General features: G+C 43.5%; 1 protein-coding gene and 1 pseudogene across 1 annotated transcript; both read left to right on the forward strand.

Moving 5' to 3' along the window:
• Nucleotides 1-23652: 23652 nt before the first annotated feature.
• Nucleotides 23653-30239, forward strand: LOC116521807 (vomeronasal type-2 receptor 26-like). Its single transcript, XM_032236460.1, has 3 exons — nt 23653-24483; nt 27732-27858; nt 29335-30239. The coding sequence occupies exons 1-3, from the start codon at nt 23653-23655 to the stop codon at nt 30237-30239; spliced, it is 1863 nt and encodes a 620-aa protein (XP_032092351.1).
• Nucleotides 30240-30727: 488 nt separating this feature from the next.
• On the forward strand, nt 30728-50533 carry LOC116521809 (annotated as a pseudogene).
• Nucleotides 50534-69686: the final 19153 nt, after the last annotated feature.

The following is a 69686-nucleotide window of genomic DNA, read 5'->3' on the forward strand; positions in this document are numbered from 1 at the left end:
GCCTTGGTGCGCCATAGAGCGAAACATGTCCTGGCTTGTGACCGGGCGGCATGCACTTTAAAGTGCAAGCGTGCAGCCCGGCCACAAACCAGGACATGTTCTCTACTTTAAGGGGGCTTTGCATGGGAAGGGGGGGCTCTCCTTGGCTTTCCTCCCTCTCCTCAGCTGCAGCTGGGGTGAGGGGAGTGGATGGCCCGTGCACACGCAATATTCCAGTTGGTGGGGGGGGGAGGTGAAATGCCACAAGGAAAATCCTGGCGTGTGAGGGTGGGCAGAGGCAGGGGGCTCTGCCAACGCCAGCCGCTGCTGCCCCTCCTCGGTGCTTCTGGTGTGTGAGGTTCCTTGGGGAGATTATTCATTTCTTGCATTCAGACGCTTGCCTTAAAGCCCCCACCACCTCCCTCCCTCAGCTATAGTGAGTGAGCACGCGCTCAGAGAGGCGGGCTCCAAGGCAAGCCCTCCGATCCTTATGCAGTGGGGAGATGAACCCTTCAGCTTGTCCTACCTCCCCTCCCCAAGCGGGTGCCCTCCTCCTCCTCCTCTCCTTCAAAGGCAAGAGGTGGGCAGGTTTTTTTTTCCCGGAGTGGCTTGGTTCTGCCTAGATTGGAGGGGTGGGGGGAGGAGAATATAGAGGTCCTGCCCGCTTGCCTCACCGGCCGTGAACTTCACCGCACATTACTGACAGCAGGAGATCTGCCAATTGAATTAATTTTCCTAAGTCCTAAGAAAAGCTGAAACTTAGCTCAGCTTGAATACAAATGCAAAATGTACATGGATTTAAGTTTAGTTCTGGCTGATAAATCGGCATTGCCTGGCTATTTATTTATAGGGGGGAAATGTCTAGAAAAAACATAATTTCTAATGTTGGATTTTCCCCCTTATCAGATGGAGCCCGCTTATGGAGTACTGTGAAGCCGTTACCATGACAACTCCACTGCACTGTGTAGTAGAAACCATTTTACGGCAGAACAGTAGAATCCATTTTAAGGCACAACAGGCTGTATCTTAACAGAACATGCTCCCCAATGGGTGTTAGGGATGTCTTAGCAATAGCAATAGCAATAGCAATAGCAATAGCAGTTAGACTTATATACCGCTTCATAGGGCTTTCAGCCCTCTCTAAGCGGTTTACAGAGTCAGCATATTGCCCCCAACAACAATCCGGGTCCTCATTTCACCCACCTCGGAAGGATGGAAGGCTGAGTCAACCTTGAGCCGATGAGATTTGAACCGCCGAACTGCAGATAACAGTCAGCTGAACTGGCCTGCAGTACTGCACCCTAACCACTGTGCCACCTTGGCTCTTAACTTAGCCCCACAGTGTTTTTTTCCCCCAAAGACGAAGACATTTGTCTACCAAGTTTGGTTGAAATTGCTCAAGGTGTTCCAGAGATATGCTTGAACATACACGCACACAGCCATTTAGATGACAGACAGACAGACATAGGAAGATAGGTAGATAGGTAGGTAGGTAGGTAGGTAGGTAGGTAGGTAGGTAGGTAGGTAGATAGATAGATAGATGATAGATAGATAGATAGATAGATAGATAGATAGATAGATAGATAGATAGATAGATAGATAGATAGATTTGGTAGCGAAACAGGGAAAGAATGATTGCACACCTTTAATTCGTTTTATTATTTTTTTCTAGGTAATATATGGTTCTGCTCCTGAAATTCGCAGAAAAGAACAAGCTGCTTTCTACCAACAAATGTTACCAAATATGGACACTCAGTACCAGGCTGTTTCTAAATTGCTGTTATATTTCTCATGGATATGGGTTGGGATTATATTAGCATATAATGACAGTGGTGAAATGTTTCAACGCACAATGGTTCCCATAGCTGCCCAGAGTGGTATCTGCTTCGACTTCGTTGAAAGATTTCCCTTCCCTGTTTATACAGATAGCATTGTAGAAATGATAGAAACAGGTCTGAAAATGTACAAAGTGGTTATGAAAAGCAATGCTATAGCAGTGGTGGTTCATGGTGCCTTTGGGAACATGATAACTCTAAGATTTCTTTCCACTACTTTGGAAATTGATGATTTTTCACTATGGATAAAAGGTAAAGTCTGGATCATGACACTCCAGATGGGTTTCACTTCACTTCCCTTTCAAAAATATGGTGACCTGGTTTTCCTGCATGGTGCATTATCATTTGCAATTCACTCAGAGAGGGTATTGGGATTCCAGCAATTTTCTCAATCAAAAAACCCTATCTTGGAAAAAGAAGAGAGTTTTATCAAGATGTTCTGGGAACATGCATTTGAATGTTCCTTCTCCAACTCCGCAGTAGAAAAGGAAGATGGGGCCACCTGTACTGGAGAGGAGAAACTGGCAGATATTCCTACCTCTGTATTTGAAATGGACATGACTGACTACAGCTACAGCATGTACAATGCCATCTATGTGGTGGCCCATGCTTTGCACGACTTCCATTCATCTATAATGAATCACAGAGTAGGAAATGTTGAAATCAAGGGGAAAGATTTTATTCAACATCTATGGAAGGTAAGATCCCAAGAAGACAAATTACACTGTATCCTCCTTCTAGATTTTTGAAGAATTGATTTTTACAATGTAGATGAAATCATGTACTTTTGATAAACATAAATTTATCAATTAATTAATTTATCATCAACAAGCTATAAAATACAGCGTACCATTAATACAGACATATGTAACACTAAATAAATATGAAATTTCTGAAATCCAAAGAAATACTCCAAATTCAATTTAATTGAAAGACTGAGACCATTTTTTTAATTTCTGTATTAGATACATTAAAATGTGGTCCAATACACATTAATATTTCAAAAAAGTTTCTTAAATTATAAAACCTTCTTCAATATTCATTCCACATGTTTTTTTATATAGTGTATATAAGGATATCACAAATTTATTATCTCTCTCTGTGTTATGTCTCCCTTATCTTATTTTTCCCCAAATCCATTTTAAATAATATTTTATTCTGTTTTAAACTGCTTAATACTTAGATATTATCAGGGTTCCAAGTAACATTCCTAATAACTAAGGCTTGAGTTTCCTTAAAGTTCCATTTTATTAGAGATGTCATATTGGCACTTCTGGGAAACCCAAATCTGAAAACTTCCAGGTTTTTCCCAACTACCATATTTTTCGGAGTATAAGATGCACCTTTTCCCCTAAAAAAAGAGGGTGAAAAAGTGGGTGCGACTTATACACTGAATACAGAATTTTTTTGCCTCCTGAAACCCCGCCCCTTCACCAATATGGCCATACATACCCTTTAGGCGGCTTCCAGAGTGCTCCTGGGAACTGGAGTGGGCAGAATTGAGCCAAAACCAGGCTGTTTTATAAGCCTCCTAAAGGCCATACATGCACCTTTTTTAATACAAAAAAATGGGCTGATTTTCACAAAAAACGTGCTGGTTTTTGCTCATTTTTGAGGCCCCCAGCCTCCAAGAGCACTATATAAGCCTCCTAAAGGCTATTCATGTTGTTTTTTTGAGAAAAACCGAGCCTGTTTTTGTGAAAAATGTGCTGTTTTGGGGAGGTCTGCAGAGTGCAAAAATGTTTTTTTTTAATTTTGCCTCATCAAAATCTTGGTGTGTCTTATACTCTGGTGCATCTTATACTCCAAAAAATATGGTAATTAAAAGTTCAAGTCCCTGACAAGCACCCACATGTCCATCACATGGCCCAAGCAGGCCCTGTCCCAACTGGATATGCCTCCCAGTCACACTACTCCATGTTTAGGTTTAGGTTTAGTTTATTGTACTTATTCTCCCAAGGAGTCAGGGCAGCGTAGAACATAAAAAAAAATACATATTACAAAAATTAAAAGGGACATTAAATTATCCAAAAAAAAACCAATTGATATTTACAATAAAAAATTAAATTAAAATTAATAACCAAATTAAACCTATATTTTATTCTATTCAGGCCAGGCCGGCTTGCTGTAAAAGCCCACTTTTTAGGGCATGTCAGAAGGACCAGAGGTCGGGGATTATGCAAAGCTCTAGGGCAGCTCATTCCAGAAGGAAAGCGCTCCCACATAGAAGGCTCTCACCCTGGAGGTCACTAGCCGACACTGTCTGGCCAACAGCACCCTGAGGAGACCAACTCTGTAGGATCTCACTGGACAGTGGGATGCTACTGGTGGCAGTAAGTGGTTTCGCAGGTACCCAGAGCCTAAGCCATGGAGGGCTTTAAAGGTCATATTTAGTACCTTGAATTGCACCCAGAAGACAACTGGCAACCAGTACAGGCTGCCTAAAAGGGGTGTTATATGAGAGCACCTAGGTACCCCCATGATAACCTGCGCAGCCGCATTCTGGACCAGTTGAAGCCTCCGGGTGCACTTCAAGGGCAGCCCCATGTAGAGAGTGTTACAGTAGTCCAGACAAGAAAGGACTGTACACAGAGCATCCCGATCCAGAAAGGGGTGCAACTGACGTGTTAGGCGAACCTGGTAAAAGGCCCCCCTGGTCATGGCTGTCAGGTGTTCTTCTAGACTACGCCGCATATCCTGGAGGACTCCCAGTTTGCCGTCTCTCTCTGAGAGGGGTAAAGTTTCTCCCCTATCATCAAAGATGGAACAAGATGCACAAATTGGGATGATGGAAATCACAGCCATTCAGTCTTGGAGGGGTTGAGCTTGAGCCTGTTCCTCCCAATCCAGATCCGCACTGCCTCCAGGCATTGGGACATCAGGTCGAGGTCATCATTTGGGTGGTTTGAGATAGAGATGAAAAGTTGGGTATCATCAGTATATTGGTGATACCATACCCCAAAACCATGGATGATGTCGCCCAGTGGTTTTATATATATGTTGAACAGGAGGGGTGAGAAAACCGACCCCTGGAGCACCCCACAAGTGACGCGCCTTGGGGTTGATCCCTGTCCTCTCATCAACATGAACTGCGACCGGTCTGACAGGTAGTAGCAGAAACAATGTAAAATGGTTCCCCCACTCCCAAGCCCCCCAGGTCGTCGCAGTAGGATACCATGGTCGATTGTATCGAAAGTTGCCAATAGATCTAATAGAACCAGGACAGAGGAGCAGCCCCTGTCCCTGTCCCGCAGAGATCATCAACCAGCATGACCAATGCCGTCTCCATACTGTACCCAGGCCAGAAACCCGACTGAATCGGATCCAGATAGGCAGCTTCATCCAGGTACTGGGGAAGCTGACGTGCTACCACACTCTCGGCAACCTTCGCTACAAAGCGAATGTTGGAGACCAGACGATAGTTGGCTAAAGAGGCTGGGTCCAGGGAAGGCTTCTTAAGGAGGGGCCTCAAGGTGGTGGGAAAGAGCCCCTCTCTCAATGAAGCGTTGGTAATCGCTTAGAGCCAGCCTCGTATCACTTCCCGGGAAGACAAAACTAACCAAGAGGGACACGGGTCTAGCACACAAGTGGCAACACTGAGTCTCCCCATAATCCCATCCATGCCCTCAGGGGTCACAGGGTCAAACTCATCCCAGATAGTCCCCATTGCAGGAGACTATGTGCAGGATGTGCAGGACTATCCATGTGCAGAATAAGGTGTCCTTGACTCTCTGAAAAAGGAATTTTAGTTAGATGATATATCTCCCACACTCCATGTAACCCCCCTCTTCCCATTTTCCAATAGAACTGAAGTCCCAATGCAAAAGATGGCGTTCAGGCCTGACATATATATTTTTTCATTTCATTTTTCTTTATTTTTGTGCTATAAAGATTGTTTAATCATCATGATAATTAGTAATGTTAAGTATTTATTAATGATTTTATTATTGTTGTTGTTGTTGTTGTTGCACATCCTGATACTCTGTATTTTCTCTTCCCCTCATTTAGCTCAACCAATTCATGCGAAAAGTTTCATTCAATAATAGTGCCAGGCAAAAAATTTCATTTAATGAGAATGGAGAGTTACAGACTGGATTTGATATTATTAATTGGATCACATTTTCAAACTTATCTTTTAAAAAAGTCCGAGTTGGAAGTATTGATTTTTCCCAAGAAAAAATGGTCACCATTGATGAAGATGGTATTGTATGGCCAAGAAGGTTCAACCAGGTATGATCCTGTTACATTTAGGATTGTGTTTAGGCCTGGTTTCACTCCTTCTTAGAGCTTGCAGAAACAGAACTCAATGTATATTTTCTCTCTGAAGTCTCTCTAACTGGTCATCACTGGTGACATCTTAGATGCCCCTTTAGTATAGGAGGGTAAATGGCAAGAAATGAGCAGGCAGGAAAGAAAGTTCACCTGTTGTAAAATTCTGACAGTGAGAGCAATCAACCCTTGGAACAGAAGTTCCCTTCAGAGGTTGTGGGAGCTTCATCACCGGAAGCTTTGAAGAAGAGACTGGACTGCCATCTGTCAGAAATTCTGTAGGGTCTCCAGCTTGGGCATGGGGTTGGACTAGATCAGCGGTCATCAACTGGTGGTCCACGGAGCACGGTTGTCTGCAAGAAAACTTTGGTGTCCACAGAAAAATCTGGACATCTGCATTTTTTTATGTTTTACTACCATGTTTCCCAGGGGCTTATTTTATTTTTGACTTGAAAATAAATCCTTGGGCTTATTTTCAGGGAGATCTTATGATTTTTTTTGGTGCAGGAGGCAGCGAGCATGATCACTTCATCTCTACTCTGCCCCTTAACTGTGGCCCGTGGATCAGCCGAGCCAGTGATGGCCGAGAATTCTTACTTCTACTGTTTTGAGAAGGGAGGCTTCTGAGAGGCAGGAAATCCTCTCTTTGCAAAACAGTGCTGAGAGGGGGGAAGGGAGGCTTTTACTCCCCTCAGCGCTATTTTGGGAGGCCTTTTTCCCCTCTCAAGGCTGTTTTGAGAAGCTTTCCTTTTCAAAACAGCACTGAGAGTGGGGGAGAAAGTCTCGCAAAGGGGTGTGTGTGTGTGTGTGTGTGTGTGTGTGTCCGTCCTGCCTGGAGGGTAAACCCAAAAATCAGGTGGTTGGTGGGAGGTTCGGGTTCTGGGCAATGGCTTGTGTGCCTTCAGAGAGGGCTCCATGTGGCCACGCATGCCATAGGTTCGCCATCACGGACCTACAAGATCCCTTCCAACTCTGTTAATATGTTATTAAATGAATGAAGAAATATTAACAATCATGAAGAGTCTTATCGAGGTTCACAAAGAAAAATGGGCCAAGGACTTAATCTGGACCATTTCCTGGTGACAGATTAAGTAATGGGAGGCTATATTCATTTTCTTATTGAAAAAGCTATTGAGGTTTTATGTACCGCAAATCACCCTTCACTGATTCATATTGTTATGCCAAACTTGAATGTAAGATGGAAGGATGCTTCTAAAAACATTTCAAAACATTGAGATGAATATTTCTCCAAGATCAATCTCTTCAACCTTTATTTATTCATGAACAGAGCAAGCCATTTTCTTTGTGTAATGGAAAGTGCCATTCAGGCTACAGTAAGATCAAGATAGAAGGAAAACTATTTTGCTGCTATGACTGTCTTCGGTGTCCGGAAGGGAAGATTTCGAACAGGGAGGGTAAGACACCTTGTAAATCTATCTCACTTAAAATAGAACTCATTGAATCTGGAAGACAAGGATATCATAGAAAATGTAGCAAACAGATTAGACAAAATAGTTTTAAGGTACTGAATTACATAATGTCCATTGTATTTAGCAGGTAGTACATTTCCGAGCAAAGATTTATGAAAAGTAAATTGGCGGCAAGTATCCTAATGTATAAGGTGTCTCAGTGGCTAAGACACTGAGCTTATCGATCAGAAAGATTGGCAGTTCAGCGGTTCGAATCCCTAGTGTCATGTAACAGATTGAGCTTGTCCCAGCTTCTGATAACTGAGCAATTTGAAAGCATGGAAAAATGCAAGTAGAAAAAATAGGAACAACCTTTGGTGGGAAGGTAACAGCGTTCTGTGTGCCTTCGGCATTTAGTCATGCCAGCCACATGACCACGGAGACATTTTCGGACAATGCTGGCTCTTAGGCTTTGAAACAGAGAAGAGCACTGCCCCCTAGAATTGGGAATGAGTAGCACATACAGTATGTGTGAGGGAACCTTTACCTTTACCTATCCTAATGTATGTAGTTTTGAAATATTAAGTGGCAGTCCTTGTTTTGAAAATTGTACAATTGGTTTTTAATCCTTCACTGCAACTAAAATTTTAATGCTTTCTTTTGTAGATATGGATGAATGCTTTCAGTGCCCAGAAGATCACTATCCCAATGAGAAGAACAATTTCTGTCTCCCCAAAGTTATAACATTTTTGAACTACAAAGAAACGTTGGGTGTTGTTTTGACCAATTCTGCTCTTTTCTTTTCTTTGGTCACAGTTGGAGTCCTTTGGATCTTTATTAAGCATCAGGACTCTCCCATTGTCAAAGCCAACAACCGGAACCTCACATATGTACTCCTTGTTGCTCTCCTGTTATCATTTCTTTGTATCTTGCTATTCCTTGGAAAACCTCACAAGGTTACATGTATCCTTCGCCAAATTGCCTTTGGCATCATCTTCTCAGTGGCCATTGCTTGTGTTTTGGCCAAAACCATTATTGTGGTTCTGGCTTTCATGGCTACCAAGCCAGGGTCCAAGATGACCAAGTGGGTGGGGAAAAGTCTTGGCATGTTTATAGTATCCTTCTGCTCTTTTATTCAAATTAATATATGTATTATATGGGTGATCATCTCTCCCCCATTCCCAGATGCTGATATGAAGTCAGTAGCAGAAGAAATCATTCTGGAATGTAACAAAGGATCTGCCTTCATGTTCTATGCTGTCTTGGGTTATATGGGCTTCCTTGCTGTTGTCAGTTTCACACTGGCTTTCCTAGCAAGGAAATTGCCTGATGCTTTCAATGAAGCCAAATTTATCACCTTCAGTATGTTGGTCTTCTGTAGTGTTTGGTTGTCCTTTGTTCCAGCATACCTGAGTTCAAAGGGAAAATACATGGTTGCTGCGGAAATCTTCTCCATTATAGCTTCCAGTGCTGGATTACTGCTTTGTATCTTTTCTCCTAAATGCTATATCATTGTGCGGAGACCTGATCTGAACAACAAGGAATTTTTAAAAAGCAAAACAACATATTAATATAAAATATGATGGCCTGACAACAAACAAAAATTTGCTGGGCCAAAAGTCTATGTAGATATATTTAAATCATGAAATGGTCTCTGGTGCTATGCTATTCATAATAAAAAAGAAGATACTTTCTTGTAGTTCATTTATAATTAGTATCTTTAAATGGAAGACATTCTTTACTTTTCATTGCATAGAAATCTTTGTCCCTCTTCTTTATTTATTGTAAGGAAAAGGCAATGAGAAAAAGCTTATCTGCATAGAAAAGCTTAACATGTATGCAAATCGTGCTTAACACTTTCTTTCACTATTACACTGAAAAAGGCATAATTAATGAAACAGGTGATTACACCATTACTATTGGAGCAATAATCATCTCCACTTTCACAAATTATATCAATATTTGACTCTTGATTCCATAAACACCATTTTAATTTTTAAAGAATATTAAGAATCGCTGTCAAGACAACCTAGTAGATCCTGAAATAATTGTTTGGATGTCTCTTAAGCATAAGGTGACCAGATTTTCAGATTGGTAAAGAGGGACGCTATTGATTTTTTTTTTTTGGGGGGGGGGGGGGGCTTGATTAAATTTTTTATTTTTTTGTCAAAAGTTCACCCCAGGACACTGAAACCAGCATAAATATGAATCTGTTGCCAAACAAAATTTTGATCACGTGACCATGAAGATGCTGCAACAGTCGCTAAGTGTGAAAAATGGTCGCAACAGTCGCTAAGTGTGAAAAATGGTCATCAGTCACTTTTTTCAATGCCATTGTAACTTTGGTCACTAAATGTTTTCCCCTCCTCGAGACACCTCACTTCTTCCTTCATTCCTCTTGCTTCTCTACCTTCATCTTATCCGTCTTCTGCTCTTTCCCTCTCTTCCTTCCTTTCTCGTTCCATCCTCTCTTCTTTCCTCACTCACTCCCTTCCTCCTTTTCTCTTCCTTCCTCCTTCCATTCTTTCAGCTTCATTTATTTTGCCTATCTACCTTCTCTGTCTTTCTGCTCTTCCCATTTCTCTCTTCCTCTTCGCTTCTGTTCCTTCCTCCTTCCCTCCTTTCCTATTTCTTCCTTATTCCTTCCTTCTGCCTATCTACCTTCACCTTCTCTGTCTTTCTGCTCTTTCCCTGTCTTCCCCTTTCCTCCCTCCCTCCCTTCTTTCCTTTCTAGTTCCATCTTTTCTTCTTTCCTCTCTCCCTCCCTTTTTCTTTTCTTTTTTTTAAATATATTTTATTCATTTTTCACATTCCATTTGCAATCACTTATATACAGGGTATTTGCTATAAAAAAAGAAAAAAAAAAGAAATAAAACGAAAAAATAAAAAGGAAACACAACTCATTCACAACCCCACCTAACACTTCCATCCTCCATACACCCCATCTACCCCCTCCAACTTTCCTTTCTCCCTCTAACACTCCCCTCCTACTTCCCTTTCCCCTCAAACCTTCCTTCTCCCCTTTCTCCCCACACGCCCTCCTTACATTCCCCTTACTCCTTCCTGACTCCTCCCTCTTCTTTCCCTCTACCTCCCTCCTTGGTGTATGCATTTATTCGAGTGTTGTTTAATCTGATAAAAGTAAAATAAACCAAGGGGAAAAAAAAAGGGAATATATAAAGAAAGAAAAAAGAGAGAAAAAAAAAAAAAGAACCACCGTATATAAATACATTCTTGTTCTTATTGAGACTATGTTAACACCCCCCCACCCACCCCCCACAAATCCCCATCCCTAATCCTCCCGACTTCCCAGGGCCCACACCTGGCACTACCTTCTGTCTAAAGTATCTTGTGTACGTATGGATTAAAAATAAAAGTAATATGTCAAAAGAAAGAAAAACAAGAAAAAAAGGAAAGAAAAGAAAAGAGAAAAGAAAAAAAAAGAAAAAAAGAAACCACTCTTTGTGTTGATCTCAGCCCCCCATCTTTATCTATGCTTAAATAGTATAAGTCATTCTATCTATATTTTATTCTCGTCTCTTACTTCTTTGTTATTTTCCGAATCTGCCAATCAAAGTTAAGTCCCGGGCTTCCCACCGCATGGCTGAAGGCTTCAGCAAAGGTCTGTTTCAGATTCTCTTGCTCCTTTTCACGGAATCCTCTAACTCTTATTGCAAATGCCTTCCTATTAAAATTCATCATCACGAGCTGTTCTTCAGTGTCTCTAATTTTTTGTTGTAATATTTGAATATTAGTAGTCAAATTAAAATTAGCCTTCTCCAAGCTTTCCAATTTATTCTCTATTTCAGCAGAATAATCTGACAGGGCAGACACGGCTGCGAACGTATTCGCCTTCATTTGGTTAATTTTAGACTTTAAATCATCATATAGTTCCAATACAAATTCCTTAATTTCTTGTTTAAAATCATTAAACATTTTAAAGAAGTATTCCTGTGTTAAAAATTCTCCAGTAGAGGGCATAGGAGACAAAGGCTGTGGTTCCAATATAAATTCTTTAGATTCTTTAGGCACATTTGTAGCAAGACGCTTCTTTGATCTGGGTGCCATAATAAATAAACAGATAAGCAGCGCTTTTGCTCCCCTCTGTTTCCAAAGAAAAAGAGTTTATTTTGTTAAGGAGCGGTCTGCAGGAAGGTAAAACCGGCTAAGTACATCCGCTATCAATCACCAACGGAGAGAGATCGCCATTTTGAAGTCCATTTAGACAAAGAAGTCTCTAAGACAAATGGTGCTGGTATTTAAGATAGTAATAAAAGCATAAATCTCACAGGAGTGGGACCCGCCCGTATTAAACCTAGCTTGAAAAAAACTTTGCTTTGTCCTGGGGGGGGGGGCTAGCCTGTCTGGGGCTGCCAAAAAGGCAGCTGAGAAGAACTGGCTGGAGATGAAAGCTCCGCTCCCGCTGGATCTAATCTCTGTCCACAGCCAAAAAAAAAAAAGAAAAGGCTGTGGATTACGAATAGACCCTAGCATACAGAGCTACTCCCTGCCCCTTTCTTAGCCAAAAAGGGGTGATATCTATGATCTTATTTAGATACAAACCAGATCTCTGAGAGGAGCTCGGTTGAGCCCTCCTCGGCAACAGGCCACGCCCCCAGGAAGTCTCTCCCTCCCTTTTTCTTTTTTCCTTCCTTCCTCCTTCATCTTGCCTATCAACTTCATCCTCTTTGTCTTTCTGCTCTTTCCCTCTCTTCCCCATTTCTTCCTACCTCCTTCCCTCTTTTCTCCCTCCCTTCTTCTTTTTCTTCCTTTCTTCTTCCATCTTCCTCCTTCTCCTTCAATTCTTTCTCCTTCCATTGATCTTTTCTCCTTCCATCTTCTCCCCCCTCCCTTCTTCTTTTCCTTCTCCCCTCCAACCTTCCTTCCTCTCCTTCCCTTTCTCGCACACAGGAAGGGGGGGGGCTTTCTAGTCACTTTCACAGCATAATTTCTTTATCTAACTTTAAAAAAACAGTGTGCAAATCAAATGAGATTTTCATAACCTGCCAAGCACCAAGTTATTATCTTCTGTTGTTGTTACAAATTTGCAGCTACTCCATTCTTACCGATAGGGAACTGCATTTCCCAAGATGCCTCAGGTCCCCAAAGCACTGAACACAGTTTTGCAATTGACTCCAAAGAGGCCCGGTAGCCGCCGGCTGGGGTGTTACTGCTTCCAGCAATCGAGACGGATGAGGGAAGTGACTGAAACGGACGCCGCGGCAGAAGAGCGAGGCGACGGCCGGCCGTCTCACCTCGTGCAGAGAACTTCCACTTGGTTCCGGGGCTTCTGCTGCCTGACAGAAGCCCTGGAACCAGTGGAAGTTCTCTGCATGACTGAAAAGGACGCCGCCACAGGAGAGCTGCAGGGGAGGGCGGCGGGACGCGACCACGCCTCACGGACTCGTGGCGTGGTCGCTGGGAACCACGCAGCACAGGCACCACCATGCCGGCAGAAGCTCCGTGAGTCTGTGACCGAGTGGAAGTTCTCTGCACGAGCGGCGGCGGCTCTTTCACTTGTGCATAGAGCCGAGGTGGCACAGTGGTTAAATGCAGCACTGCAGGCTACTGCTAGATCAGCAGTTCAGCGGTTCAAATCTCACCGGCTCAGGGTTGACTCAGCCTTCCATCCTTCTGAGGTGGGTAAAATGAGGACCCAGATTGTTGGGGGCAATATGCTGACTCTCTGTAAACCGCTTAGAGAGGGCTGAAAGCCCTATGAAGCGGTATATAAGTCTACTGCTATTGCTATAGAACTTCCACTCGGTTCTGGAGCTTCTGCCACCCGTGGAGGCGCAGCACAGGGGCTGGCTGTGACGCAAGGAGTTGAAATGAACTCCACAAAGGGGAAGAAGGAGGAGAGGAGGGCTGTCTCCTCCCCCCAGCACTTCCCGATTCCCACCGGTACCAATCAATTCCATGATTACTCACCAGTGAGTAAGCGCATCTGCAACCAAAACAAAAGACGAAATGAAATGGAGACTCACGCAGGCGTGCTAAGCTAAGTGAGTCCAGCCAATCAGTGAGCTGGTTGGGATGGAAAATTTTCAGCATGCGGCATGCTGAAAATTTTCCATCCCAGCCAGCTCACTGATTGGCTGGAGTCCAGGCCAATCCAATCAGTGAAAGGCAGGCTGGGCTGGCTTAAATTTGTAGGATAGAATGGAATGATGAGCCAGCCCAGCGAGCTAGCAGCTGATGGGCGGGGGAGCGAGGGAGCTGCGAGCGCCAAAAAAAGCGTATTTTTTTAAGAACAGCGCGGGACGCGGGAAAATTTATGAAAAGGCTTGCCTCTCCCGCCAAATGCGGGATGTCTGGTCACCCTACTTAAACAAGAAAATAATGTAACAAAAGTTAGGGCAAAAGGGATCATCTTAGAAAATGCAGCCATTCAAATAAGTTTAATGATCAGAGAGATTTCAGTTTAAGGTATTTATACGAATGTATAATTTTCAGAATCACACCTTCCACTAATCCCTACAACTGACTGTTTTAAATTTTGGTTCGACAGCAACAGGATTTATACATCAGGGTGCATGGGGCTTAGAGTGCAAAGGTCAAGCAATGCTTTTTGAAATTTAGGGGTTGGAATGGAGTCCGTTCCTGCAGTTCTTTAAATCATTTCTTTCTTTTTTCTAGATCATATGGCTCCTCTCCTCAGTAATATTCATATCGCAGGTAGAGAAGTGGTAGCCTTAAGGAGTTGCCAACAGATATCCCATATGTTCCAAAATCTTTTTTTACCTTTGAATCTGAAACTCTGTACAACTCTAGTTTAATACATCCATGCTTTTATTCAAGTACTAGCTGATAACCTGGCATTGTCTGTGTATTTATTTATAGTCGGAAAACATCCAGACCAAATGTAATTTCTAATCTTGGGCTTTTTTTCCCCCTTTCCAGAGGGAGACCCTTTGTGGAGTACAGTGAAGCCATTACCATGGCAACTCCACTATAGTAGAAGTCATTTTAAGGCACAACAGGCTGTATCTTAACAGAACACATACTCTGAGGTTACTTTCCTAGAGAGTAAGTCATCTGGGTACCGTGTTTGGTTGAAATTGCTCAAGACATTCCAGAGTTATGCTGGAACACACCACACACACACACACACGCAGAGAGAAAGAGAGAGAGAGAGAGAGAGACAGACAGACAGACAGACAGACAGACAGACAGACAGACAGACATTTATATATATATACAGATTCACATTCAGCCTTGGGACTCCCATGACTGTTCCATATAGTTTAGATCACGGGCGTCAAAGGCATGGAGTCACATTGCCGTCATATGATGTGTCATGATTTTTTTCCCTTTGCAGAGCTGGGGTGAGTATAGCCTCTGCGTGACATATTTGGCCAGTGGGGCACCATTTTGACACCCCTGGTTTATATATTCAAAAATTTTAAAATCCGAGTTAATTTAGCACAAACAAAGGGGGAACACTTTTAAAACTAGCTTTTGGCTTTATTCCTTGTGTTAGTTGCTTGAACTTACATTGCACATAACTTATATGGGAACACCCAAATTGGAGTACATTTGTGATTATAATTAAATTTTAATTCTTACAATTTAATTGGTATGTTTTATGTATATCTTGCCCATCTCTAAAACCTTAAATCCGAAATGACCTTAAAAACTGAAACTGAAATCATTCTAAAACATTAAAATGAAGTAATTAATCCCACAATAATTAAGGCAAATAATTAAGGCAAATGCAGTTGCTACCTTGTAGTCCAGAGAAAATAGGTGGTTAGAGAAATTTTGTTTTATTTTAATAGTGGATTTATTACAGCCATTGAACTCCAGCAATATGACTCTGGGAAATGTACAGTAGTTTTCTTCTTCTTGAAAAGCAAGGGACAAATGTGGTGGTACAGTAAATTTATCCACTTTTGTAAAATAATTCCTTTCCCCTTTTTGATTGATTATGCAATATTACATCACTCTTGACTCCTAGACCAGTAGTGGGTTCCTACCAGTTCGGACCAGTACAGCCGAACCGGTAGTGGTTTGGTAGCCTGGGTTGCTGGAACTGGCGGTGATCCAGGCTTCCATGCCCCTGAACTGGTTCTCTGGGTGGTGCTGTAAGCACCACCATCTTGTTTTTCACTTCTGCACTTGTGCAGAACAATTTTTATTGCACTGTGTATGTACATGCATGTGCAACGCACCAATGAGCAAACTGGCAGTAGTGCCTGCTGCGACCCAACCCTGTCCTAGATACCACAGAAATACTTCTCTTGAGATATAAGTGAGCCAACATATTTATCAACCTGTGATAGGTCCCACAAAATGTTCTTTGAAAAGGTGTCTACATCTTAATTTTAATTCTTAAATATAAAATTTAAAAATCACATACTTTATTTTTTTCATTATTTGGCTTATTAATACATTTCTGTTAATAACTATCTCAATATTCCAATAGAGCAGCACATGATTTTCATGCTGGAAAGGTGAGTGAAGGGGTAAATGTAAAATAAAATATTCCAGCATTTGAAACTGAAAAAATGATAATAAAACTATTTTTAAAAAGATGGCAAGATTTTGGAACCTCTCTTTATAGCAGTTGCTGCCTCATTGCCATCTTGTCTCCTCCCACCCCCCTCAATGTTCTACAATTGTATCCTGTTAACATTTCAAAAATCTTTTCCCTAAAAGTGGAAGTCAAAGACTTGGCAAAATTGTTGAAGAGATTTGGGCTAAGAGAAAGAGAGAGATCTTCGTCAGGAGAAAGTGCACCTCTGCTCCTTTCAAAGCTTATGGGATCCCACTTTTCCTCAAAAGCTATTATCCATTTTCAGATCCAGCTGTATAGACACACGCCCAGTTCCCCCAAAGTTCCAGGCTGGGTGGGAATCCAGAACTCAATCTGCAATACTCCAAAGAATTTAAGCTCATATTTAAAAAAACCTTCTTTTGCCTTATTGGTATGTGTAATAGAATAAAGGTCAAGGTAAAGATTCCCCTCACACATATATGCTAGTCATTCCCGACTCATTTCCAATTCTAAGCTGAAGAGCCAGAGCTGTCCGAAGACGTCTCCGTGGTCATGTGGCCGGCATGGCTAAATGCCAAAGGCACATGGAACGCTGTTACCTTCCCACCAAAGTTGGTTCCTATTTTTCTACTTGCATTTTTACATGGTTTTGAACTGCTAGGTTGGCAGAAGTTGGGGCAAGTAATGGAAGCTCACTCCATTATGCAGTGCTAGGGATTAGAACCACCAAACTGCCAACCAAACTGCCGACTTGTCATTTCTGATTGACAAGCTCAGCATCTTAGCCAGTGAACCACTGTATCCCTTATCTGTAGTAGAATACATGGAAACAATTATATATATGAAGGAACTCACAGAAAACTTGATTTATTTGGTCATCTCCTTCCCCTAAGACAAGGGTGTCAAAGTCAATGGCCAGGGACCAGATCTGGCCTGTCGGGTCCTTGGATCTAGCCTACGGGGCCACCCTGGACACAGCGATGCTTGGGGTGCTTCTGCCAGTGAAAACACAGCCTGAGAGGGCCACACACAGCCCTCCTCAGCTCCATTTTCAGTGGCAGAGGGTTGTAGGAAGAGGTCACAGCTGAAAACAGAACTCGGGAGCCTGTTTTCACAGGCAGAGAGCTTGGGCCACCACAGGTGCCCTCGACACAAGTGATGTCATACTGACATGCCCCCTGGCCATGCCCACCCCAGCCCCCTGAGGTCAAATACAACCCTGATGTGGCCCTCAATGAAATCAAGTTTAATACCCCTGCCCTAAGATGTCTTGGCCACATTGAACAAACCCACTGGATAAGAGATGGAGAACAACTGATTCAGCCAAATCTATGATTGTGCCAGCACTCAAATTGACCAAGTGGAATTGTTACTTTATTGACAGAACTGAACTATTTTCTATTTGTTTCAGTTCTCCTGTTCCTCTAAATAGTGGAATGATTTTGTGTTTTGAGTAATCAAATCAATCAACAGAATGATCACATTGTTCCTTTGAGAAACAAACAAAAGCAATATGTCTCACCTTTGTTCTCAGTCCCATCATAGAACTGAATGAATGATAGAATTAATTCAAGAAACTGAAATTATGTTTCATTTGGTTAATTTTTCATTTTTCCATAAATGCACTGGCCATGTATAACGGTTAATTTTCATCCTTTGAAATAATCACTGTTGTCCTGGCTCAGTTTTATTCAGGTGTATTTTCAAGGAAAATTTAACATAGACAGAAATACTATCTCTTTTTTGGTACCTATTTGGCACATCACAGCCAATTGCAACAGGAAAACTTTTTTCCTATTATTTGGTCCTAATATAATCTTCATATAACTTGCTCTCATTTCATATTTTAGTTTATATTTGGGAGAATAAAGTAAAATAAAAATCCAAACAATGAAACCATTGTTCAAAGTTGCTTTCCAAATTCCTAAGGAATCTAAGCATCAGTTCTGAATCAATTGCTTTTTTAAAAGTTAAATTACTAATATCCCCAAATAAAATAATTTTCCTTCCTTCCTTCCTTCCTTCCTTCCTTCCTTCCTTCCTTCCCTCCTTCCTTCCCTCCCTCCCTCCCTCCCTCCCTCCCCCTCTCCCCTCCCTCCCTCCCTCCCTCCCACTGTAAGAAAATTTGGTAGGGAGTAGTTTGCCCACACATTAAAATATCATTTTAAAAAAGAGAGAGGTAATAGCTAGAATACTGAATTTAAGCAAAATAAAGCACTTTAAAGCTAAATAGAGAATGTATAAATGGGACCACCAGAGATACAGTGAGTCAGAATAATATACTTCCAAAAAAGTGTTCTCTGTATCAACCATCAAAAATGCCTTCATCCTAAGGCACCACAAAGTACTCTTGACTTCAATAGCAGACGATGGCATGCCACTTTGACAAATGACTTTTGCACATCATCCTCTTGACAGAAACTATCACTGTTCTTCTAAATTTGATAATTATATGAATTAGGTTCTGCAATAAGGAAATCGTAGGAAAAATCATATATTTTTGCCATTCCACTGTTTTTGCTACTGTACTGTGCAGCTTGTTTCTTATTCCCACATCCCAACATGCAATAGAATAGCTCATATTGAAATGAATAAAAAATATACTATCATAAAAATTATTATATTTGGGGAATGTTCATTATGGATATGGGCATTTTAGAACTTTGAAATGTTCCTAATGGGCTTTTTGTATTTAGCCTTCTAGTCAAAAATTTTAGATTTGATTTGGGACTCAGGGATATTTTTGAGATTACCATAACTGTAAATTGCTCTGGTGTATTGTATTTGGGCAGTATAGAAACCATATCAACCAATAAATAGTCAATGCTTTATTTGGTCTCCTGATTTTTATGGAGTTATGTTCATTGCCAGCCTCAATGTGATCCACCTCCCCACCCCCCGGTCATGATGCATTCAGTGAAAACTAGCTCATATGTTTATTCTCCTAGTGCTATCCTCTGGATAGTTATTTTCCTGCATAATAGCAATAGCAATAGCAGTAGACTTATATACCGCTTCATAGGGCTTTCAGCCCTCTCTAAGCGGTTTACAGAGAGTCAGCATATTGCCCCCAACAATCTGGGTCCTCATTTTACCCACCTCGGAAGGATGGAAGGCTGAGTCAACCCTGAGGCGGTGAGATTTGAATGGCTGAACTGCTGATCTAGCAGTAGCCTGCAGTGCTGCATTTAACCACTGCGCCACCTCGGCTCATAAGTTTAATGGACAATGTTTTCACCAGTGACATTGAAAAGAAATTGTTTTTCATATGTGATTATTTCCCCTGTAATTATCAAATCAACCATGATTACTTCTACACCTTAAAAATATCACAGATAAATTACAAGGTTAATAGATACCTAGACAGCATAATTTCCTCTGTCTACTAACACAATTGTCCAGATAAAACTCCAGGAATAAGTTAACTGAAATCAGTGTGCCTGATTTAAATATCAAAGTAAATATACATGTTTTGGAATCTAGGTGGATGATGTAAATGCAAGATGATGGTGATTGTGGCATTGGTTGTAGTAACATTGACATTTCAAATTGTTCAGAACAGGTCTTCTGTGAAATGTCTCATGAGCCACCCTCTTTCTATTCTTCACAAATACTATTATCCTGGTGACTTTACCATTGGTGGCATCCTTTCTCAGATTTATGTGTTTTCCAACCTATTAAACTTTAAAGAAGATCCTTCTACTGAAGTATTTGATTTTACCAAGTAAGGTAGACCATATTTTCCATTGATTTAGAACCACATGATATTCTTAATGAGCGAGCCTAATGAACACTGATATGAATTCTGAATTATTTGCAATTCTGTCTGTCTAAGAAACTCTTTAGTTTTCCTTTCCACAGTCATTATGTTAATGATATAAAAAATGGAGATTTTCATAAAGACATCAATTCATATAGGCTATTGGTGGTGATCACACATGTTAATCATCTCCTATTTTATATAGTTGTTATGTCATGCAAAAAGATTGCATTAAACAGTGAGAATGGAGCACGTGTCTTAGGCTTCATGTAATGTTGAGAAGAGACTCCACTGACTAGAGTGAGATTTATATATTTTCCTAAAACTTTGAAGAAAATCCTTATTCTGTAGTATCTGATTTCATCAAGTAAGATAAACAAGGTTTTCTTTGGTTTGAAAACATTTTATAGCCTTAGTGAGCCAAACTAACACCGATATTAATCTCTCTGAATTCTTTGGAGATTTATTTGATATATTGTGTTTCTAAGAAGCACTCTGATTTTCCTTTCATTATGTTTATGATATAAGAATGGGGATTTTCATGAAGGTATCAATACACATAGACTTTTGAAGAAACAATGGAACATGTGTCATATGTTCATATGTTTTTGGGAAGAGGTTCTACTGACTAGAATGAGCTTTTCTTCAATGATACCAATCATGGAAATACAGTACAATGTTTGTTCAGAATATTTTAGGAGGAATTAGAGTGAATGTTTCTAAAAGTATTTTGTCAGCAAAGAGTAGGAAAAATAGTGTTCTCATTTCTCATTTGATAGTATTTTAGTTGATGCTTTTGCTATTACTACAATTGTGCCTGCTTATAACCTATAGTTCAATTTTCCTTTGCAAAGTACCCCAGAATTTTTGTTATCAAGCCAAATGGTTGTTTGCCTGTAATCCTCTCTGAATATTTTACCAAAATTGCTCTTCCTGTTCCAGACCATACCTATAAAAATTGAAAAGAAATTTTTTGATGACTTGAGTAAATTAACTTTGAAATTTATATGGCGGGGGGGGGGGAGCAAGAATAAAATTGGAAATGTTACAAGAACACAAAGAAAATGGAGGGTTTGGATTACAAGATTGGTTTTTATATTACCAAGCTTTTATGATAATATGATTTAAAAAATGGATAACCCTTAGGCCCCAGAGATTGTTATATTTTGAAGAACATGATTTAGAAGAAAGTTTTTTTATTCTTATTACAGCGTATTAACTCAGAACTACCAACATATTCTGGCTTTGCAATTTGCAGTCGAAACAGTTAATGAAAATCCAAGGATCTTGCCTAATGTCACTTTGGGATTCTATGTATTGAACAGCAATTTTCGTGCCAGATGGACGTATCGTGCTTCGGTAGAACTGCTCTCTACATGGGGCAGGTTTGTCCCGAACTATAAGTGTGATGTCCAGACCAGTATAGCTGCTGTTATTGGTGGTCCTAACACTAATGTGTGCCATTTTATGACAAGTATTTTATGCACATACAAAATTCCACAGGTGAGTTTCCTTGATACAAATAAAAATTTGTGCGTGCATTTTATATATGCTTTTGTCATTACTCAAAGCTTTTTGACCTGTTTTCTGAAGAGAAAATGTATCATGCGGCTGTTGATCAGTTCAAAGGTTTCAAAAACCCATTTGTTACATCAACTGATGAGTCACAATTACAAGAAAATGTAAATGTTTGTAGATTTTCTTGTAATTCTGACTCATCAAAGTAAAGAATGGGTTTTTGAAATCTTTGAACTGATCAACAGCCACATGATACATTTTCATACGCTGAGGTAAGTTTCAGAATCTTAACACACATATTTTAAAATCAAAAACTTCCAATTATCCTTGATGAAAAAGTGGCACTTCTGTCCTTGTTTTCTGTCATTTGTGGCATTCAGAAGCTACCTTAATGCTCGTCTAAGTGATTGTGATGGCATAGACCAGCATTTCTGTTACTCTTTATAAACTTATCCAAAGTTGCCTATTGAGGAATGAAGTTAAGCTATGCCACATCAAGCAACCCTTTCTGATTGATTGATTGATTGATTATGTGCTATTAAGTTTGTGATGACTCATTGAGACCACAGAGACAGATCTTTTCCAGGATGAGCTATCTCAACAACTGTCTCATCTCAAGGGCTGCCACAAAAAATAGAGGGAGTCAATCTATTCTCCAAAGTACCTGAGGGTAGAGACAAGAAGCAATGGGTGAAAACTAATCAAGGAGAGAAGCAACTTAGAACTAAGAATAAATTTCCTGAAAGTTAGAACAATTAATCAGTGGAACACCTTGCCTCCAGGACTTGTAAATGCTCCAACACTGAACGTTTTTAAGAACATGTTGGATAACCATTTGTCTGAAATGGTGTAGGGTTTCCTGCCTAAGCAGTGGTGGTGGGGTTCTGTTATTCTATTCTATTCTATTAACCTGACCTACATATCTTCCAAAACTGCTTCAATCCAGTCTATCCACCTTGCTACAACTGTTACTTCTTTTCTTTCCCTTACCTTTTCCATCACTATAGATTTTATATGACAGTATCATGTGTACCAAATAAAATGATTTAATTCTTGAGATCAAAGTGTGATTGTTCTATGTTCTCATTTTGGAGTAGGCTGGGGATGTAATTAATAATATTCTCAGATGTTCTCTAGCATGATGCTAGCTAGTTTGAGTAATGAAACATCTGCAAGAAACCAACCAAACTCAGAAAGCACCAAGGACTCCTGTCATCCCTGAGCTACAAATATTCTTCTTTATCGGCTTTCTACCTCTAAAAGTTAATGGCCTCGTTGAATGTTAATTTATTTTAATCCCCTGCTTCACTTTATCTCTCTCTGCCTCTCTCTCTCCCTTTCTGTCTTTCTCTCTGTTTCTCTCTGTTTCTCTCTGTCTCTCTTTTGATCAACTTAGCTGCTTTGAATACATTTTGTTTCTCCTTAAGGAAGTCATGGAATGTTATTAAGCCATGACTTTATTTATATCTATATTAAACTTTCACTATAGGAATTTTGCATTTAATTAATTTGCAAAAAGTTTGGAGCTTATTGTTTTAAAAAATAAATAAATTTTGGATTGAAATATACCCAAAAATCATTTCTGCTTCTCCATCCATTTTATTACTCTGAAGAATCTCAGTTCAACAGTCTTTGTTTTCTCTAATTGAAGAGTTTTCTTATTTCCAATTGTCAAGTTAAAAGAAAAAAAAAGAATATGATCAGCCCAGAGGAAAGCAACTTCAGCTAAACCAGATTTTAAAAAAGGAACTTAGTCTGAAATTGACAGATACAGTGGAGAAGACTTAAGGAAACGAGGACCTTAGAACTAACTGAATAGATGAGTAATACATTGTTTTCCCTTAAGTAGATAAAAGAAGATTGGGAAACAGATGTATCATATTCAGCTGGAAAACAATTTCATCTGGACTAATTTGGGACAATAGGTTGATTTTGGAGAATGATTTTAATATATTTAAACAAACAATAATTGATAAGAGATGTTATTAAGAAACAAGGATATTTGAGCTAGGACAAATTAGAGTTAACTATTGGGTGATGTGGGATAGATAAGAAGCCATATATACTTTCTACAAATTGAATACATTAATAGTTTTTAATATAAGTTTTTAAAAATTTAATCTTGTCTTTCTTATTGCTGTTTTACCGGTTAACTGTTTTGATATTAATATAGAAGATAGATGACTGGTCCTTTTTTTTTTTAACACTGGAAGTGCTATTTTAATGCTTTCTGAAGTCTTGTTGATTTTGGGTTTTTTTCTTTTCCTGTAATAACTCTTTTTGGGAGTTTTATATTTTATGTTTTAATAAAAAACACAAACCATAATATTCATTATTATTGTTAATATATATTTTTAGTTTGCTTATGGTTCAGGTGTCATGATGAATGACAAATCCCAGGGAGTTTTTCTTCATCAGCTATTCCCAAATCTTGACCATCAATATAAGGGGATTCTCCAGCTATTGTTGCATTTCAAGTGGATATGGATTGGTGTTATATATATCAATGATGACATTGGTGAGAGCTCTGTGGATAGCATACTATCCATTTTTGCTCAGGAAGATATCTGCTTTGATTTTGTAGAAACCTTTCCACAAATAAGTTTTTCCTCAGAAATCAACTCCATTGCATTGGAAGGACTGAAGACAATAAGCATTGTTATGGAAAGGACAGCCAAGGTAGTACTTGTACTGGGTGAAATTCAAAGTATTATGGTTTTAAGAATTATGCTTCAGTTCTCCAAATTCCATGAAATATCAATGAAAGCCAAAGTATGGATTTTCACCGCCCAAACAGACTTCACATCCCTTCCACTGCTACGGGGCTGGAATGTGGACTTCATCCATGGGGCTCTCTCCTTTGCAGTTCACACCAAGGATGTTTTTGGCTTCCATCAGTTCCTTCGATTGAGAAAACTTCCACCAGAAAAAGAAGACGGTTTCTTCAGAGACTTCTGGGAAGAGGCATTCCAGTGCTCTTTCTCTCATTCCAATGCAGAAGCAAAGTCAGGGGAACTCTGCACCAGAGAGGAGAAGTTAGAAACTCTCCCTGGGTCTGTTTTTGAAATGAGCATGACCAGCCACAGCTACAGCCTCTATAATGCTGTTCATGTAGTGGCAGAAGCCTTGAATACTATGCATTCCTGGACAGTGAACAAAAGAGCAATCCAGAGAAGAGGAAGAAAAGAGCTTCTCAATCAACAACCATGGGAGGTAATGTCTCAGGAATACTAATGCAGGAAACCCCATTTTCTTTGAGCCCTAGCAATACTGCTCAACTGAACCATAGCATTCCAGGCTGCTATCACAATGTAAAGCCAAGCATGCCTCTTATTTATATTGATCTCCACACTGATAGGCAATATCTTTTAGAAGCTTCTTACCGATCAGAAATAAGAGGACAAAATCTTGGAGCACCCCAGAAATTATGGAAATTAGTGCCCACCCTTTTTTCCTTTTCATTAGAAAAGGGAGCAATTCTCCATGAAAAAGTTTTTCCAACCTTCAGCTTTTAACCCTGAATGAGAAATGATTATTTATTGAACTGTGTTTGAAAATTAGTAGCTAGGGTTGGTAGGTAGGGTGTTGGTTTGAGCGCTGAGCTTGGCAATTTGGTGGCAAACATTTCATTACCATTCAAGGATTGGATTTTGTATTCAGTGGATTTTGAATTGAATCGACAATTCAAAACACGCTGACAAGGTCTCCTTGAATGGTGACAAAATGTTTGCAATCAAATTGCCAAGCTTGGAACTCAAACCAACAGCCTAATGATCATTACCAGCCTCATCTATCAAGACACCCAAGAGAATCAGGAAGAGCTTCCCCATTCATTCAGCTTCAAACAAAACTTATATACTAGATTACAGTGACTAAAGCCAAAACTGTTCAACAACCAGATGTTAACTCTAAAATAGAATGACCAATTTAGGATTTTAGTTATGACTTGACTGGAGGCATCTTTCATTAGTTCTAGACTTGGCTTAGGTAGAAAGCCAGTCTTTTGTACCAGACATTCTCCCTCAGCCTTGGAAACCAGGCCTCCTCTTCCTCCTCCTTCCTATTGAATTTACACATTGCAAGAACATTCCTAAACAAAAAAAATGAAATCAAAATGAATTAATTTAACTTTAATTTTTAATTTAATTTAATTTTTTATTAAGTTAATTTTATCTTTTCTCCTAAGTTTATTTTTAAAAGGGTACAGTGTCACAGAGTAAAAGAGAAGCAGTAATCATACAAAACATGCAGAAACATGCTTGGAAGTGCTCCAATTCATGGCACCATCCATGATTAATCTAATTTTAGGTGCATCAATAAGTATTGTCATTTGAATAGATTCTAATTTTGTGAAGGATAAGATAGGATCTTATTGTATTCCCAGATCTTTTATTACCGTATTTTTCAGAGTATAAGATGCACCTTTTTCCCTGAAAAAATAGGGTGAAAATTTGGGTGTGCCTTATACACTGAATACAGCATTTTTGGCCTCCCAAAACCCGACCCCTTTGCAAAAATGGCCATGTATAGTCATTAGGAGGGTTCCAGAGTGTTGCTGGGGCTGGGGAGGACAAAAATGACAGAAAGGGGCCTTTTTTGCTCATTTTTGCCCCCTCCACCAGCCCCCAGAAGCACTCTATAAGCCTCCTAAAGGCTATGCATGCCCTTTTTTGAAAAAAATGGACCAATTTTTGCAAAAAATGGGGGGTTTGGGGAAAATCTCCAGAGTGCAATCTGCATTTTTTTTAATTTGCCTCTTAAAAATCTTGGTGCATCTTATACTCTGGTGAATCTTATACTCTGAAAAATACGGTATATCTGTGTTAATAGGTAAAGTTTCTCAGAGCCATTTATTTGACCCAGTGAAACAGAAGATGTTGTATTACACTCCTTAAAAAGTCTCAAGGCACATCACAGGTTAAAATGGGTGAAATTCATCAGGTCCTGACAGGTTCTGGATAACTGGTAGCGGAAATTTTGAGTAGCTCAGAGAACTGGCAAATGCCACCTCCGGCTGGCCCCAGAGTGTGGTGAGAACGGAGATTTGGAAATATCCTTCCCTCAGGAGTGGGAAGGGAATTGGGATTTTGCAGTGTCCTTCCCCTGACATGCCCACCAAGCCACGCCCACAGAACCTGTAGTAAAAAAAATTCAATTTCACCACTGGGTTAAAGGGAGAGATCCAAGAAGAAACAGAATGAATGTCTACCATGATAGGTTAATCCTATTTATATGTAAAATAATGGACTATTATTGGACTATTATTCTTGAAGTTCTTGTCCTTATAATTACTTTCGTTCTCATTCCAATTTAGCTTCACCACTATTTGAAAAGCAACTCATTTAACAATAGTGTTGGAGAAACCTTCACCTTTAGTTCACATGGAGAATTAATAGCTGGATTTGATATTATAAATTGGGTCACATTTCCCAATCAATCTTTCCAGAGAGTAAAAGTTGGGAGAGTAGCACCACTGGGCTCTCCTGGGAAAGAATTCATCATCTCTGAAAATGGTATTATATGGCACAACGATTTCAACCAGGTGATGTTGAAAAGGTTTCTTTTTCACACTTTCCTGAGGATTTAAAATGTAGAAATGATGAGAGAAAAATGTACTTTAAGGTGAGGGGTGGGGAGGTAAAACAATCTCTTCTGGAATTTTATTTTTATTTTGGTGTAATTTTTGCAGCCACTCTTATAACTTGTGCGAAGTCATCATCAACCCATGATAATAGGCACCAGGCTAGAAATCAAGAGACTGTGAGCTCTAATCCCACTTTAGTCACAAAGCTAGCTGGATGACTTTGGACCAATCCGTTTCTCTCTCAGCCCTGGGAAGGAGGCAATGGCAAAACACTTCTGAGATGTTGCCAAGATAGGCACATGGACTTCTCCAGGCAGTCCCTAGATCCGTGATGGCAAACCTGTGGAACCTGTATCCCTTTATGCGGGCAAGCGAACCATCACCCCAGCTCAGCTCCACTGTGCAAATGCACACCTCACTTCAGCCAGCTGATTTTCAGGTCTCTGCCATGCATGCATGGGGGTGGAGCACATGTGGGAGAGGCACACATGGGAGTTGAGCACACACGCATGTGGTGGGGGGAGCATGGGGGTGATGTGCCCCACACCCCATTTTTGGTCCCAGGAGGCTACAGGGAGCCATGCTAGGCCCAAAATTGGGTGTGTGGGGGTCACACATGTATGTGCAGCTGGGTAGGGGGCCACACCCACCTGTGCAGGGGCTGGGACACACATGAGGCTGTCACATAGGCATTGTATTATGGGTGAGGGCACACACACATGCATGCTGTCAGCAAAAAGGTTAGCTATCCCTGCACTAGATGTTAAGACTGACGGAAAGAGACAAAAAAAGAAAAAGAAAACAGTTTGGACCCCCACAATTACAACATGAGTTTTCTGAACAGTGGCATGTTTTCATCTCTTCTATTTCCACACAGATTCAGCCTATTTCTCTGTGTAATGGCAATTGCCATTCTGGTTATAGTAAAACCAAGATTGAGGGGAAGCCCTTTTGCTGCTATGACTGTCATTTATGTCCCGAAGGAAAGATTTCAAACCAAAATGGTAAGTGTTCCAATACGGAGAGTAAAGATGCAGAACCCATTGCCTGAGAATAAAATATCCAATTCAGGGCAGCACAGGAATCCCGTTCCATGTGCCTTTTTCTTAGGTCTTACTGATGCTAAGATATTTGTAGAATATCTCAACTTCGGCAGTGTGATTTGTCACTGCAAAGATTGTAAAAAAAAAAGAAAAGATTGTAAAGAAAGTTCAAGAGGTAGGAAATTACTCAATGGAAAGACATTACACAACAATTAAATTGACATGCTTGGAAGACAATTTTCCAGGATGAAAAACAGATTTCAAAGATTAAAGGACTAGAAATAATTGTCAGTGTATCACATTCAAAGTCCAGTACAAATATTGAGGTAATTGTTCGAGTTCTGGGCAAAATGGACAGCATGGCAAAAGTTTGTTGCTATTTTTTTTAAGAAATAATTTCTTTATTTATGTATTATTTTCCTTTTGTATCTTAATGTTTTTGCAGTTTTTGTTTTTACAACCTGCCTAGTTTGTGCAATAAAAGAAAAGGGGTTTTTAGCAAGTATTTTTATCAGCTTCTCAAGGACTGTTCTGACCTAGGCTTCAAAGGTTTGAGTTTGAGTTTGAGTTTTATTGGTTTTGTATGCTGCCCACTCCCGAAGGACTCCGGGCGGCTTACAATAAAACAGGGAGAGGGGATAAATAAGACAGTACAAGACAATACAACAATTTAAAAATACAGCAACATTCACAATTGAAGTGGGGCCGGATACTTCAACAGCCCCCAGCCTGCCGGAACAGCCAGGACATAGTAGCTTTACGGAAGGCCAGGAGGATAGTAAGGGTCTGGATCTCCACGGGGATCTCGTTCCAGAGAACATGAAGCAAATTCCTTGTTCCAACAAAAACCCCTTTTATTAATTTACCGTAAATTCTGCTCATCCACATACAGCAAATTCTTTCAAGGGAGGATTTACAGTCACAGACCTTATCTGGCTTGGAGAGCTGACAGGCCAATGTCTGCAAAACTTCACAAGGAATCTCAGAGAGTCACAAACCAATTAAGCAAACTAATTGTCTCCTGAAAACTCCACTCCTCTTTTATTTCATTCATCCGCTTGTGGCCTTACTCCCACGTCGACCCCTGTTCTTTAGTTGTTCCCTTCATTGAGCAACTCTTTATATGTGCACACTGGGAACAGGCTCCAGCGGTTCATCTGCCTCACTCTGAAGGTAGCTGATAATTGGCATACGGCTCTGGCCCCTCTCTGCCTCCGACAGAGAGCCCTCATCAGAGCCTTCTGCAAACTCCAGGACTAACCCATGTTCCTCCCCAAGCTCCTCACAGCTCCACTGACTGCTGAATGGCCACAACACAGAGATCTTAAAATTTGCTAAAACTTGATAGCTTTAACAAATCTATAAATGGTGTTTATTTTAAATGAAATTGGAGGAATGAATATTGTTTGTGTTTCCTAACGCATGTTTCTTTCATAGATATGGAAGACTGTTTTCAATGTCCAAAAGATCAGTATCCCAATGTGAATCGGAATCTGTGCCTTCTAAAAGGGATCAGCTTCCTCTCATTTGAAGAACCTTTGGGAATTACCCTCACTCTTTTTGGCCTATTGTTTTCTTTCCTCACAGCTTTGGTGCTTTACATCTTCATTAAGCACCAGGAGACTCCCATTGTCAAAGCCAACAACCGGAACCTCAGCTACATTCTTCTCATTTCCCTTTTGTTTTGTTTCCTTTCCACTTTGCTTTTCATTGGACAGCCCACAAAGCTGATGTGTCTCCTTCGACAAACAACCTTTGGCATCATCTTCTCAATAGCCATTTCTTCGGTTTTGGCCAAGACCATCATTGTGGTCCTTGCCTTCATGGCAACCACACCAGGGGGTGGGATGAGAAAATGGAGGTCTGGAAAGCACATGGCCAGCTCCATTGTCCTCTCCTGCTCTTTTATTCAAGCTTTGATTTACACTGTGTGGTTGGTAACTGCTCCTCCCTTTCCAGATGTTGACATGCACTCCCTGATGGAAGAAATTATCCTGGAATGTAAAGAAGGTTCTATCACCATGTTTTATGCTGTCCTGGGCTTCCTGGGCTTCCTGGCTACCATCAGCTTCACGGTGGCCTACCTGGCCAGGAATTTGCCTGACAGTTTCAATGAAGCCAAGTTTATCACCTTCAGCATGTTGGTCTTCTGCAGTGTCTGGGTGTCTTTTGTTCCAACTTATTTAAGCACAAAGGGCAAATACATGGTGGCCGTGGAGATTTTTTCCATCTTGGCCTCCAGTGCTGGTTTATTGCTCTGCATATTTTCCCCTAAATGCTATATCATTATAGTGAGGCCTGAACTGAATAACAAGGAACAACTAAGAAGACGAAAGGCATAGGCAAAGAATAGTTTATTTATTATAATATAGAATGTATTGAGCCTTGGTGGTGCAGTGGTTTGAATGCAGAACTGCAGGCTAGTTCTGCTGACTGCCAGCTGCCTGCAATTTAACAGTTGAAAGCCCATGTCGCTCATGGTTATCTTAGCCTTCCATTCTTCCGAGGTGGGTAAAATGAGGATCCAGATTGTTGGGCGCAATATGCTGACTCTGTAAACTGCTTAGAGAGGGCTGTAAAGCACTGTAAATCAGTCTATAAGTCTAAGTGCTATTGCTATAATCATCAACAATTTCATAATTTATTCTACACCTTAAAAATCACTACAGATAAATAGCAAGGTTTACAGACATCAAACACATCAGGAGGTGGGATGAGAAAATGGTCTAGCAAATACTTGGCCAGTTCCATTGTTCTTTCCTGCTCCTTTCGTCAAGTCTTGATTTATAGTGTGTGGTTGGTCACTGCTCCCCCCTTTCCAGATGTTGGCATGCACTCCCTGATCGAAGAAGTTATCTTGGAATGTAACGAAGGATCTGATTCTATGTTTTACATTGTCCTGGGCTTTCTGGGCTTCTTGGCTACCATCAGCTTCACAATGGCCAGGAACTTGCCTGACACTTTCAGTGAAGCTAAGTTTATCAATTTCAGCATGTTGGTCAAGCATTTGTGTTTGCGCATTACCACTTGCACGACCAGTGGAGCATGCACGACGGTTATATGCATGCTCTGTTTGCCTGAACATTAGGAATGGGTGCCCACACTTCTCTTGCAAATGGAGCTGCACATGCATGCCTGCTTGCTGCCTTTTCGTGTGGAACCAACCACTCTCCCAATGGTGAAATTATATATATATATTTTACTACCAGTTCTGTGGGCATGGCTGGGTGGGTGTGGCAGGGGAAATATATTGCAAAATCTCCATTCCCACCCCACTTGAGGGGAAGATTCCTGCAAAATCTCAATTCCCACCCCACTCTGGGGTCAGACAGAGGAGGTATTTGCCAGTTCTCTGAACTACTCTCCAGAACCTGTCAGAACCTGCTGAATTTCACTCCTGCCCTCTCCCCACCACCAGCAGCTGGTCCACAAAGCTGGAAAACCTATAAGTTTGGAAAATTTTGTCATATAATTTTGAAGTTCATCTGCTGTTTACAATAAAAATAAAAGTTTCATATTGCTATTAAAACAATTGTATTCTTAAATAAAATATTGAAAAGTATGTGTGTTTTGTAATTAATAATTACATTTTAGAAAACATATTAGAAAGACATATTGGAAAAGTCTTTTAACAATCTAAGGAAAAGCCTAATTCTCAGGGGAAGTTTTGAAAAGATTCCATGGCAACCATAGATATATGTAGATAAGAAATTTTGACATGCTATACAAAGATACATTCTACCAGCTTCCCAGAAATTTATATTGGTTGGCTTCAAACTTAAGATTTCATCTGGAAATTAATTTTCAGCTAGCATAATATTTAACACAGATACTAAACATACCTTTTTCCCATTGCTTTGTTTTAATACTTCTAATCTAGTAGATTGCTTATACTTGACAGATGCAATGATATCCTGTTTCCCCAAAAATAAGACCTCATTTCATTTTTTTTCATTTTCCTTTATTTGTATGCCGCCCTTTTCCCTGGGGGGACTCAGGGCGGCTCACAATTCAAAAAGGGAGGGGGGAAAGACAAACAGTATTCCAATATGGAAACAATACAACATATTAAAAGAGAGCACAACAGTCACACAATTCGGGTGGGGTTGGAATCTTAACTCCAGGCCAGCCGGGACAGCCAGATCTTCAAAGTGGCACGGAAGGATTGGAGGGTGGTGAGGGTCCGAATCTCCATGGGGAGTTCGTTCCAGAGGGTCGGAGCAGCCACCGAGAAGGCTCTCCTCCGAGTAGTTGCCAGTTTGCACTGGCTAGTAGATGGAATTCGGAGGAGGCCTAATCGATGCGATCGTATCGGTCTAGTGGAGGTAATTGGCAGTAGGCGGTCTCTCAAATACCCAGGCCCACTACCATGAAGGGCTTTATAGGTGATAAGTAGCACCTTGGAGCTCACCCGGAGATCGACAGGCAGCCAGTGCAGCTCGCGGAGGATAGGTGTAACAAGAGAGAGGCGGTAACAACCGCTTGGATCCAGCCTCGTGTCACCTCTCTGCTGTTGACAACCAGCCAGGAGGGGCACGGGTCCAGCACACATGTGGAGGCTCCTACAGCTCTCATCGCCTTGTCCACATCCTCAGGGGTAACAGCTTGAAACTCAACCCAGCGATGGCTTACCAGATCATCCCTTAGTGCCTCGGCTGGTTCTGCAGGATTGGAGTCCAGGTCCACCCGGAACCGAGCAACCTTGTCTGCGAGGAACTGGACGTAATCCTCAGCCCTATCCTGCAGCGGATCGCCCGTATCCCTCCTATTTAGGAGGGAACGGGTTATCCTAAACAGGGCGGCTGGGCACGACTCAGCAGACACAACCAGAGAGGCAATGTATGTTCTCTTAGCCGTCCTAATTGCCCGAATGTACTCTCTGGTGCAGGTTGTTAAACGTGCTCGGTTCGGTTCAGATTTACTGGTCCTCCATAAGTGCTCTAGGCGTCTCCTTTGGCGCTTCCTCTCCCGGAGTTCCTCAGTAAACCAAGGAGCCCTCCGGGATCCACCGCCTCGGAGCGGCTGTAGAGGCGCAATCCAGTTAAGAGACTTCGTCACTGCCAAGTGCCAGGCAGCAACCAGAGTCTCTGCCAGACTGCGGGCGAGAGTATCAGGAATAACCCCAAATTCCGTCTGGAACCCCAAAGGGTCCATAAGTTCGCCTGGGGCGGAACCACCTGGTTGGCTCCTCCTCCCTACAGTGGGGGTTTGGTCTCCGAAAGTCAAGTCTCAATAGGTAGTGGTCTGACCATGACAGGGGTAAGATCTCACTACCCCTCAGACCAAGATCACAATTCCACTGCTCCGAGAGGAATACGAGGTCGAGCGTGTGACCCGCTGAGTGGGTCGGTCCTCGGATTACTTGGGTCAAGCCCATGGTTGTCATGGAAGCCATGAACTCCTGTGCTCCGTCAGAGTGACCACCGAGCGAAGGCAGATTGAAATCCCCCAGAACCATAAGTCTGGGGAACTCAACTGCCAGCTCGGCTATCGACTCGAGGAGCGAGGGGAGGGCTGCTGCAACGCAGTTGGGAGGCAGGTACGTTAGCAGCAGACCCACTTGACCCTTGAGGTCCAACTTCACCAGCAGGGACTCACACCCGACAAGCTCCGGAGCAGGGATCCTACGAGGTGCTAGAGACTCTCGGATAACAACGGCCACACCCCCACCCCTTTCAGGAGCACCTGAAAACCTTCTGGGCACATCTCTACGAGGGGGACTCCTCCCTCCGGGCCCAGCCAGGTCTCAGTAATACATGCCAGGTCTGCCCTCTCATCCAAAATTAAGTCCCGGACGAGAGGAGCTTTCTGAACTACAGACCTGGCATTTAGCGCCAGCAGCCTGAGGCCAGGGTCCTGATTACTCACACCACCTGGCTTTGGAGTGGGACTCGTAGGGCCGGAAGGAGGGATCTCTGTAACGTAGCGAGCCCTCCTTCCCCAGTAATGGCCAGCCCTAAAGTCCCCGCCATATCTGCCCCTCCCTGTTATGACCGTAATGCTCCGGCCCACTCCCATGTCCGTAGTCCCATCAACCACCCCTATGGTTCCCGTGTTCCCCGACAGGCCCTCCGAATCAAACACACTCATTTGTTCACTCAAGCAGTCCCCACGTAATAATTAAAAACACATAAAATACAACAATAATGGGGTAATAAAAAAGTGGGATCATTCATTCACACATGCAAGTCCCATACACTCACCATACCAATTAAAAATTGTGCAGCGTGCAAAGGTCGTACAAGAAAACCCAGCCACAATCCACAGATGGTATACAGAGGGGGAGGATAACGTTTCCCCCCTCTAGTAAAGCTGAAAAAAGTCCCAAATGTCTAAGAAAGTAATGTGAAACGGGGAGCCCTCCTACGCCCAGATGTTTAGAGGCCCAGCTGGAAAAGGGCCAAATGGCCGACGGGGGAGATAAACTGAGGCTCCCCACTCTCAATAACAGGCAGTAGAAAAAACTCTTCAAGTCTACCAAGGGAAAAATCCACCCAAACAGGGTTCTGAAGAAGATGATGATAAAGTTAATACAAGGGCTGAGTTTCAGAGGGAGGAGGAGGGAGGGCGTCTGGAAGGGCTATTGGGGCACCTGAGTTCAGGATGAAAAAGTCTAACAGCCATCTTAGTCTCGCAGATGAGCATTAAGTTTAAGCCTTCCAACTCTGACTTAAGTGATGTTAAAGTGCTTAATGCTTAGTGAATGATGGTAAAGTGCTTGTTAAAGTGATGTTAAAGTGCCAATAAAGCCAGCATCTTCCTCTCAATGTTCCCCTCTCAGCCCTTCAGCAAAGCAGTCTCTCAGTAAGGCAACTCCTCCTCAGTCAGCTCAGTAACTCCAGGTGCCTTCCTTCCTCCAAACCTGGTTAATCTGCAAGTCATCCGTATTGCCTCCGTGGGGGGGGGGGGAGTCCATTCGCAGTCTTGCTACTCCAAACAGTTGCTCTGTCTGGGGCTGTCAGGGAAGGCTTCTCGTTAATAATCACCGTTCCCTGCTCCTCTCAAGTTTTTCTTTCCAGGCTTAACTCCTCCGGCATCAAATTACAACAGAACTCGGGTTATCAGCCAGGTTGTTTGTTCTTCACACCCGAGCGAAAAGCTCAAGCAGCCATCTTCCTCACACATGCGCACACTTTGGATAGTGCAATGAACGCTTGTGTTGCTGCGGAGAGTCTCCCCCTTAGGGGTCTTTTTCTACAGGTCGGAGGGGGGCAGAAATTCCGAGTCTGCTTCAGCCTCCTGGTGGGGGGCTTTGGGGGAAGGCTGGAGGGAAACACCGCTGGTGGAGAAGAGCCGGAGGGCCTCGTTCCAGTGGGACTATATCATGGCTTGGAACTGGCTGATCACTTCAGCCCGCTGAGCCTCCAGGCGCCGGTACCTGGCCTTGCACTCCCGCAGGTCTTTCCTCTGCTTGGAAAGCCTATGCTCCTAGTCCTCAGTGAGGTGCTTCTGCTGAGCCTCCTTCTCGGTCAGATCCAATTTGAACTGAGCTGTTTTGCCAACTCTTTCTCCTGGGGGCTGCTTAGCTCCTGCGATGGCTTCCTGTTGGGGAAGGGGCCCTAAGGAGCCCGGGGGGGCAGGCAAGGAGGGGCAAGGCACCACGCAGCATGAGTGATCTCCCCGGATAATAAGCCCAATCAGCTTTTTGAGTGCAATGCGTTAAAGCCGCACCCACAGAACCCGTAATTAAAAAAATGAATCCCATCATTGAGCCATAGTATTGATGACTACACCATTCGGAGGCCTGAAGTCACAGATTAAGGGAATATTTTCTTAGAAAATCTGTCTATGTAGTTACTAGAAGTTGAGAATAATCTGTTGGCACATAAACAATCAATGATTATTGAAAAGAGAAAGAAAAAACTGCACGTAACAACTAAAAAGTATAAATCAATCAAATGACTACCATCAAGTAAAATCTGTTGAAAATTATTTTCAACTTCATTGAAAAGGCACTGATGTGAAATCCATCTGGGCTATGAAAATCTCTATAATTTCCAACTCAAGCATAATTATTTCTACAACTTCCTAGAGAATTTACAAACATATAGCAAAACATTGAACCAAGACTAATACCAGTTATTAATATACATTTTGAGCTAGGAGAAATGCAAAGAAATGCAAACTTTTCTGTGCTGAATTATATTTATTATTAAGGTCAGATAGCCAAAAAAGTATTTACTCAGATCAACATGACCAGTTCAATCAGTTATGTATATATGACAGAAATCCTGAAGAAAGATCTTCATTGAAGATGGTGATGTTTGTGGCATCAATAAAGAGCCTAGGTGGCACAGTGGTTAGAGTGCAGTACTGCAGGCCACTTCAGCTGACTGCTATCTGCAGTTCGGCGGTTCAAATCTCACTGGCTCAAGGTTGACTCAGCCTTCCATCATTCTGAGGTGGGTGAAATGAGGACCCAGACTGTGGGGGCAATATGCCGACTCTGTAAACTGCTTAGAGAGGGCTGAAAGCCCTATGAAGCAGTATATATATAAAAAAATACAATACTAGTGATATTGGTGTTCGAAGAAGTCTATAGCAGTTTTCCTGGGAAATGTCCAATAAGCCTCCCTCTTGCCATTCTTCACAAGGATTACTATCCTGGTGACTTTATCATTGGGGCCATTCTATCTCAGATCTATGTATTTTCTACTCCAGCAACTTTTGAAAAGAATCCCTCTTTTGATGTTTTTGACAATGTCATGTAAGGCCTTTCCTATTTTCCCTTGATTTCTAGCCATATTACATCTCTTGGCAATGCCAATATTTCAATTTTCAAATGATGTTTGTGTTTCTGAATTAATGAAGGTTGTGAACACATCACCATCTGTCATTGTATGTCTTGTTCTATTGAATCTAATGTTTGCCTTTCTGACTAAACCATACTGAGAATTAGGCAATATATTAAAATATAGAGTATAGGGAACTATTAGTATCAAAATCCCCTTATTTTGATGCCAGGTAATCTAATCCATGGCAGTGCCTTTGACACTCATCAGACCCTACCTACATCTGGGTGCCAATCACTTAATGCCTTGTTGTTAAAATATAACAAGCAAGATGGATTGGCACTTCAAAGCATTAAATTGTAATACACTGTTATATGCTTATTAGGGATTGTAGAGGCATGTTTTTTCTTTATACTTTACTAGGATTTATGAAAAGGGCAAAACTTCCAGATGCTTTGATTCAATAAATTTATGTCAACAAAACCAGAAACCAACAATCTGTAAGAGATTGTGTAATAAAGCCCTATCCTGAATATCTGAGATAATACACAAATAATATTTCATCCCAATCTCTCTCCTGTTGTATTATTATTAACTCTTTGTATTTTGGGGGACAAAAGTTAAAAGAAATTTGTTCCATGGAGATACAACCATTTGTTTAGAATGCAAGATCTAATTATTAATAAAGTTGTCTTCTCATTGCAGAGTAATAACCCAGAATTACCAACATATACTTGCTTTGCAATTTGCTATAGAGACAATTAATAAAAGTCCAAGGATCTTACACAACATCACACTGGGATTCCATGTGTTGAACAGCAATTTCCGTCCCAAATGAACTTTTCGTGTCTCACTGGAACTTCTTTCTACCCAAGACAAGTTTATCCCCAACTACAAGTGTGATATGCAGACTACTATAGCATCCATTATTGGAGGACCTGATGCCGGCGTGTGTCACTTCATGGCAATCATTTTGTGCATCTACAAGATTTCACAGGTGAGTTTCCTTAATGCTATATAGTTAAGCAAGCCATATTTTTGAGACAATGTCTCCATACCTTTAAGGAAGTAGGATGGAACTGAAACTTCTTGTTTTGCTTTCCAATAATTTACTGTCTTGCTTTCAAAAGCACCAGAAGGCAAGACAAGCAGGAAAAGCTGGAAACTGACCAAGGAGAGAACCTACCTAGAATTAAGGAGAAATTTCCTGATAGTGAGAAATTTGTGGAATGGTTTGCCTTTAGAAGTTGTAGGTGTTCCATAATTGGAGGCTTTTAAGAAAAAAACTGGACAGCCATTTGTCTGAAATGGTATAGGGTCTCCTGCTTGAGCAGGGGTTTGGATTAGAAGACCTTCAAGTTTCCTTCCAATATTCTGTTATTGGAATGTTAGTTCTGTTCCAATAACTCTGTTATTCTTTTAAAAGAATTCGGAAAACCAAATTAGGAAAAACTCCCTCTTTATTGCTGATATTGGTTTATGAATAACCATTCAATGAGTCAACTGAGTGAATATGAATGAGTAATTCATATTCCATATGCCATGGGCCATTATTTTCCTGCTCACAAAGATTAATTTTGAACTTAAATGGTATATTCTTTCATTTCTGAGTCAGTAAATCCATATCCATTACACTCACAAATCCCAAATTATCACTGAATTTGAATGAAGTCTGAAAAACCGTTAATGCTTGCACAGGTGCCTTGTTGTTGTCATTGCAAAGTCATGTCTGACCCATCATGACCCCATGGACAACATTCCTCCAGGTCTTCCTGTCCTCCACCATCCTCTGAAGTCCATTTAAGCTCATGCTGACTGCTTCAGTGACTCCATCCAGCCACCTCATTCTCTGTCATCCCCTTCTTTTGCCTTCAATTATTCCCAGCATTAGGCTCTTCTCCAGTGAGCCCTTCCTTCTCATTAGGTGGCCAAAGTACTTGAGCTTCATCTTCAGGATCTGGCCATCTAAAGAGTAGTCAGGGTTGATCTCCTCTAGGACTGATCAGTTTGATTGTCTTGCAGTCCAAGGGACTTCCAGGAGTCTTCTTCAGCTCCATAGTTCAAAGGTTTAAATTCAGCCTTTCTTATGGTCCAACTTTCACAACCATATACTGCAACTGGGAAACCATAGCCTTGACTGTACACACTTTTGTTGACAGGGAGATGTTTTTGCTTTTTAGTATACTGTCTAGATTTGCCATAGCTTTCCTATGCACATAGGAAATTTCACACACATAGATATTTCACATGCCTAGAAGTTTAGAAATGGTGAAAGTACTCAATTGTATTGCAAAATATATCTCAGAGGTTTTCCCTTCTTAACTGTTTGCTATATTCTTTAGTTGGCCTATGTATCCCCCCAGTGATGAATGACATATCCCGAAGAGTTTTTCATCATCAGATATTTCCAGACATCAACCAACAATATAAGGGAATTCTCCAGCTACTGCTCTTTTTCCAGTGTGTGTGGATTGGAGTGATTTTCATTACTGATGACAGCGGGGAGAGATTTGTAGAAAATCAGCTCCCCAGGTTTGTCCAAGCAGGCATCTGCTTTGATTTTATAGAAACATTTCCACAAGTAAATTTTTCAACTGAAATAACCAAAATGGTTATGGAAGGGGAAGAAACGACTAGGATCATTATGGAAGCCACTGCTAATGTAGTAGTTGTACATGGAGAAATTCAAACCATAGTGGTTTTAAGGGCAATGCTTCATATCTCTGAATTTGAAGAGATCCCAATGAAAACCAAAGTATGGATTTTTGTAGCTCAGATGGATTTCACATCAATGTCTTTTCAACGAAGCTGGCCCATTGACTTTATGCATGGTGCACTCTCTTTTGCAGTCCACAGTGAGGAAGTGCTGGGATTCCATGAGTTCCTTCAGCATAGGAAACTCCCCTCTAAACAGGAAGATGGTTTTTCTAGGGATTTCTGGAAAGAGGCATTTCAGTGTTCTTTCTCTACTGCTCCGGGAGAAACAATGGATGAAGACATCTGCACTGGAGAAGAGGACCTGAGTCAACTTCCCGGGTCAATTTTTGAAATGAGCATGACCAGCCATAGCTACAGCATCTATAAAGCTGTCCATATAGTGGCAGAAGCCTTACATGCTATGATCTCATCTTCAGTAAGGAAAGGAACAAGACAATATAAGAAAGAAAGGCAACTTCTCAATCAACAACCTTGGCAGGTATTTTCCCTGAGATCAATAATATAGAAGAAGCCCTGTAGACAGAGTTTTGGTTTCTTCATATAATGGTGGAAAGTTATTACATCTTAGCACATTTTTATTTGATTTGTGATATATTTATGGCTATCTAACTGGATGGAAAAGATTGTGGTCAACGTGGTGTGAATCAAGTTGGGTTTCAATGTCACAATTAATTTACTGTAAAAGAATCTTTATAGTGAAGAAAGGACAGATTAACAGAGAAAGTAGTTTTTTCAATGCACAACATTGGTAGCTAGTGTATTGCAAGCCATAAAATGAGAATTCATGTAGGCACAGTTTTGCTTGCATCAGGCAATGGTGCTTAGTGGTTCAGACTCTGACTTCACTGCATAATTTTAGGCATTCAGACAATAAGAGTGCCATATTTTCCTTTGAGGACCTGCATACTGCACGAGTCAAAAAGAGGGCTGGGGAAATATTTACAGATCCCCTCACATCCTGGACATAAATTGTTTCAATTCCTACCCTCAAAACAATGCTATAGGGCTCTTCACCCCAGAACAACTAGACACAAGAAGAGTTTTTTCCCGAACGCATTTGTATTTGTATTTGTATTTATTAATGCTTATAGGCCGCCCTTTTCCCTGAGGGGACTCAGGGTGGCTTACATAAGATGAGGGGGGGGGTATACAGACAATAGACACAAACAATACATAGAAGTAAAATAGTAAGCAACATTCATTCATCATTCGGGTGGGGACAGTCATCTTTGTGCCCAGGCCTGATGGGCTAGCCAGGTCTTAAGGGCTGTGCGGAAGGTCTGGACGGTGGTGAGGGTATGAATCTCCACGGGGAGATCGTTCCAAAGGGTCGGAGCTACTACTGAAAAGGCTCTCCTCCGTGTAGTTGCCAGTCGGCACTGACTGGCAGATGGAACTCGGAGGAGGCCTAATCTATGTGATCTAATTGGTCGCAGGGAGGTAATTGGCAGGAGGCGGTCTCTCAAGTACGCAGACCCACTACCATGAAGGGCTTTATGAGTGATAAGTAGCACCTTGAAGCGCACCCGGAGATCAACAGGTAGCCAGCGCAGCTCGCGGAGGATAGGTGTTATGTGGGTGAACCGAGGTGCACCCACAATCACTCGCACGGCTGCGTTCTGGACTAGCTGAAGTCGCCGGATGCTCTTCAAGGGCAGCCCCATGTAGAGCACATTGCAGAGCGCCATCACTCTGCTAAGCAAATAATTCCCTCAACCCTGTCAAATTATTTATTAAGACTATATTACTATTACTATTAATTCTCTCATCATTTCTATCACCCATCTCCTCCCACTTATGACTGTATGACTATAACTTTATTGCTTGTATCCTTACGATTTATATTGATTGTTTCCTAGTTTAATTTGATTGCTTATTTGTACCCTATGGCAATCATTAAGTGTTGTACCTTATCATTCATAATGAATGTATCTTTTCTTTTATGTACACTGAGAGCATATGAACCAAAGACAAACTCCCTGTGTGTCCAATCACTCTTGGCCAATGAAGAATTCTATGTACTGTACTGTACTGTACTGTACTCTACTCTTCTCTACTCTACTCTACTCTACTCTACTCTACTCTACTCTGCATCGCCTGGTGCACCAATTGCGTCCCTACCTGAACGGGGAGGCTCTCACAACAGTCACTCATGCCCTTGTGACCTCAAGACTGACTACTGCAACGCGCTCTACATGGGGCAGCCCTTAAAGAGTGTTCGGAGTCTTCAGCTTGTCCAGAACGCAGCCGCGCGAGCGATTGTGGGTGAGCCTTGGTACACCCACGTTACACCTATCCTCCGCGAGCTGCACTGGCTGCCTATTGGTCTCCGGATACACTTCAAGGTGCTAGTCGTCACTTATAAAGCCCTACATGGTATTGGACCTGGGTACTTGAGAGACCGCCTCCTGCCAATTACCTCCCAAAGACCCATTAGATCCCACAGACTAGGCCTCCTCCGAATTCCATCTGCCAGCCAATGCCGGCTGTCAACTACCCGGGGGAGGGCCTTCTCTGTGGCTGTTCCGGCCCTCTGGAATGATCTCCCTGTGGAGATTCGGACTCTCACCACCCTTCAGGCTTTCCGTAAAGCTGTTAAGACCTGGCTGTTCCAGCAGGCCTGGGGCTGCTGAGTTCCATCCCCACTCAAACTGGTGTGCTTGCTGAGACCTTTTAAATTGGTTCTATATTGTTGTTTGTCTTTGTTTTCTTTCCTTTTGTATTGTTCCCCTCCCTTCTGGTTTTGTTAACCACCCTGAGTCCCTCAGGAATAGGGCGGCATACAAGTTGAATAAAACCTAAAACCTCAAACCTATTTGTTTATTTGTTTGTTTATTGGATTTATATGCCGCCCTTCTCCCAAAGGACTCAGGGCGGCATACAACATTAAAAAAACAACACATATTACAAATGTTAAAAAGAAAATTAGATAGAGTATCCAAAAACAAACCCAATTAATATTAACAATAACATTTAAAAATTAGATTAAAATTAACAATAATCAATCATTTATTTTATTTTGTTCATTTTATTTTTTTTGTTATTTTGTGAGATATATTTATCTCACACCTTGTGTATAGGATTTCCTTAAAATAGGAAGGAAAACTGTTTGACTATTCCTAATAACTGGAATTAAGTAATTCTATTGTAAGTTATTCAACTTCATTTCTTTTATTTAGCTTTTATTTTTTTCTTCATTTTATATTCTGGCAAATAGATGAAGTTGTTCATCTACTAGCAAACTATTGAATACTGTTGTGTTTTCTTAGTTAGAAAACATTAACTTTGCCCCAATCTTTTGATGATGGTCCCAAAGGTGCTTTATCAAGAGGCAACTGGACTTTCTGGTTTTCCTTTGAAGACATTTCACTTCTTATCCAATAAGCTTCTTTGGTTCTCATTGAGAAGTTGGAGCTGTGCTTTCCTGCAGGATGCTTTCCGCCCTGTGTTCCTTCACTGTAGAGCCCAGGCACAGGCTGTTGGGATGAATCTGTGCTGTCTGTATCTTAAACTGAAGAGCAAATGATTCCTTTAGTCTATAATTCATATGCACACACCATTCAAAGGGTGTTCATCCCAAAGTACATTGCTAAATATCTATGGAGATTCTCAGTCACCCTTCCATCATTTATAGTTTCTCATATAAGACATTTTACTATGAGTGAAATGTCTTAAAAGAAAAACCATAAAGTCCAGCTAATTTTCTGTCATTATTCATTCAACTTTAATTGCTTCTGCTTGCAAAAAAAAAAAAAAAAAAACTATTGTATTTTTCGGAGTATAAGACGCACCGAGGTTTTGAAGAGGCAATATTTTTTTAAAAAAAATAGGTAGGTAGATATAGGGATAGAGAGGGGGAGAAAGAGAGAGAAATACGGTAGGTAGGTAGGTAGGTAGATAAAGGTAGAGAGAGAGAGAGAGAGAGGGAGAGAGAGGGAGAGAGGGAGAGAGAGAAATACAGTAGATAGGTAGGGAGAGAGAGTGTGTGTGTAGGTAGGTAGGTAGATGTTTCCAGGTGTATTTATCCATGTGCTGGAGAAGGAAATCGCTGACAATCTGTAGCACCTAAGACTTTGTTTCTGTTGGCACAATAGTTGATCAATCTAATTCTCATCAATTAGTTAAACAGCTTTGCAAAAGGGAAAAAAGTTTTTGCACTCTACAAACCTCCCAAAAACACCCCCCTTTTTTTTCACAAAAATGGGCCCTTTTTTAAGAAAAGGCATGAATAGCCGGGGGGGGGGGGCTTGCAGAGTGCTTCTTGCGGGTGTGGGGGCCAAAAACGAGCCAACAGGAATTTTTTTTTTTTACAAAAAAAGGGACTGTTTATAAGCCTTATGGAGGCTTACAGCTGGGGGCTGGGACTGGCAGCCTGTTTTTTGCTCATTTCTGCCCTCCCCAGCCCCCAGGAGCTCTCTGAAAGCCTCCATAAGGATATGCACAGCCATTTTGGTGAAGGGGGTGGGGTTTCAGGAGGCAAAAAATGCTGTATTCAGTTTATAAAACGTACCCAGATTTTCAGCCTCTTTTTTGAGGGAAAAAGGTGCATCTTATATTCCAAAAAATATGGTATGCATTTTTCTAGAAAGGAAAATAAAAATTATTCTAGAGATTCTATTGGTATCTTTGTAGCCAGATTATAAGGGACATGGTGGTTCAGTAGCTAAGGTGCTGAGCTTGTTGATCAGAAGGTTGGCAGTTTGACAGTTTGAATCCCTAGTGCCATGTAATGGAGTGAGCTCCCATTACTTGTCCTAGCTTCTGCCAACCTAGCAGTTCGAAAGCATGTGAAAATGCAAGTAGAAAAATAGGAACCACCTTTGGGGGTAAGGTAACAGCATTCTGTGCACCTTCGGCATTTAGTCATGCCAGCCACATGAGCAGAGACATCTTCAGACAGCTGGTTATTCAGCTTTGAAACAGAGATTATCACCATCCCCTAGAGTCGAGAATGACTAGCACATATGCACGAGGCAAACCTTTACGTTTACCTTTAGCCAGATTATGAAATTCCATTTACTAAAAGTAAGCAACCTGGTGTAAAGTAATATCATACACTCCAGGGACGTGCAGTCACTAGAGGCAGGGGAGTCGGGGCCTCACCAGTCTCCTGAGGGAAAGGAAAGAATTTTAAAGATTTTTTTTTAATAATTAAAGCCAGGGTAGTGGCTACCAGATTCCAAGTCACAGTGACTTGGAACAGTGCTTAGTGTTAACTATAGGAGGAGGCCAGAGAACTGTGGGCCTCCTTTGCATAAGGAATTTTTCGCCTTTTAAAAGTTAAGAAAGGGTTAAAAAGCAAAAAAATTCATATGCAAAGGAGGCACTGATTCTCCCACCTCCTGATCTGGGAGCAGCGAATCATGCCTTATGAGCAAGCTTACGTTGAACACACTTATGTTGGATGGACAAGAGGAGAGTTGAGAGAGTTTCCATAGCTGGAAAAGGTATGTGGATCGGACGGAGGGAGGGGGGGATTTGTAATTTTTTATCGTGAGGAATTTGTGTGTGTGTGTGTGTTTCTTTTTTCACAGCTGTGGGGTCAGAGGAGGCAGGGGGCAAGGCGGCATGTGCCAGGTAATGGGTGAGTGCTGCACACTCCTAGAAATAGATGAGGAGAGACACCGGACTGGCAAATCTCCAGCCTCCCAGTTTACTGGAACTGGGGCAATGAGAGTTTGCGAGGGTGGGCTGGGCTGTGACGGGAACGCTCTTTCTGGCATCTCTCCCAGCAGCTCCTCGCGCAGCCTTTTCGCTTGGTCCGAGCGGCTACCGATTTGGAAGTTGTCACGTTCTCTCTCCCCCCCACGATGCTTCTAACCTTCGTCCCTCCTCAGCACCCTCCTTCCAAAAAGGTGCAGCAGCCAATCCATCCCGTTGCGTGGCGTCGCCATAAGTGGCTGCTTTTGCAATTAGCCGGGCTACAGCACACACACACCAGTTGCTTTTCCCGGCGAGGCTTGAGGAGGATTTGTTTATTTTGCTCGCTCTCCTTTTCTTCTTCCCCACACACACGCAGCAGGCAGGCAACCGCCGCCTCTTTCCGAAGAGTGTCGGAGTAACAAGCGGGGGAATGAACGATGGGCCGCAAGCGAAGCCTCAGACTAGTATTGTTTGGCCTCTCTCTCTCTCTCTCTCTCTCTCTCTCTCTCTCTCTCTCTCTCTCTCTCCCCAAGCACCCCAGCTGGTTGCAGGAGAGATGCCATTATGGGCAAAAAGTGTGTCCGTGTATTCAGTTCTTGCCCGGAGCCCTTCGCTTTTCTGTGTTACAGGAGGTGCCTTCTTCCCCACTAGACGCGTTTCTTCCTGCAAAGCCCTTCAGGCGTCAGGCGGAGCTCTCGGGTTGCCCATCTAGTTCCTCCCTCCATAGTTTTGAACCTGGGAGGAACTGGATTGGGCAACCCGAGAGCTCTGCCTGACACCTCAAGGGCTTTGCAGGAAGAAATGCGGCTTGAGGCGCAAGGACGGTCCAGGCCAAGTTGCTGGGAGGAGAAAGTTTGGGCTGCAGAGCAGAGCTTGAACTGCCGAGTGACGTGCCGTGAGCTTCATGGCCGGTGAGGATCCCGCTCTATGGCGGACGTGGTACCGGGGCTTCGGCGGGCCTTTCGCGCTTGCCTCACTGGCCATGAAGCTCACCGCACGTCACTGATACACTCCAGTGCTAAAGTGACTACAAAATAGTAATATTACTTAGGTCAACAGCAGTTGACTCACCAAAAGAAAACTGGCTAAAATGAAATGAAATTGACTTTTTAAAAATGTCTGAGACAATTTTTTTATGGAAGATTGGAAAGGAATTTTATGGAAGATTGGAAAGGAATTCCTTTAAGATTCAATCTGATTGTTATTGTATTTATTTAATATAATGCTAAGGAAGAAGTTGATGATTTGTCATTTTCATTTTCATCTAGCTTCATCATTTCCTGAGAAGTGTTTCATTTAACAACGATGTTGGTGAAATGTTTTCCTTTAGCTCCAAAGAGGAATTAATAGCAGGATTTGATATTATCAACTGGATCACATTTCCAAATCAGTCCTTTGCTAGAGTCAAAGTTGGGAGAGTGGCACCACAGAATGCCCCATTTCTGAAGATGTGATCCAGTGGCCCAAGGAGTTCAACCAGGTAGAGCTCATACTAAGTTGCCTAAATCCTTTTCCCAATCTCCCCGTGGAGATTCGTACCCTCACCACCGTCCAGACCTTCCGCACAGCCCTCAAGATCTGGCTATCCAGTCAGGCCTGGGGATAAGATCCGAACCTTGCCCCACCCGAATGCTGAATGAATGTTGTGTTTTATCGTTTTATTTTTTTTATTCACATTTCTTTCTTTCTTGTGTTTTGTCTTACACTCCCTTCCCATTGATTGTAAGCCTCCCTGAGTCCCCTCAGGGAAAAGGGCGGCCTATAAATATCAATAAACTAAAACTAAACTAAACTAAAAACTAAACCCTGTATTTAAGGATGTTGATTCATTGCTTTTCATTCCACCATTTAAAAAAAAGTAATTTTCATGTTCTTAATTCAATTTGTGGATTGCACAACTTGCCCACAACATACTCTAGAAAGAGTGCAGAGAAGAGCAACACATATGACTAGGGAACTGGGGACAGAACAGAATTAATGGTTAGATGCAACTCCCTGCCAAATCTGTCAAATCACTTTAGTGTATTATTGCACAATTCAGTGAAATGTCACCCAAAAGTAGTTCTTATTTTTTTTATTTAATTGAGTATTCTACTAATATACTGATTTAAAGGAGAATAAAGTGTCACATTTATGGGTATTTCTTTGAATCAAGTGAATATCTGCTGAGCAAATATCTAGCTTCCTTAAGGGGTTTTAAACAAGTGTGATGTTTCGATTTCTTTCATTGTACAGCTCTTTAGCAGTTAGACTTATATACCGCTTCATAGGGCTTTCAGCCCTCTCTAAGCAGTTTTTACAGAGTCAGCATATTGCCCCCAACAATCCGGGTCCTCATTTTACCCACCTCGGAAGGATGGAAGGCTGAGTCAACCCTGAGCCGGTGAGATTTGAACAGCCGAACTGCAGAACTTCAGTTAGCTGAAGTAGCCTGCAGTGCTGCATTTAACCACTGCGCCACCTCGGCTCTTTTCAAGACCACCAACTAAAATCTACTATTGTACAGGTAGATACTTGTAAACATATCTTAGAAGTAATTTCTTGCTTTCTTATAGGAACTTCCCATTTCTCTGTGTAATTCCCATTGCAATTCTGGATACCGTAAGAAAAGGATTGAAGGGAAAACATTTTGCTGCTACAAATGCCATCGATGCCCAGAAGGAAAGATTTCTCATCCAAAGAGTAGGTGTTGTAACCCACCAGCAACCAGTGGAGATAGCAGCAGAGTTGGACAGTGACGAGGTTGGGGAGGAACATGGGCCATCCTGGAGGCTGAGGAAGGCTCAGACAATGTCTTTGAATCAGAGGCAGAGATGGGGCCAAGGGCATTTGGCATTTCTCAGCTGCCTTCGGAGATAGACAGTAGTCAAGCAGAGGAAGAGCTGGAGTCTTTGCCCAGTATGTGCAAACAAAGAACTGCCAGAAGAAAAGAACAGCTCAGAAATCTGGGTCGACTTGGGAATAAAGCCACAGTTTGACTCTGAATAGCCCCTCCCATAGGAAATAAAAGAGGAGCGAAAAGGGAATGGCTTGCAGGAAACAATTTGCTCATTCATTTCAGAAGTGTAAAGATCTGTCCATGAATCTTAGAGATTCTGTGCCAAATCTTTCCTTGCATAGCATTGCATTTGGAAAATATTTACATGGCAGTTTTCCTCAGGTGTCTCTCAATAGGTGATATCTGGCTCAAGAATAGGTAGTATCTAGCTCAATAGTAGTAATCATGAGAAAGATATTGGAATCTTAGTGGGCTATCATTTAAATATGAGCCAGCAGTGTGCAGCAGCTGCCAAAAAAGCCAATCCAGTCCTAGGCTACATTAACAGCGGGACAGAAACAAGATCTCCACTTTATGATGCTTTGGTAAATCCTCACTTGGAATACTGCACCCAGTTTTTGTCACCATATTATTAAAAAAGTTGACTCTATAAAGATTACAAAGAAGATCAGCAAAGATGATTGGAGGCTAAAACATATGAAGAACAATTAGAGGAATTCTATATGTCTAGTTAAAGGAAAAGAAGGGCTAGGAGTGATATAACAGTAGTGTGCCAATGTCTAAAGGACTACCACAAAGAAGAGGGATCAACTTTTGCTCCAACACACAAGACAAGACAAGAAGCGATGGATGGAAACGAGTCAAGGAAAGAAGCAACCTAGAATTAAGGAGGAATTTCTTGACAATTAGAACAATTAATCAATAAAACAACTTGCCTCCAGTTATGGATGTTCAAGTTGTGGATGCCCAACACTAGAGGTTCCTCAAGGTCCCTTCCAACTCTTTTATTCTGTTATTCTGTTAGGTCACAGTTTGAGAAAAGTGTGTATTGTCATTATACTAAGTAAGGAGCACCTACATTTTCTATACATCTTGGCAGTTAAAACAATGTTTGCAGTACAAAATGAAAATAGTAGACGAAGTACTATGAAATGTTTAACATGGATTGTCTGTATTTTTTTTGGAATGAGAGGAAAAAACAAAACAAAAGCAAAGTTTTTAGGTACTTGATTGAAAAGAGAAGGAGCTTCAGCATTTGGTGACAACCCAAACATGATTATATATTTCGGTTTCTCTAAAAGTGAATTTATGATCTGTGTTATTGTTCTTTATTTACTCCTTTTCTTTTTACACCTGATAACTGATTCAGCTGGATTCATTAGCTTCTTTACATACATAATATCAGATGAATAAATATACAATATTAATAGTAGATTCTTTCAATGTGGTAGAAGTTACAAGCAAAACACAAGCAGGAAAGAACAGTTAGTTTCATTTCGGAGTTCAGAGCAGACAGAGAGAAGACTAGTTTCAGTTTCAATTTTCAGCACAGACTCAGATCTATTTCACCTCCTGTTGGTTGGCTTAGTTGCTATGCCTATTCATTGGCTGACCTTGTTCCAGTGGTGGGATTCAGCCAGTTCGCACCACTTTGCGAGAACCGGTTGCTAACTTTCTGAGCAGTTAGGTGAACTGGTTGTTGGAAGAAACCATTAGGGCAGAGAACCGGTTGTTAAATTATTTGAATCCCACCACTGCCTTGTTACCATGTCTCTCCCATCATGAATATTCTAACATTTATTATGTGCTTCTAATACATACAGTTCTAGTGCATTAAATGGTACATTTGTTTGTTTCAACAGACTTGGATGACTGCTTTCAGTGTCCAGAAGATCAGCATCCCAACAAAGACCAGAATTGGTGCCTTCCAAAAGATATCAGCTTCCTTTCATTTGAAGAATCTTTGGGAATGACTCTCACTCTTTTTGCCCTTTTCTTTTCTTTCCTCACAGCTTTGGTGCTTTACATCTTCATTAAGCACTGGGAGACTCCCATTGTCAAAGCCAACAACCGGAACCTCAGCTACATTCTTCTCATTTCCCTTTTGTTTTGTTTCCTTTCCACTTTGCTCTTCATTGGACAGCCCACAAAACTGATGTGTCGCCTTCGACAAACAACCTTTGGCATCATCTTCTCAATAGCCATTTCTTCAGTTTTGGCCAAGACTATTGTTGTGGTCCTTGCTTTTATGGCAACCACACCAGGAGGTAGGATGAGAAAATGGTCTAGCAAACACTTGTCCAGTTCCATTGTTCTTTCCTGCTCCTTTAGCCAAGTCTTGTTTTATAGTGTGTGGTTGGTCACTGCTCCCCCCTTTCCAGATGTTGACATGCACTCCCTGATGGAAGAAATTATCCTGGTATGTAATGAAGGATCTGATGCTATGTTTTACATTGTCCTGGGCTTTCTGGGCTTCTTGGCTACCATCAGCTTCACGGTGGCCTTCCTGACCAGGAACTTGCCTGACAGTTTCAATGAAGCCAAGTTTATCACCTTTAGCATGTTGATCTTCTGCAGTGTCTGGGTTTCTTTTGTTCCAACTTATTTAAGCACAAAGGGCAAATACATGGTGGCTGTGGAGATCTTTTCCATCCTGACCTCCAGTGCTGGCTTATTGCTCTGCATCTTTTCCCCAAAAATGTATATTCTTGTACTGAAACCTGAGCTGAACTGCAGGAAGCACTTGATGAGAAAAAAACAGTAAAAATTATCTTATCTTATCTTATCCCTTCTAATCATCTTGTTAGAATGTGAAGCAAATACTCTACTGGGTGCTATCAGGACAAAAAAAATGTATCAGGAGAAACTCATTTGATGCCTTTGTGGCTGTGCAATGTGTGGTTGTTAATAGATGTTTTATTAAGAACCAAGGTGGCGCAGTGGTTAAATGCAGCACTGCAGGCTACTGCTAGATCAGCAGTTCAGCGGTTCAAATCTCACCGGCTCAGGGTTGACTCAGCCTTCCATCCTTCCGAGGTGGGTAAAATGAGGACCCAGATTGTTGGGGGCAATATGCTGACTCTCTGTAAACCGCTTAGAGAGGGCTGAAAGCCCTATGAAGCGGTATATAAGTCTACTGCTATTGCTATTGCTATTTTTGTCAATCATGGTTATTGCAAGATCCCATTAGAAATGTTTTAAACTGAAAAGAGTGGTGATTTTGGGTCGAATTTGAAATTATGGTAGTCAATAGATGTTAAGAAATACTTCAGGGTATCTAAGGAACCATCTTACCTCAATGCAATTACCTCACCTCATACACTCCAACAAATAGCATACTTCACATCCTATTGGCCAAAGAATTTCAGCTAATGTGGAAGAATATTTTCTGCCTATGCCCCCTGCCCTATGGATTAGTCTCCCATCAGTTGTGAGATCTTCCCCCCATACCCCTAGTCTTCTGAAAGAATCTGAAAACTTGGGTCTGCTTCTTGGCCTGGGGCACTGACAGTGGTCTGCTACAGTGGGAATGGCTGATGGGATAGAGAAGATTTCTCCTCCAGGCTGCCCAACATCTTATTTTGTAATTTTAATTTTTTAAAGTATTTTAATTGATTTTGCATTTTTTAAACTTTTATTATATTGTCAAATGTCCAGAGTCTGTGTGTCAAAGTTCTAAGTTCAATCTAAGCATAGTACACAGCACTGCCTGCTATAATGTCTTTCTTGTCAATGGTTTCTTCAGCTTCAACCACAATTATACACAGGCAAACAATCAGCCAATGTATAGGCATGGCAATTGGGTCAGCCAATGGGATTTTTGGGTGACTGAGAGCCATGCCAGGTGGCCAGGTGTCTAGGTGTGGCTTAGTCCAACTGTTTCTGTAGAGAATGTGTGTGTGTGTGTGTGTGTGTGTGTGTGTGTTGTGTCACAACCCCTGGCATGCCCAAATATGGGAGGGAGCATACTGCTTCCCTTTTCTGTCTATTGGCTCACTCTGGGAGCCATCCAGGCAGAAAGCTATTTTTTTATGTTGCCTTATTACATTTGTGTTGCAATTTTGTTGATAAATAAATAAAGAGAGACTAGTATAGATCTACCAGGAGTTGTGACACAATACATACCTATTTCCCTGGTTTAGCTGATAAAGGAGGAGAGCCTGTGGCTTAGTAGCTAATATAACTGCCTAATATGTAACACAGCCCAGATTCGATTCCCAGTAAGGGTATGGCTAGCTGATGAGAGCTAAATAGCTTGAAATAGATCTATACTACTCTCCCTTTATTTATTTATCAGTACAATTGCAATATATATATATTATAAATGTTAGTACTACTATTGTTATATTATAGGTTAAGGTAAAAGCAGTAGGAAGGCAACGCAGAATGGAGACCTATAAAGGCTAAACATGAAAGCCGATATAGAAGGTTGTATAATTACTTTACATTGTTATGTATGTTTTGTGTTATGTTTTTTTCTTGTGTTTTTCTTTATTTTTTTAAAGATTAAAATGTTCAATAAAAATTATTTAAAAATAAGAGAGAATTTTCACAAAAAGATGAACCTTTGATAGGACACCAGAGAAATCATCAGAGATGTATAAAGGTACTTCTTGTTAATGTTGGAAATATGAAAAATGTGGAGGGGCAGTTTAGTACACATGGCGGACTTGTGGAAAAGAGAAACAAATTCCAGTGTGACTGCATGGTGGCCTGGAACTGGTTGACCATGTCAGCCCACTGAGCCTCCAGGTGCCAGTATCTGGCCTTGCACTCCAGTAGGTCTTCCCTCTGCTTGAAAAGTCTATGCTCCTTGTCCTCAGTGTGGTGCTTCTGCTGAGCCTCTTTCTCGGTCAGACCCAATTTGAATTGAGCTGTTTTGCCATTTTTTTCCCCCTGGTGGCTGCTTAGTTCCAGCAACTGGCTTCCTATTGAGGCTCTAAGGAGCCCAGGCAGGCAGGAGAGGAGTGGCTAGGAGGGGAGGAGCGAGTAGAGGCTGGTGAGGCACCTCTCAATGTGAGTGACATTGAGTTGACCATGCCCACCCAGTCACATAACAACCTAGCCACGCCCGCCCATTAGGCAGATCTCGTTAGTAGTCTGAAGGATTTAAAATTATGAATTTAGTGGTCCCTGAGGTCCAAAAGATTGGTGACCTCTATGATAGAGAACTTGTGGGAACAGGAGGGAACATGGGGAGGGGAATCCCCTCCCTTGCTCAGGTGAAGGACTCTGTTCGGGATGGGAAGGGGGCCTTGGAAGGAGGAAGGAGCATGGGGCTTCACAGACATAGCCAAGGAGGTCCCATTGGCTGTCACGCCTGGAGCCTCCTTCCCCCACAGGGGCTGCTGCTTGTGGTGGCTCAGTGGTTAGAGTACAGTACTACAGGCTACTTCTGCTGACTGCAACTTGGCAGTTTGAATCTCACCAGGCTGAAGGTTCACTCAGCGTTTCAGCCTTTTGAGGTCAGTAAAATGAGGATGGTTGGGGGAAAATAGGTGGAGTCTGTAAACTGCTTAGAGAGGGCTGTAAAGTGGTATATAAGCCTAAGTGCTATGACTATGGCTATTGCGTGAATGCTCCACCTCTAACCCTGACTCCCCTTTTATTGCCCTGGTCAGTTTGGCAAGGGCTCAGTCTCACCTCTTCTGAGGGAGACTGAGCCAGGGTTGGCTCCCATTGGGGGGGCCTTGCAACCCGTGGAATCCTTTGTGGGGAAAACAGACTGTGGGAAGAAGGGGGTGTCTCTGACCGAGGATGGGATTTCTCCACTTGCTGCTGTCTTGCAGCTCCTCCTATAGGCTGCCCTGGAACTTGTGGAGGGGTTTCTGTCTGTGGTCTGAATGGGTTTGGGGGCTTTATTGGGGAGCAGGATGGCCAGTTTGGGTCTGGTATGGCTAGGCAAAGGGAAGGGCTGGGACTGACCATGGCCGGGTCCAAAGTCTTGGAGGATGAAGGGTGCAGCCTATTTTTGTTGTTTGATTGCAGTTTATCACCCATCTATCACCCATCTCCTCCCACTTATGATTGCAGGACTGTCACTTTGTTGCTTGTATTCTTCCAATTGATATTGATATTGATATTGATTGTTTCCTGATTGCTTATTTGCACCCTATGACTATCATTAAGTGTTGTACATTATGATTCTTGATGAATGTATCTTGCCTTTTTATGTACACTGAGAGCATAGGCACCAAAGACAAATTCCTTGTGTGTCCAATCACATTTGGCCAATAGAGAATTCTATTCTATTCTATCCCTTTCACTCTTTATTCTATTCTGTTCTGTTCTAGTCTAGTCTAGTCTCGCCAGCCACTGGTGGGTTTACCTGTGCATCCCCTCCTGCATCAGTCTAGTCTAGTCCAGTCCAGTCCAGTCCATTCTAGTCCAGCATTAGTCTTAGTCTTAATCTTGATGTCAGCCTCTGCTTCGCTACTTGCTTTTGGCATCCATAGAAATGGAGAGGGGGGCATGGTATTTGGGATGGGAAATAATTGGTACAGGAGGATAGTTAAAAAGGGAGTTTTGTTCTCACCATTTTCTGTGCATGCTGGTCACTGGTGCTAGGTGTTGGTCAAGGCCAATCATCCTGCATTCCAACCTGATGATACTTCTTGGAGATGCACCCACATGATACCTAAGGGATTTGCAGATTGGGCAATGGGGTGGGGGTTGTTGGGGGGAGGGATTGGGCAAATGTTTGATACATATGGTTTCACACGTTTCTGCCTCAGACCTTGTTTTACTTCTCTGCTATCTTTTCATAACCAATAAAAGTACTCTTAATTCTAAAAATGGAGTTAAGTGGTTTCTTTATTGGTTGCTGAAGGAGGCGTGCTTGACATTTAGCAAGATCTCACTCTCACACTTATCCCAGAGCTAACACCTTCCGAGGGGAGTGTAATAAAAACAGAACCTTCAAAGAAATGTCCAACCCGGGCAGAAGGACGACATGGGGGCTGGGGGATCCTCATGTCCTCTGGAGACGGAGTGGATGGCAGAACTGAATTTGGAGGAAAGATTCGTCCATCCCAGGTGGTCATTGTGAATGGGACAGAAGTATGATTTTGAGGAAATTCTGGCTGGAGTTACAACAACCTGACATCGGTGACCTGCAGCTGCCTGGCAGGAAGCCAAAGAAGATGATCTCATGATGTACCACGCTATGAAACTCTTCCAGGAGGCTTGGGAGAAATGTCATTTTGCAAGAGCAGGTCTGAAAGAGAAGCTGATTTCCCTGATCAAGAAGAGAGACCTGCAGAGGACCTGTCTCACCCAGAGGGGGCCTGGGGACAGACAGCACAGCTGATCAAGATGGGAGAGCTGCAGCAGCAGCAGCCACCGTAAGATCCCTTCCAAGGGGTGGAGAGATGCCCCACAGACCCCAGATGGCAAACGTTCCTCCTCTTGGTGTGAAATTTGGAGGTGACCCAAAGGAGCTAGAATTTTTCCTGGTGCAGGTCTGGAATTTTATGCAACAGTTTGGAGAAGATCTCCCCATCAAGGAAGCCAGGGTGAGAGTTGTTACCATGGTGTTGGAGAACAAAGTGGCAGCCTGGATGGTCGCTTTGCATAACGATGACCCCCACCCTGCTGAGGAACTATAATAGGCTTATGGCTCCCGTAAGAAAATGCTTTGATGACCCGCTCCTCGAGTGAAAGGCCAGAACAAAGATGAAAACCCTTACTCAGGGTAAAAATCCAGGTGCTGAATGCATCCAAGAGTTTCATGAACTGTCCGTTTATATGCGCGGTGGTTGGAGGAGGCTCTGATGGTTGGCTTGAACCAAAATATATACCAGAACTGTGTTAAAAGCCCCCCCCCCGGAAACCTGCAATGCTGGTATGAATTGACAGCAGATGTGGAGATCAGCTTAGCCAGGAATAAACACTAGGAAGACAGTGAGAAAGGTAAAAATCCCCCTTTCAACCCTCCCAAAGGAGCTCTGAAGGGAGGAAATGTTGGTCTGCAAGCAAGCTCCAGTCTACTGCTTGTTTCCACTGTGGGAAAGAGGGGCACTGAGCAGTGAACTGCCCCTCAAAAATTGGCCCAAATCACCCTGCCATTGGGGAGAGGAAGCCGAACAAATAGCCTGGGACACCACCATGAAAGGGGTGGATCCTGTTGAAGAATTCCCTCCCAATCAAGGGGGAGAAGAATCCTCCTTTCTCTCGGGGGAATGTGAAACTGACTCTGATGATGATCATCCCTGATTGGGCCTCATGACCATTCCTGTAGAACTTAAAGTGCCCTCTACTGGAGCCCAAGCAAAAATGCTGGCCCTTTTAGATTCTGGATGCACACGTTGCATTAGTCCAGACGTTGTGGAAAAAATGGGCTTAAGACTGAGAACTTTGAAAGTGCCCATTGCCTTTTGCCAGTTGCCAGCTTGGGGGGGGGGGCTCCTGCCCAATTTGTGACTGAACCAGTAGATATGTGGATAGGGGATCACCAAGAAAACTTAAGTTTCATAGTTTCACCTGGGATGGATCAGCCCCTCACACTAGGATTACCCTGGCTATGGAAATGGAACCCACACATGAACTGGAGGAAAGGGTGGCTTTGCATCCATTCCATTAAAACCCCAAAAGGCAAGGGGATGGTCTCCCACATAGCCAAAGTTGAACCTAACTTAGAAGTTGCAACGCAGCAGAAAATTGAGGGCGAAGAGAAAGTCCCTAAAGAATACTGGGACATTAAAGACATTTTCAGCGAAAAGCCTTCTAATAAATTCCCCACCCTCCCCATTGAGATCCTCCCAGGGGTAAAACTCCCCAAACACCAAATTTATTTGATGACACCACGCGAAATGGAAGAACTGCAGAAATTTATTGACAAAAACTTGAAACGGGGTATCATAGAGCGGGCTAGACCACGAGTGCCTGCACCTGTATTGTTTAGAGAAAAGAAAGATGGCTCTTTTCATTTATGTGTAAACTACAAGAACCTTAATGGGATTTGCCTAGAATATGTGTACTCCATCTGGGTGGGGTAAGCTCTCCATGCATGTGGCTCTCAATTTGGGAACCAGATCTCAGGATCAGCGGGAGTCAGGGGGGCTCAGAGGGAGGGGCTTCTCTGGGCAGGCACAGCGGTGTGGGATCTCCCCTCCCCCACATCTCCCTTGAGGTTCACAAGCTATGGGGCTTTTGCCGAAGATGCAGTCCTGTCCTACTCTCTCCCCCACACATATTTCTCCCCCTCAACATTCTTAAATTCAGGTCTGTCCATCACCCCAGTTTTCATGCTGACAGGCCGAGACCCTCAGATGGTCAGCCAGGATAACCCCAGGACACTGCCAGTAGCTCCTCACACATAGACACATTACAGAAGGACCCCTTTGTGATGGAGGGCCCAAAGACCACCAGCTCTAAGAACCAGAATAAACGTACCTATGAGGAATGTGGACACATCCCTGTGGAAAATGGAAAAGAGCAGGTTGAAATGCAGGCAAGGCCCTTGGCTGAACAGGTGGGCCTCTGAAAGGAAAGAAGCCACCAGCAGGCACCACCCCCTCCTCCTCCAAGGACTCCAGCCACCCAAAAAAGCAGGGAAGCAAAGCCCCTTTGTCTACTCCTTGCCTGGCTTGCCCAGGGGAAGGGGGAGGCCTGTAAAAAGCCATATTGTACCAAGGTGCCACTGCCATGCCAACAGCCCTCTCAGATCCTTCTCACAGGGCTGCTGCCAGCACACAAGACACCCTTGGAAGAATTACACTACATCCCTCCCTCCCTTCAAGAAAAGTGTGAAAGAAATTAATTTCAGCTGGCACTGTCTGTGATGCAACACTTTCCAGTGGCACAAAATAGGCACACCAGGTTTCGGTGATGCCGCCCATAATTTAATTGCCATAACAATGTCCTGGGTCCTTCTTCCAGCTTCTGGGCCTTGGGTCTCTGCCGCCCCCCCCCCCCCCAATACCTACCTTCTGTGGACAGGGTGTTAACCTGTTCGCCTTTCACATTGTTTCTCGCAGCAAAGGCTTCAAAACTACCCAGGCTTCCCTTGTCATTCAGACCCTTAACTGCAGAGAGAACAGAATCAGGCTTGAGTGGGCACTTGGCCTGTTTCCACCTGGGGGGAGGGGGCAGAGTAGGCTTCTAAGAGGGTGAGGAACCCCCTTCTTGGGCAAGTCTCTCCAAAGGAAAGAGGTAGGCGGGGGTCCCTTGGATCAACTGCAATGGGGGCCCACTAGGGACTGAGGAGTGGGAGGATCATGGGCCCCCCCGGTGGACTCCTGCTTTCAGGGGAGGATGCACAGGCATGAATCTGAGCTCAGTGAGTTGTGCCCCTACAAGCTCAGGCCAAAGGGCACCAGAAGGAGCAGCGGAGTAGGGGAGATGATGCCACAGTGAAGGCACAGCAGAGGCAGGTGCCATGTTGGGGGGCTGAGTCCCTGAGGTCTCCCGGCTACCAAGGGCTGCCCCAGGGACCCCCAGTGCTCTAAGAGCTGCTGCCCAGGAATCTACCCCCACCTCAAATCTAGCCCCCACTCCCCGAGCCTCTCCTCTACTTTTGAAGCTGAAGAAGAAACTGCAACCTCCATCGCAGTCTTCCCACTCTCCCTTTGATAGAACCTTGTGGGTGATGGCTGATTTTGCAAAGCAAACCAGGTTTATGAGCTATTTCCATCAATATTTCCCATTGCTGCAAAGGATTCAAACAAATGGTGGATTAATGAGGCATGCAAACTTCATCTGGGCCATACTTCCTTTCGTCTCCAGCTGAAATACTCACCCAGGTGTATTGCAATTCTGCATGTGCCCTTGCCGGTGTCAACAGTGATGACGGTGGACATAAACTTCTTATCTATTTCTATTGTTTCCATGGTAATTTTACTGCCTTCCCCTGTAAGAAGAAATGAAGCAACTGTAAATTGGGTTGGGCTTTCTCGCAGAAAGTGGGGGGGGGAGTTATCCCCAGCTGTAAGCTTTTGAGATTTAGGTAAGAGATCTGGTCCCCTGATGAAGAAGTTGGGGTCTTTGGAATGGAAGACAGCATTGAAGGCATCCAAATGGGCCGTGCCTGCCCACCTGCTTCAAGGAAGCCCCTCAGAAGGTGAAGATGCAGCTCGCTTGAGCTGCAGCTAAACTCCATTGCACCCCAGAAATGAGAGGGTGCCCCAGAATCCCCTCCTTTGGCATCCTTTTGGAGCCTGGCTCCTCTGGACTCAGGACTCTTTGGGTCTTAAGGGGCCCGCCCCCTTAGCTCCTCTGGCAAGGGTGCTGGATCTTGGGTCCTGAGGTAGGCAGAGCATCTGTTCCAGCCCCTGCCTCATTCCTTTCCCAACCCCCACCAGTATCCCTGCTTCTTGGCCCCACAGGATCCCAATGTTAAAAGCCAGCCCACCCCGTTCACTACGTACCAAATATGGTGGAGAAAACTCCATCTTTTCTCTCGAGCATCAGTTCCATTGTCTTGCAACCTTGTGGCCTGCAAAATGATGGCAAAGCTTCTGAGGCCATTATCAGATCACTCGGCTCTTAGGTATACCACCTGCCCTTCCTGATGGTCCTTCTGTCCCAAATAAGGGAACCACCTCCAGGTTCTCCAGCTGATCTCGCTCATGGCCTGAAACCCCTGGGCTCTATGGAAGGTGGCCTTGCCCCAGAGGCCCTTCCTTTAGTCCTCAAACACTCCTTCATCCTGGCCTACCAAAGTTAACCTGGGCCCTGACTGAAGGTGCTTGCCTCAGTCGTTTCTCCCTGAGATGTCAGGAGAACGTGCCCTGAAGGTCTCTTGGTCCTTCTCCCTGGATCTCAGAGGGGGCTGAAGAAACAACCCCAGCTCCAGGGCAGTTCCAGGACTTTGGGGTGACTTCTGGCTCCCAAGAGCAGCACCACTGGACCCCTGGCCACTTGGGTATTATGGAAGCAAGCAGCAAACCGCGGCACTTACGTTTTCATCATCACTGTCATTTTCACTTTGTCCGCCGTCAGTTGCATAAAAGACACAGGAGTTACTGGCATTTGGGGAATATCCTGGCAATTGGTTTTCATGGCTGCAATGAACCACTCTCCATTCATCTGGGGACCAAAGGTGTTAGGGACCCATCTGGCATTTGCAGAAGGAGCATCTCCCCAGAAGCATTTGTGCCAGGGAGGCTGCCCATCAGTGGGCAAGAGATGAAATCCCCCTGACTGGGAGGCAGCCTTACAGACCCTTTGGAAGCACCCCGAATGACTTCTCTGAGGAAGTCATTGCAGTTAAAATGTGCTGTCTGGAAAGAGTTGATTTTATGAGTAATTCCACCCAAATGCATATTTAGGGATGAGTTTTTTCATACAATGCATCAAAAATATCCCAGGTTTATTTATTTGCCAGTTTTGTTAAATTGTGGTCCCCTCCCAAGTGAGAAAGGCCCTCACTGCCCCATTGAAGGGGGAAGGCACAGACCCATTGCACCAGCTGTCCCCTCTGTGCCTGAAGAGGGGCTTCTGATGCCTGGGTTCCTTCGATCAGGGGAGGGTCAGGGAGGGGCACCCAGAGCAGAGACATACACCCCCATCCACATGGACTCACCTTGCTATGATCAATTGTCACAAATAGCTTGTCACGCTTAGCCTGGACAAAGACGCAGAGGGCCAGGCCCAAAGTGAAGAGCAAGGATTTCATCTCACTCGGTCCTTTCTTCTCCTCAGCCAAAGAATATTCTGAGACTTGGAGACAAGTGATTGGAGTTTGCAGGGGCCCCTGCTTTTATACAGCCCAGGGGGCTCCCTGTGCCCTCCCACCCTCACTGGGGCTTACATCACCTCCATTCAGGCATGCAACCACCAATATAACAGGGTTATTCTTGGCAGGGTCCAGGATGACAGGCTGAACTTACCCATTGACATTCTCCAAACATAGAATGTTTGTGTTGGCTCTGGACCCATTGGGCATTTGGCCTGCAGCCCATCAGGAAAGGCCTCCCTCTTTGTTCGAAGCTTGGAAGAAAAGGTCAGTGGCTTGGCTAAAGTACAACACTAACAAGCTTGCAAGCAGCCAGGTGAGAGAGCAGAGGAGAAGATGGAGTCAAGGGACACAGGTGTCCTCAGGTGCTCAAGGGGTGATGTGGCACTGCACAAAGCAACTTTTGTGGGGAGAGAGGAGAGGGAGATGAGTTCCTTCCCAGCCTTGCTGTGCTCCAAGAGTCACAGACACTCTCTCTGGGAAATGGAGGTTCCCCAAGGAGGCTGTGGGAAGAGGCAGTGCTGCCTTGGGGGCCTCAGTGCCACCCTTCCCACATAAGTGAACAAGCTCTCAGCGCCCCACTGCTTCACCCTTCTGAACCTCTCTGGAGGGGCTCTTCTTCTTGCCTAAAAGCCACCTGATCTTACAACCCAATCCAGGGTGGATGTCCTTGGGCAAGTAGGTCTCAGAGGAGAGACCAACACTACTCACCCCGACACGGGGCAGATGAGTCATCCCAGGTGGCCTCCATTGTGTCATCAAGAAGGTGCATAGAAGCGCCTGAGAAAGCCACTGTGGAGTGATCAGAATGTGCTGGAGCAGATTCTGGCTGGCACTACCACTGTTCCAAGGGTGGCTGGCAAAAGTCTCAGATCCTCCTGACCATGGACTCTGGAGTGGTGCCTGCCTGGGATGGGCAACGGGGCTCTTGGGGCATCTGCAAGCAGGGCTGTGCTGGACCCGTGTCTTGCCATCTTTGAGGGCAGGATGGGCACAGGGGGTAGAGAAAGGAGGAAAGGCAGATGAGAGTTCCCAACTTTTATCCCCCTCAACTTCCTTAAATATAACTTCAGAGATTTATGCATTTATAAGTCTTGTGCCTTGTGTTGTACAGATGTATTTCGAGGGCCACAAAATGGGTCTGGGGTCTGCCTTGGCCCAGACCTTTCCAAAGTCTCCTGTTTCCAAAGTTTACTGTGGCCAAATGAAACCAAACAGGGCTCCTGTCCGTTGCACCCCTGTTCATCCAGTCCTCTCTTGGGAATAAGCTTAGGAGCAGGGAGGGGCTAGGGATGCTCAAGGGATGGGCCAAAGCTTCCTGCAATGTGCAGTGCCTGGGTGGGCAACAACATGAGAAGGGTTGCCTGGTGAGAACTCCAGGACTATGGTGGCCACACATTTTCTTGGAAGTAGTAAAAGACAAATTGGAAAAGAGGGTAAATGTTACAGAGGCTCATAAGGATTAAATAAAAGGGTACCGTTTCTGTTTTTCACTTTGCTTTACAAAAGAAAAATCAGAAGCACAACCAAGACAAGAAATCATGGAATGAATCTAAACAAAAGCTTTCTGAAATGAAAGGCAGCCTGTTAGAATGACGGATTGCAGGGTCACTGTGGGCATAATCCACCCTTTGTATTGAGATGTCTTTTCATTGGCTGCAGAAGTGCTGCAAGCCAACACGGAATTGATTCCTCTCAGGGTATTGATTGCCACCTTCATCTCTTCTTTCTCAGTTGGGCAGGTGCTGAAGGGCACTGGATTCTTCTTGTTGCCTGGGGCTCCTGGGAGAGGAAAGGGGGTGCCCCGTGGGTCATCAGGGCCAAGGATGAAAGCAACAGGGGAAAACGACAATCTCATATAGTTCTTTCGACCTCTCCCAGTGGCTTTTAGGCATGTTTGTTCTTTCTGCACATCGATAGGCCACGTGTGGTCCACAAGAACATGTGAGAACAGACGGAGGAAGTGCCCCTGTGTTTCCAGTCGTACCTGGCCTCAAATTCAGAAGGATTGGACTTTTCATGGACAACATCCATACCCAAAGAAGAACGTTCTGGTGGCGAAAGGCTGAGCAAGGAGATATTTCCTGGTTGTCATAGCAAAGACATCTCCAAATCTGGACCTTTCCCTTCATGGGATTCCCAGTACCTGACCAAACCTTCTCCTTGCCCTGTGGCTTTTAGTCCTTCAGCCCTGTTGCTCACACAATCATCAAGGATGCAGTGTGGTTGTTTCCTGGGTGCACACATGTCCCCAGATTTGAAGTCTGGCATTATTTTGGCCATTGGACCATTATTCTTTTTCTCCAAATTAAAAATCTGACTCCCTCTGAAATGAGGAAGAATGAGAAGAAAACCTTTCAGGCCCAGAGGTGTGTGTCCTGATCAACAAGGAAGCAGGTTGTGGTTTTGTAATTGTTGATCTTGGAGTCCCAACAAGAAAAGGATTTGTAGAAAGTTATCACCCAGCCCTGTCCCAGAAAAATGAAATATCCTAGGAAATATTGAAAAGGCAGAATATCACATTTCCCTGGATGTGAAAAGGAAGAAACATGTTTTAAAGACAGAGTAGCTTGCTCCCTACCCAACCACCTTGTCAATGGGCCATTAAGCTGCCCAAGCCAGTTCCTTTACATAATAAAGAGTTCTCCCCTTCAGCTCCAGGGTGATGGGATTAAGGCATGATTAGCCTTTACCCACTCACCACATGGCATTTGAGAACTCAACCAAACCTGGTTTTAAAACACAGCCTAGAGAGTTGCCCCTGCATGACCCCATGGGAGTCTGAAAACCAATCAGAATACATTTCTTACACAGGAACAGGAAACAGATAGATGGACCAAACAGATTATAAAAAACCCTGCAATCCTTTTCCTCGGCCCTTCTCTTCTTCCTCACCCAACATTGAAGCATGTGATCACCTTTTCTGTTCAGAACTGAAGCCATGTGGTCCTGCCCACCATTAAACCTTCTTTCCAAGCAGCCTCCATGTCTCCAGTGTCTTTTTGTCCAGTTGGAGCTCAACCTAGAAGGACATTTTTTTCAACAATTGACACCTAAAGATGGGACTCCAAGCTAACCTAACCAATGTATATGGCCCAGGTAAGCCTCCCATGCCAGCACAGACCCCATTGAGTCTGTGGGTCGATTTTTCTGGACCTTAGCCATTTGAAATTAGGTTTTAAAGGGGTTTTGAGGTTGAGCTCAAAGGCTGCCTGGAAAGAAGGTGAGTACCTCTACATTTTAAATTTTATTTTAAAGCATGGCAAAGCATGGGAAATGTATGTATAACTGCATATGTGTGACTGATGGGATCCTTCTCCCAATCATAGCTGGATCTTGGTTCCTCTATGTGTTTTACTGAGAGGGCCTGGAAAGTATTAAAGTCAGGCCAGAACACTGGATCTTATGTTAGGGAAAGGAATTTGTGTGTGTGAAAATGGATGGAAAAGTGAATGATTTTTGTTGTTGTTGCTTTTGTCCTGTTAAAGCAAAAAAGCAAAGACCCATTGTGCGTAAAGAGAGAAGGATGTGCTGGCACTCACTGCAGAGGGGCAGAGGTCCTACACGGATCACCTTTTTGTATCCATAAAATCTTAGCAGAATTCCCTACAAGGGCCGAATACTTCATTGAGGGAATAGAAGTCCTTCCCGGAATGGTTTTTTTTCCTGAAAACTTATAGTGGGTCACCCAGCTAGGCTAAAGTGTAAAGGATCATGGGAAGCATTAGCTCGTGGGTGACCGGAATTTCCCTTGGAGATTCCCTTGAACCCTGGTGTCACGCCCCACTCCACTCCATAATTAGGAAAGAAGACTAAGAGACTCCATGGGTTGGAAATCCAAAGTACTTTTACTAATTATAAATGGTAAGCGAGCAGTAGTGAAGCAAGATCTGAATAATATGGCGCGAAAGCAATTGATATATAGGAAAACCCGTTCCCCCCCCTAGGATCAAAGCTCCAGTCCAATCATAAGTCCTTCAAATGTCAGGTGTGAGATAACTTCAAAAAGACAGGCCGAAGATGGAATGTGTAGGCCGTTGATGCAGGCGGGAAACACGTACGCATGCGTAATCCCAACGACTGGTACATCCTAGAACATTCCTCCAGCACATCAATTAAATCCCTCCCACATACACGCCCCCCCCTCCCCGTTTCATGGCAGCTGAAGCAACAGCAAAGCAGAAGCTGACATCCGGCCGTCCCCCGGAAAAAGGCTGTCAGGCCTGGAAGAAAAAACAAACAAAACAGACAAATAACAAAACAAATGAAAAAGGGAGGGGAGAGAAGTCAAGGCTTGTCGGGATAAGAAGCATAAAATTTCTGGAGTAAGCGGGGCGCACGAACGTGGGACTTATCAACCCATTCCGTGTGGGAGGGGGGAAAATGTTTCCAAGCCACAAAGTATTGGATGCGATTACGGTGCCGACGGGAATCAAGAATGTCACGAATTTCAAAATGATGTTCCCCATCCACAAGTAACGGAGCAGGCGGAGGGTCATCTGTGGGCCTTAGGTTGGACACCCGAACTGGTTTGATGAGGTTAATGTGGAACACTGGGTGGATACGGTTGAGATGCTTGGGCAATTGCAAACGAACAGAAACAGGATTGATAACTTTCACAATTGGGAAAGGGCCAACATACTTGGGACCCAATTTCTTCGATTTTTGTGTAGTATGCAAGAATTTCGTGGACAAATACACTAAATCTCCAACGTGGTACTCATAGGGCTGAGAGCGTTTCTTATCAGCCTGCTTCTTATGAGCCTTATGGGCAGCGTCCAAGGTGGAAAGAGTCAGGGGCCAAAGGCGACTGAGACGTTCACTCCAGTCTGCAACGGAAGGAACCTGAGGCTGGGCCGTAGGCAGTTCGGGAATAGGAACAAAATCCTGGCCGTAAACGACCCGGAAAGGGGTGAAGCCCGTACTGGAGTGAACCGAATTGTTATAGGCCACTTCAGCATGTGGTAACAAGTCAACCCAATCGTCCTGTTGATAATTGATAAAACAACGTAAATATTGTTCAAGGACGGAATTAGTACGTTCACAGCCGCCATTAGTCTGAGGATGGTAGGCGGAGCTAAGGCCTTGGGCGGAACCAATGCGTGCGAGGAACTCCTTCCAAAATTTAGATGTGAATTGGACTCCACGATCGGAGATAATACGGTCGGGAACCCCATGTAACCGGTAGATGTGGGAAAGAAATAATTTAGCCAACGCCTTGGCGGAAGGAATTTTGTGGCAAGGCACGAAATGAACTTGCTTGGAAAACAAATCAGTGACCACCCAGATGACGGTGTGCCCCTGGCTCTCGGGGAGCTCAACAATAAAGTCCATAGAAATCTCCTTCCAAGGTGCAACCGGGCGGGCGACAGACTGTAGAAGTCCCTGCGGTTTCCCCAGCGGCTTTTTGGCGGCAGCGCAAACTGGGCAACTGGCCACATAAAGTTCAATGTCCTTTTTTAAAGAAGGCCACCAGAATTGTCTCTTCACGAGGTGCAAAGTCTTGACGAACCCAAAATGACCCGCCATCCTGGAGTCATGAGCGCGACGAAGGACGACAAGTCGTAGGGAAGCGGGGACGTATAATTTAGCACCTATCCACGGTAGATCGTCCCTCATGGTGCACTCGTCCCGATGGGTCAGGAACCAGTCGTCTTGAGGAAGAGCCGCTTTGAGGTCAGAAAGTAGATCGTGAGGCACTTCCTCCTGAGCTTTGGTCTGTTGACGTGTGAGTACCGGAGCTGCCAAGAGCGGTTGGACGATACTCAGCTTGGAACAATTATACTGAGGTAATCGGGACAAAGCATCGGCCATGAAGTTCTTTCCGCCCGGGATATACTTTAGAGTGAAATTGAAACGGTTAAAATATTGGGCCCAACGCATCTGTTTGGGGGAGAGACGACGAGGTGTGCGTAACGCTTCCAAGTTCTTGTGGTCAGTCCACACCTCAAATGGGTGTTTAGAGCCTTCGAGGAAATGGCGCCAAGTAGCGAGGGCCCAACGGACCGCAAAAGCCTCTTTCTCCCAAACCGCCCAGCGCCGCTCTGTGTCAGTGAGTTTACGTGAGGTGTACGCGCAAGGCTGTAAGTTACCTTGGTCATTGGCTTGTAGCAGAACGGCCCCAACGGCGACATCACTGGCATCCGCCTGCACGACGAAAGGCTGGTCGAGATCAGGATGTTTAAGAACCGGTTCAGCGGCAAAAAGGCGTTTAAGTTTTTCGAAGGCCGCCTGGCATTCCATGGTCCAGTCCAAAGGCTTATTGGGTTTAGGCTTCGGGTCGCCTTTAGTCTTGAGTAAATTAGTAATAGGGAGAGCAATGTTGGCAAAAGAGGGAATAAATTGACGGTAGAAATTAGCGAAACCCAAAAATTTTTGTAACTGTTTACGAGTTTTGGGTGCGTCCCACTCAGTGACCGCCTTCACTTTTTCAGGGTCCATTTCAACGCCATCAGAGGAGATACGGTAGCCCAGATAGTCAATAGTCGTTTGGTGAAACTCGCACTTAGACAATTTGGCATACAGGTTGGCAGCACGGAGTTTTTTCAAAACAGTGCGCACCAGATTGACGTGGTGGTCGTAAGAGCGAGTATAAATGAGGATATCGTCCAGATATACGATAACGCCCTTATAGAGATGATCGTGCAGGATCTCATTAATAAATTGCATGAACACAGCAGGAGCCCCCTGTAGGCCAAAAGGCATAACTCGGAACTGGAAACAACCAAGAGGGCAGTTGAATGCGGTCTTCCATTCGTCCCCTTCCTTAATGCGTACTCTATAGTAAGCTTCTCGCAGGTCCAATTTTGTGAAGATGCGGCCCTTCCCCAGTTGCGCTAACAAGTCCTTCATCAATGGCAGTGGGTAGAGGTTTTGAGTACAGATCGCGTTAAGGTTGCGAAAGTCACAGCATAAACGAAGAGACCCATCTTTCTTTTCACGAAATAGTACAGGGGCAGCCACTTTGGGTCGAGCCGGTTCAATGAACCCATGTTTCAAATTTTTGTCAATGAAAGAACGCATCTCCTCCATTTCCCTGGGTGACATGGAGTAAATGCGGGGTTTTGGGAGTTTGACCCCGGGTAAAATGTCAATGGAGCAATCAGTAGGCCTGTGGGGGGGTAGAATGTCCGAAGATTGCTCGCTGAAGACATCCTTAAGATCCAAATATTCTTTCGGGATTTTGTCCTCTCCTGCAATCCTCTCCTGCCCTCTAGCGGCTACTTCAGGAACGTTAGTGATGTCAGGTCGGTCCGGAGAGCCCTCCCCCACTGGAGGCACCTTCGAGCGAACACGCAAGCGGCCTGTCCGCCAATTTATGTGAGGGTTCCACTTTCGGAGCCATGGGATGCCCAAAATGAGTGGCCTGTCCATGCCAGGCGTGACCACAAAAGAGATTAATTCAGTATGCGTACCCATCCTCATTTCCAAAGGCTCAGTAAAAAAATGGGCACCCCCCCCCCGCAATCGATCCATCTATTTGGCAAAACACAATCGGGGTTTTCAAAGTGCGCAATTTGATGCCCAATTTTTCCACCATGGCGGGATTGATCATGGATCGGGAACAGCCGGAATCAAGTAAAGCTAGGAGGGTGGCAGGGGTCCCCTCAGGAGGAACTTTTAATTCAATAGGGATGAGAAGGGGCCCCTTGTTTGAACTCACCCAGTGAGGCGATGTGTCGTCATCAGAGTCCTCAGAAGAAGAGGAGTTAGCATCTGCGTCATCCTTTAATGGCTGGGCAAAAGGAGGGGGGTTGGTTTCCCCAGAGAACGCTGTCTCCTTCTTCTTCTTTTCAGAGCCTCTGGCAGGCTTGTCATCACGTCTGGGAGGGGGTTGGGCAGAGAGAGGCAGTTTAGCCCGACATTCGGGGGCGGTGTGCCCAAGCTTGCCACAACGAAAGCATGTTAGCGGTCTGGAGGAGCCAGAAGGGGGCCCTCTCGCGTCGCCTCGTCGTTTGGAAAACGATTGCATAGTAGGAGGGGGGAGGGACCTGGCAGCCCTCTCTTTCCGCTTCCTTCTTTCTTCTGTGGCATAACGCAGACGGATTAAGTCAAGCTCGGCGTCTGCAGCATGCTCAAACCACGTGATTAAGCGTCTTGGCAGGTTACGATTGACACATTGTTGATAAATGTCTGCGTTCAACCCTTCAGCAAATCTGTCCAGAAGGGCGTCCTCCCCCCATCCTCTCATGTATTGTGAGAGACACTGAAATTCCTGGATGTATTGGGCGACAGGTCTATCGTCTTGGTCGAAGGTTAAAAACTTCAATTTGTTCCGCTTCTCAGTTAATGGGTCATCAAAACGTTGGCGGAAAGCCTCCATAAAACGGTTGAAATTCCCCAAGAGGGGAGAGCCAGACATGTGCAAAGCAGTCGACCATGTAGCCGCCTCACCATCCAAAGATAAAAGAATCATTCTGACCCTTAAAGTGTCAGATTCAAAGTCCCGGCCATAAATTTCCATGTAGTTAAACACCTGCATAAGAAAGGAGGGAAGGCTAGTAGAATCCCCCTTAAAACGTACAGGCAAGGGAGGGATTTTAGCCATTCGATGTCTTCGGGGGGGAGGCTGGGGGGGAGGTCCTCTTTGATCAGCGAAACCTCTAGCCGCAGGGGGAGACACGGGCCGAGGGGGGGGTGGGGGAGAATCCTGGCGTGGGTAACGTTGCCAGTTTCCCCAGTCTCTTGCCTCCTCCCCCCTTCTCTCTTCCAAAAATATTTGACCCCAATAATCAGGTAATTCACTCCGCTGGGGTTTTCTCATCGGGCCCCGGTGCTGATAGCCTCTCCATTCTCCTTCATCGCCCCCTCTGCTTTCCCCACAGTACCTTTGGCTCCAATAGTCAGGGACTTCACTCGCCTGAAGTTTTCCCACAGCACCTGGCTCCAGCGAAGTTTGTGGAGGTGGTCTTTGGGTGAGCCCAGCATTCCAGCTTGTCTCTATCTCTCTTTGCCCCGCTGAAATTGACCAACGGGGTGGGGGGGAAGGTTCAGGCTGACTGGAAATTTGCAGTTGGAATAAATCTTCGTGCAAAGGTCGGTCAGACGGGCTGGGCTGGTGTAAAGAAAGGTCGGGAGGTCCTAGTTCACTGGAATCCCTTCCAGCTGCGCCCTCCTCCTCTCTGGTCGGAGAAGGCATTCTTTCCCTTCGCGGTAGACGTAAATCTCCTGGAAAGGGATATATTCAGATCTTGCTTCTTGTCACGCCCCACTCCACTCCATAATTAGGAAAGAAGACTAA

Source organism: Thamnophis elegans, chromosome Z, assembly GCF_009769535.1.
Source record: "Thamnophis elegans isolate rThaEle1 chromosome Z, rThaEle1.pri, whole genome shotgun sequence".
Classification (NCBI taxonomy): Eukaryota; Metazoa; Chordata; class Lepidosauria; order Squamata; family Colubridae; genus Thamnophis; species Thamnophis elegans.

Excerpts from the sequence above, each read along its gene's own strand:
- LOC116521807 (XM_032236460.1), top strand. The coding sequence starts at position 23,653 with ATGAATGACAAATCCCAGGGAGTTTTTCTTCATCAGCTATTCCCAAAT. Across the intron at positions 24,484-27,731 it reads TCAATCAACAACCATGGGAG|ATTCAGCCTATTTCTCTGTG; the intron begins GTAATGTCTCAG and ends ATTTCCACACAG. Across the intron at positions 27,859-29,334 it reads AAAGATTTCAAACCAAAATG|ATATGGAAGACTGTTTTCAA; the intron begins GTAAGTGTTCCA and ends TTTCTTTCATAG.